This window comes from Vanessa tameamea, chromosome 3 (genome assembly GCF_037043105.1).
Source record: "Vanessa tameamea isolate UH-Manoa-2023 chromosome 3, ilVanTame1 primary haplotype, whole genome shotgun sequence".
Classification (NCBI taxonomy): Eukaryota; Metazoa; Arthropoda; class Insecta; order Lepidoptera; family Nymphalidae; genus Vanessa; species Vanessa tameamea.
Genome location: NC_087311.1, coordinates 9,433,199 through 9,505,287, shown reverse-complemented (window position 1 = coordinate 9,505,287; position 72,089 = coordinate 9,433,199).

The window sequence follows — 72,089 nt, the reverse complement described above, 5'->3', positions numbered from 1 at the left end:
TGTCGAATATATTGAATCGATGTTGAATATATTATATATTTATTAGGAAGAAAAGGAAGGATGATTTAAATCATATATATGTATGTAAGGTTTTAAAAGATGTATTTGTTAAAATTACTTTATATTCTTCATAACATATAAAGCGTTGCAGATTATTTAAATTATTTAAAAATGTTTATTAATAAATTAAGTTGATTTTTACCCTATCAATTAATGATTCGATTATTGGATGTTAATTTGACTAAATCTGCGATAGCCAATCAGAAGCGTTGGCCAATCACATCAAATACTGAATCATAGTTGAGCACGGCGGGATAACGACGGGCACTCTGGCTTGAGCGATCATCGAGGACACAGCTAAAAGTGAAATAATATATTACAATTATTGAAAGTAATTACAGTGTTTAATTCAACTATTCTAAGATCCCTTTATGTATATGACAAATATTGTATATTTATCATATTCAATAATTGTTTACCTTTTATTTCGAAGATATCGTAACTGATCTGAAACAAAATAAATAAATTGATTAAAGTCTACACATAGTCATTATAATAAAACAATTATTTTAAAACACCCCCCTAGTTTTACTTAATGATCTGATAGAGTATATTTTTAATTGTTTCTTAATTGAAATTACTACGTAGTTCAACTCGTGAATGAGCGCCTTGATAGTGAGTGGTCAAAACCGTCCATAGCCAGTGGTACTGTAATTGTAACCACCCCTTACATATCCAATAATCACCAACATCGGTAACTAAAATGTTATGTCCCTCGTTCCTGTTATATTGGCTCACTCAACCTTGGTATATATTGCTGTTTGGCGGTAGATTATTATATGAGTGCGTAGCACCTACCCCGTTTGCTTAAAGGCTACCACCAAGTAAGTTATTTACTTATACCCACTGTTAAAAGTTTTATTATAATTTGTATATACTACGCCCGCAATGCGCATGTCAGTTCCTCATAAATCGTAAAGTAAGATATAAAACCATATTATTATCTGTTTTTTTTTTTAATTCAAAACAAAGCAAATTAACATGAAATATATGATTATCTCCATAATATACACCAAGTTCTATCGAGGTAATTATCATTCTTATGACTTATGTGAGTTTGTGATCAATGTTACCATTGACATCTTACAAAAAACAAACAGTTTTTTAATTTCCATTAACTTTATTTGTCTTAGAAAATAAAATCTGTATGTTAAAATCCTTAAAAGCAGGCGTGAAATATCTTGCATTTAAAACCGAGCGACGCATAGATTCATTCCCTCATACCCGCGTCCATTGAATGGTAGGTTGGTTCATTCACGGTTCATGCCGAGAATGAGCCAGGTATGAATGAGCCGATTCATTACAAGCGTCTTAGGGCGCCTTATTTTAAAAGAAATTTCTAGAAAGGCCCGAGACGTGTACGCTTTGAGAGCGAGCTCATTATGGACTTTCATTTCATTTTCTTTGAACACAGGTGAGTTCGTTAACTGAAATAGGAGTGTTAGTTGGAATTTTTTTATTACGGGCGCGTATTGAGTTTTCTATACGGGTATTGAGTGGATTGGATTTTAGACTTGTTCAGGTCTAACGAAACGCTAATCATTAATTACATTATATTAAATCCTTTTGTAAGGCTATCTTGTATAATTATAGTATTGTGCTGTACATAACAAACCTAGGCTATACTATTATTTATTTTGAAGTGGTAACACAACTAAATGAGTTTAACCTACTCGACTGTAAAAAAACAAATTAACAATAAACGTTCGTGATCTCAATGTCATCGATACTACAATATTTAAAGAATCACTTTAGATTCGAAACTTAGATGGAATCTTCATTTATCGTCTCTTATAGAACTCATCTCCGTAGCATACGCGATTGGAAAAGTTAGACAACTGTTTGAGATGAATATGGCCCAATTAGTGTATTTCAGTTAATTTCGTAGTACCACGGGGATGTCTCACGAGGTATATTTTACGATATCTATTAGGTAACGCTTGATGTTACATTGGAACTGTGTTTAACAAAAAACGAATGTTATGTATTAATTTGTATTATTTTTATAGAATCCTTGTCAATCATTTATAAACTCGAAAAGTAATTACAAGGGGCAATTCTATATGTCGTGCTATTTGATGCCTAATATCGGACGAGCGACCCCTGAAACGAGGGCGAAAATGAAATGCTTTTCCAAGGCTTTAACATCCCCGAAAATTTCGTATTTCTTTAGTTATATCATGTTAACTGTGTAAAATATCCTATACAACGACGAGATGTAGCCAGTGGAAAACAGGCATCGAGGCATTTGATACACTCAAAAGATTATCACACTTTAATTTTTCAAATTGATATATTTTTCCAAGGTTAATTTGCTTAACTCGTTGAAATTCTTATATATGAAAATAAGTGGCATTTTTCGTTGTCACTTTATAACTCAAGAACGGGCTCATCTATCCAAACCAAATTTTCAGGGTTTGTTCGGACTATTTAGTAGATGGTTTATGTGTAGTTTGCACAAAATCGGTCGAGTGGTTCTTTATTTATCATATTTTTTGTTACAAATTATTTCAATAAATGACGGGTCATTTTGTTAATGGAGATTTTTTAGACGGAGAATTGTCTGTCAAATTAAAAGTAAGTATCAATTTAAAATGAGTACACTCATCCACCAGTTTCAATAGGTAATACGTCTTAATTCAATTTATTATTTCCAAATAACCCATGGCATAGCATTAAATACTTGCATGTAACACAATTTCTTATTTTAAAAATGATTGAGCTGTCATTAGAAATAATACAAAAATCAGACAGAACATCGATTCATTTCTTAAAAAAATATATTACTTAATTGCTAGCTATTTAAAAACTAAAATCATATAAATATTTATTTACGTTTGTCGATTTAAAAGTAGCGTGTACTTTAAATTTTACTCAGTTTTTTTAGTGCGCTGTTGGTGTTTCATGTAGTTAGCAGGCTTTATTTGAATTATATTGTCAAACGCATTTACACAAACGGTAAGTTTTGAACTGTTGAAGTGATTACATGTTTGTGTGTTTCTTAATGTGAAAAAAACATATTGCTGTGTATTTTATTATTTTGGAATGGATTATTTTATTGTCATTTTTTATACATTGACAACGAAGGCAGTTATATAGGTACAGGGTGAAATTTTGTTGGTTGTTTTCCCGCAAAGAATTGATTTAGTAGTCAATACCTACTCCTTTTGTATTTTTATTTTTACGCGAAACTGAATCGATATCTTGCGGGAAAATAATCACCAATATTTCATCCCGTATATTTCCAGACACACTTGTATAAATACTGATATACCACTATTAATGTAGCAATTTGTTTTCAATTTCATTTTTTCTTTTCTATATGAAGGATCAATGCCACGAGCCAGACGAGCAAATATAGGTCGGCGAACGCGTAATACAAATTATGTGACATCACAAAGACGATCACAGACTGCAGATGAACGCACACAAGCTAATGCATCGCAGCGTGAACGTAGTGCACGAAATAGACCTGCTGACCCTGTGCCTGTACTGAAAAAAAAAAAAGGTGAAAAAGTTATTGCCAAATTTGATCGAAGCTACGATCTTAACTGGTAAATCTAAAGGTGAAGTTTGTTTGATACCGCGTATCCCTATGATTCAAACTGATATGCCATTCGAGTTCAAACGATTACAATATCCTGTTCGATTATCATTTGCGATGTCCAATAACAAGGCCCAAGGGCAAACACTTCACGTTTGTGGTGTGAATTTGGAAGAATCATGTTTTTCACACGGCCAACTTTATGTTGCCTGTTCCGGAGTCGGTACCCCCAGCCATTTGTTTATTTACACTCAAAATGGAAAAACCAAAAATATTGTTTATCCAAATGTTTTGAATTAATATTTTTTTAAGAAATGAATCGATGTTCTGACTCGTTTTTGTATTATATCGCTTTGTACGCAGCGAAGCACGTACCGGGCCGCTAGTAATTATATAAATTTTACTGAGAAAGAAATATATTTGATCTAAGATGAAACCAATACAACGTGATTCGCATTTCGAAAGGATGAATTATTGAGATAGTACTAAAGTTTTTCATCGAACCTGGTGAATCTGCAAAGTAATAGAAGGTAAGGATAAGAAAACTAAATAAGGGAGACCTTTCAGATCGCCTCCAAGACGGCTGTCTCACGAACACCACCTAACCATTGTTACCTCTTCGAGGCAGGTTTTTTTACCGTCACCGCTTGCGTCCTTTTCGCTTAGCGTTTGGTACAATTTAAAAATGAATATTATGAAGTTTTTTATTTATACTAATATTATAACTGCGAAAGTAACTCTGTCTGACTCTTTCATGGCCAAATCACTGAACGAATCTGATGAAATTTGGTACGAAGCAAGTTTGAAAAATATAATTCCTGATTAAAAAGCGAGCGAAGCCGCGGTCGACAATTAGTTAATAATAATGTATGCCTTGAGATTCTGCGATGGCCTAAAAACAAAATAATATATTCTCTCGCGAGTGTATATTTTGTTTAGGTTATATACTAAATTTATTTTATGAACTCTAAATATGTTTATTTTTCATTCAATGAAAATACGTAAAACATCACTTAATTAAATCAAGAATTTAGATTATTATTTTTCTATACACGAAGTTATTACACGTATATCTTATTTTTATAACTTATTTCTTTCATATATCGATAATCAAATGGTATTATATATTTTTAGTAATACCTTTAAAGTTTTATATTACATAACTCGTATAAGATCGATAAAAACAAATATATAAATATTTAGAAAGTAATTCGTTTTACACTTAGACCACTCAACGTAGGCTATGCTCGTGATCTCTGAATAGTGAGATCCTTTGAATACTCGCCTGGGTGCAATTGACGATGGAATCGCTAAGGCGGTACGAGCACGCTTCTTAGACACGGACTCTTTTAGTTTACTTAATCTATGACAGCCTTTGTCGAGGATACCTTGATAGTAACGACCTGTAAGATTTGCGTTGGTTGCAAATTCATTGCTGCAGCTCATTTGTTTTGGTTTATTTCTTCGTATTTGCTTCAAGAATTGTTTCATTATATTTAAGAACTTTAGCAATATGTATTATGTTCAACTATTTTCTCTAGAAATATAGTCTATGTCCCATGAAAGTCATAATTTAATATCTTAATATCTGGTATTAGTTTTGATATGTTGGTAATCAGCAATCTTATTGATTGATATGATAGTTATGTTTTGTAACGTCAGCTATATTTTTCAAATAAAAACGAAAATTATTTTCTTTTTAATTATAATATAATGTGTTAACAAGTAGCACGTAGGCGTCCAGCTATTGTGGCATATAATAACTATTCTCAATTATATTTATTTTAGTGATTTATTTACCAATACCTTATTTCTATAATTCATTAATATTAATCATTTCGTTAATCACCATAGTAATAAATTACGCTGTGAACAATAATTTAACCTTACTAGTTCGTAAACTGACTTCCGATTATTTGATATAAAAAAGGTAGTACGCACCAAAGGAGCACATTCGGTTTTTTAATAATTCCTGGCACAACGTTACGCTGTCCAAATATTAATAATTGAAGTGTACCAATTATTGGACTGTGTTTTATTTTCAGAAAACCCACAAGTGTTAACAAATGTTATGTAATATGTAAACAAATTAAAATATCAACAAATAGCCACCTCGTTAAGACTAATCAAATATGTAGCCATTTGTAAACAAGGTGATAAATAATGTAGACAGGTGATCGGATAGAGCGGGCGGAATCAATTAGAGGCGGCACGGCACTCGTTGCGGACTGCGAGACAATAGTCAGGTCTATTCATGTCCGGAGTACTGAGGGCAAAACACCATCTAAGTACTACAAATTCATTTCCAAAATTTTACCATCTACAAGTGCCTATGACTTTTGGTCGACACGTAGATATGATATACAGAAATATTCAAGCAACTGACTGATATTTAAGTTGGTTATTTTATTATATAAGTTGTTTTATAATCTTTGCTATTTTATATTCGTTGATCAATTATTATCAGGTTATCGTACGCCTTTATAAGAGAATAAAGAAATAAGTCAACCTGTAAGTAAAAAATATGGATTCTGTAAGTCTTTTTTTTTCATTTTTCTTTACAGATAAGAGCAAAACAATGTTTTCTGTAATTTTATTAAAAAATCTATGAACTATCATGGTAATCCGACTGACTGTCGTTATTTTGATCGGTATCAATCAATTTGTAGAAATCTTGCATTAAATATCAATCAATTTGTAGAAATCTTGCATAATTTGAAAATTCAGTCCAAATTATATGAAATATCTTGCTAACCTTACCAACATTGGAACATTCAGCAATGCGCAGTAAACGACAGGTGGCGTTATTGTATTAAATCTATTTTCGCCACCTGATCACACCTCACTTACATTCAGTTCATGTATGTACTCATACTATGATCCGATATGCCTAAATCAGTTAATGCTTACATGATTCGAACGTTAAATTAATAAGGCTTGAATATTTTAAAGGATTCACCTACCCTTCCTTTCATTAATATGTTCAAGTGTTCGTTCAAGCTGGTTTCCGATTTATGAGAAAGAGAAACATGTAATCGAGAAAGTTATCCGTGATATTCAAAGTAACAATTTTTTTTTGATAATTTATTCTCAATTAAATATATCAGCAATAATTTTGCATTCGCTTACTCCCTACCATACTCCATTATTAAAGCTCATCATGATGCGTTTTGCACTTCAATAAAGTGATATCTCTATTCTTAGTTATGATAATTATATAATCATTATGTATTCTATTTATGAATTAGTTTAAGTTCTATCAACAATTTTTATAATTCGAATGCAGTAATATCAAGAAAACAATTCATTGTCATGTTTTGCTGACAGTATAAAGGTGGGAGCACACTCGAGTGTAGTCAGACTCATCGGCAAGTAAGAAGCCGCAGGTGGCGCTGTAGAATATGAGATTCCGTTCTCACCGCCTGATTGTACCGCACTTTATATTCAAAACGCTAGTGCCTGACGTATTAGGAAACTCACGGTATTACTTCATGTCAGTTGCGAATTTTACAGCTGGATTTCGGTCTGATTTTAACATTTCCATATTCGCTATGAATCGGAAATAGTCTGTATGTTAAACCTTAATGACACGTTCGTTAAATGTTTATTGTTACATACATCAAACTTTGGCAACTTTTTAATCAACAACAGCTTGTAAATAATTGCAGGAGTTTGAAATATGTGTACATTAAACGATTAAATATATGTCATGTACTGACGTTTAATTACTTTTCAATCTTTTATCAAATTTGTTTTTGCATGACATAACGATTCGGATTGGTTTGCAATGCATTAAGAATTTAAAGAATGTCTTCTTTTTAGATTTCGATTATCGTAGCCAAGATAACTTATCAATAACCCTCTTTATTTTGTCTTCATAGGAAAGAAAGTCAGAAGAAACTATATAGATAGATAGTGCCATAATAAATATTGTAACTGTAATTAAAAAAGCTAAAAAATAATAAAATAAATGTTAAAAGTTTATATCAATATTATATGTATTTATTGCAATTGTTATTCGGTGTGCACGATACTTAGCAAAATTGCTTATTTAACTAATGTGCGTGTTATATTTTTGTGTTGTTATCAATAAATAAAGTGTTTGTACAAAATAACCTGTCAAACGCTTCAAGAACATTCTAGCTATATAATTATTTGTTCACGGTTACTTTTAGTGAAATATCAGGAGTAAATAGTACATCCAAAACAGCGGGGTTGCCCAATTATCGGGTGCGGTTCGACCACCCGCGGTGATGTTGCTATTATCGCTACAAATCGTTATTACAGCTACCTCGTTACACCACAGTTGGTCCAAGTGTCTCATTATATCATATCGTCCTCAAATCACCCGATATTTGTTTCTGAATGTTTTCATTTACAGAGATAAAATTCAAAAAAGACAAAAATCATAGCCCGGTATATTTTTGAAACTTGAGATTTAAGCTTATTTTTTATTTTTTTTTCTCACAAAATATCCCTATTGAACATGCCATATCTATCAACAGTCTTAACTTAGTACCTTTTTCCCTTCTCTTTGTACTCATTTATTAGAGGATATTTTTCACAAAGGTTCTTTTAAAAAATGAAATCATTCGAGGAATTAAATGACAGCCTTTAATCAACCATAACTCAACGCTTAACTGCAGATAATTTAATCGCTAAGCCCGCATTTCACACTCCAGTCGGCAATTAGCCGTGATCTGTCTGATTAACATGCGTTGTCGGGACGGCACGAGAGACGCAAGGTACAGTCGTAATGTTAGCGATGTGCAACTATACTCGTAAGTCAAGGGACATATATGTACATATAATATGATCCTTGATGTTTTTCTTATAATGTCATTAGTGTTGTATAAAAAATAATAATCAGCATATACTCTGTGGTTTTATAACTTTTGATTTTGTGCAAGTCTTATTTATTTATTTATTTATTTATACTTTATTGCACCCAAACTTAAAACTAAAAATTACAATATTGAAACAAAAAGTTGCATGAGGTGCAACAGGCGGCCTTATCGCTCAGCAGCGATCTCTTCCAGGCAACCTTTGGGCAGAGGATCATAGTATTTACATATATGGGAAGGGTACACTAATTTAAGTCAAAATGAAATACATACATAATATAAAAATGTTAACACAATACACAGATAACAATAAATATATATAATATAAATATATACTATAATAAATATTTACATAAATAAATACATAAAATATATATATGAAAAAAAAAAAAAAAAAAAAAATAAATAAATAAAAAGGAGATATAACAGAACAAAAAATTAACAACGACAACGACTGCTTAATGCGACAAGTAAAAGTCCTTAACCATACTTTTAAAAACGGCTAACGACTGTGCGCGTCTTATAGCTAAGGGTAATGAATTCCAAATTCGAGAAGCTACAACAGTGAAGGACTTAGAATAATAAGAAGAAGAGTGGGAAGGAATGGAGAGAATTAAATTTTCATTCGAGCGAAGAGCGCGCTTATGAGTCTCCCTGAGGAGAGTGAAACGCTCTTTAAGATAGAAGGGTGTCGCTGGATTAAAAAGAATAGAATAGAGAAGAGATAAAATGTGAGTATTCCTGCGAAGGCGAATGGGGAGCCACTTGAGTTTTTGGCGAAATTCGGAAACATGATCATATTTGCGTAAACCAAATATGAACCGTATACATAGATTTTGTAATCGCTCAAGTTTATTTAATTGCTCCTCACTTAAGTTAGTATAACAAGTGTCAGCATAGTCAAGAATCGGTAGAAGGAGAGATTGTGCTAGCGTAACTTTAGTTGGAATGGGTAGAAAGTTTTTCAATCTTCTCAGTGAGCCAATGGAAGAGAATATTTTTTTACTAACCTCATTTATTTGAGGTGCCCAAGAAAGGTGCCTATCAAAGATAACACCGAGATTTTTTGCTGTTTCACAGATTGGTATGCAGACGCCATCAAAAAGGACAGGTGGTAATTGTTTCCAGTCAATCCGTGAAATAAGTCTCGGGCTACCAATGATAATCACCTTTGTTTTTGAGGGATTGACTCTCAGACCATAAGATTTACTCCATTGACTTATGTGCATCAAATCCTTGTTTATTAAATCAATGGTGTCCGAGAGCCCGCTAAATTGAGTCTGTGAATATATTTGGAGATCATCTGCGTACAAGTGGTAGAGAGAAGAAATGTGATTAGTGATAGAGGAAATGAATATAGAAAATAATAAAGGAGACAACACGCCACCTTGCGGGACGCCAGCGCTTAGCATACACCAGTCTGAGTTACGACCATTAATGTATACGCGCTGCCGACGCCCTCGCAAGTAACACTGAAACCAGTCAGTTACCTTAGGAGATATGTTAAGAGAACGTAGTATAGCTAGTAAAATGTCAAAATCTACAGTGTTAAATGCATTACTGAAATCCAGCAGTGCTAACACTGTAATCAGCTGGTTGTCCAAACCAAGTCTGATGTCGTCCGTTATTTGAACGAGGGCAGTAGCCGTACTATGACCACAGCGAAAACCGGATTGGAAAGGATTCATAAGGTTATTTTTGGATAGAAAGGGAGTCATTTGTTGATATATAAGACGCTCAAATACTTTTGATAAGAAAGGAAGAATCGATATTGGACGGAATTCGGAGTAACTATTCGGATTGGACTTTTTAGGTACAGGGATTATTTGAGCATCTTTCCAGATCGTAGGAAATGTACAGGATTCTATCGACAAGTTGTAGATAGATGTAATGATAGGAGCTACAAGGTCAATAATGGGAATAATCATTTTACGGCTAATGCAATCTGAACCCACGGCATCAGAGTTGATGTCTAGTATGTTCTTCTTAACATCACATACAGTAAACTGACTAAAAGAGAAAGAAGGAATATTGGGAGTAGAAGACGCTGAAATATTTCTAATAGTGCTTGTTTTTGTTGTACCATCTATGGTATCCGAAGACGAGAAATGCTTGTTAAGATGATTTACATCCAGATTATTTAAATTTAGTTCTCGACGTGCTTTCCCAATTCCAAGTGTTTCAAGAAATTTCCACACTTTAGAAGGATCATTGTCGGTTAAAGACCGATGGATATGGCGTCGTTGTTGATCTCTACATTGCATGTTGCAGCGATTCCGAATATTTCTATACTTCTCGCGATTTTGATCTGTAGGGTTCAACTTATATTTTGCTTTGGCTACGTTCTTACGATGTTGTAATCTTTTGATTTCATCGGTAAGCCAGGGAGCAGGTCGATGTTTTAAACGTACAGGACGAATGGGAGCATGAGTGTCAAATAATTGTGTTAATAAGGAATTAAAAATTGCAACCCGTTCATCAACTGTATCCGCAGCCAGTACTACTGACCAGTCGATTTTAGACGCATCTTCATGCAGGCGACTGATATCCACACCACCAAAGTTACGTAGCAGAAGGATTCTTGACTTTGCTTTAGGTGGTTTAACTTTATAGGATAGGTAAAGTAAATCATGATAAGATAATGCTGTAGCATTGCACTGACCATATTTCTCAACATGGTCAGTGGAGGACACGATAATTAAGTCGAGAAGTGAAGGATTGGAATTCGGAAAGAAGTGTGTGGCAGAGAGAGGAAGAATGTGTAAGTTAGATGCAGATATTAAGGAGTTGAGTCTCAAGGATCTATAATCATTCTTGATCAGACAAGTATTAAAGTCACCCATCAATATAGTGTGGTTATATTGAGGAGTAAATTTTTCAAGAAGGTATTCTAGTGAGGGAAAGTAGTCAATTGATAGGCAAGGATTATAAAAAACACACAGTAGAAGTTTACAATGGGAAAAAGTTAATTCAATAAAAAGATGTTCCGCGGAAGGACCAGTCTGAGGTACTGACATGCTGATAATTTTAAAAGGAATGTAGGATCGCAGATACATGGCAACACCTCCACCGGTTCTATTGACACGGTCATTTCGAATTAAATGAAAACCCGGTAAAGAATATGACTCAGAAGACAAACATGGCTTAAGCCATGATTCAGAAACAAGAATAGCATGGAGGTTTTTGTTATCAAACGATGTGAGAAGGTCAGGATAGTGAGCAGGAATACTCTGAGCGTTAATATGAACAATGTTAAAGTTTTTAGTTACGTCAGTAAAAAGAGTTAATAGGGATTCATTGAGAGAAGGAACACTTTGAAAGCTGTCGTCGCTACTGGCTGAATCAGAAGAGAGAGAAAGATAAATATCATTGTCGTCTTGAACATGGCTGTTATCAATCATTATACATATATATTAAATAATAATAAATAAATAAGAATATAGTGAATTAAAATAAAATAAGTATATAAATATATTTAATAAAAATAATATATAAATATACAAATATCAAATATATAATAGTTCCGTCTTACCCGCCAGCTGTTGAGAGATTATGAATTTGATAAAACTAATAACTAATAAAACTAAAAACTAGTAATTTTAAATAATAATTATATACATAATCTGCTTACTACCGACAAAACAAAAAAAAAAAAAAAATGGAAACCATGTGTTTACATTAAAGTACTAAGGTAATCAGAAAAAAAAATATAAATATAAAAATAGCATAACAAAAATAACACAAAAAAAATAAATAATAAACGATCAAAAGAATAAGTCACAAAACAAACTAATAGTAAAAAGTAACAAAATTAATTTCACGATGGAAATGGTGTTCCAGTTACAAAACTGGAACAAAAAAATGTTATCAAAACAGACATTATTTCAAAAATTACATTATCTGAAAAATTATAATAGTAAATTTAAGTTTTACAAAAAAAAAAAAAAGACAATAAAAAAAAAATTAAATTAAAAAATAATGAAACACATGTATACGTAATTAAAATAGGCAAAACACTAGAGTCCAGATCGTGACAGCTGTCATTAATAGAAGTTGTCATCACAATCTGTATTAGACATCTGACAAATAATAACAAATTTTAAACTACACTCACTTATAAAGTTATAACTACACGAATCATAAAAGTAAGTAAGTAATTAGGAAGGTAAATTAAAGTACACACCAATTGTTGTAGTAAGCAGATATTATGTAAAACCGAGAACTATAATCACTACTTTTTAATAATTCGTTTCGGTCGAGAAACTGTAACTTTGCTGTCTGGATTCTTCGACACGTTTGAGCCCTTTACTTCTGGAGATTTTAAAAGTGAAGAGGATACAGCGTCGAGTTCAGCGTGAGATTCAACTTGGTGACGCGATCCATCTGGGGCTACGAAGAATATCCGTCCATCCCGGGTCCAACACTTCCCAATGCCGAAACGCTGCCGTGCTAAGAGGAACACATCGTGCCGTGTCTTCGTGAGGAACTCCGATTGGGTTATGCCAGTACCTTTAAATTTTGATTTGGCAAACCACACCTTATCCCGCACGCTAACATCACAGAACTTAACTACAATTGGCCTGTTCCGGTTGGCTGTAGACTTACCAAGCCGATAGGAAGTTTTGATGCTGGAGCTTGAGAAGTTTGTCAAGTCCAAATGGTCTGCAACGAGACTAGTCACACGAGCACTGGTGTTCTCAGCTTTTTCTTCTGGGACTCCATGAAGAAGTAGTATTTTGCGCCTACTTTGCATTTCCTGGCGGTCCAACTCCCTACCAAGAAATTCCACCTGACGCTGAAGAGTGTTGAGAGCAGTTATAATGAAGCTTCTAAACTGCGTGAACTCCGTTGAAAGCGATGGTGTGTGTGCAGCAACTGATGAAGATGTCTTTTGTAACTCATGTTGAAATTCACTCATTTTTGTATTAAATAGTTCAGACATGGCAGACAATGAATCTTTGATTGACTCCATGGTTTTAGCAGTGATTAATTGTTATTTCACTTATTGTTTTATTCTAAAGGAGATTGTAAGCTGGTAGGTAATGTTATTTAGACATGCATATATTATATATAATGTATTTTTAATTAAATAAAATTCAAGAGCACACTAAAAACGTTGCAACTTGCTTGAATCCTACCCGCAAAAAAAAAAAAAAAAAAAGTCAAGTCTTCTGGGTAGATATCACCCACACGTCACATATTCTACGCTAAACAACAATACTTAGTATTTGCTGTATTTAGGTTTGAAGGGGAACTCAGTGTAACTACAGGCACAAAGAACATCTTAATTTCCAAGGTCGGTGGTGCGTTGACAATGTAAGGAATAGGTTAATATTTCTTTCAGTGCCATTGTCTATGGACGGTGGTCATTTGCTCGTCTGCCAACATATATCATAATAAAGTATAAACCTATTTTAAAATTATAAGTTTTTAAAGTATTTATTTATTATGTTTAACATAAAAATACATTGTCATCAAGACTGAACAAACATATATAATGGTCCTTTTTTCCCGCTGGCAAAACGCATTACGCAATTCCCCTGCGTGAAACGGAGAGGGGCTGCATGTGGGACTCGCTGGTGGCCAGTACGTCTAGTGCGCCTTAGTACATCAGAATATACACCAGATAGCATAGTCCTTAAAATCCGCTTTATAATGATAATGATGAGAATTTATTTCCAATAAATAAGCGAATAATCAAATACTTGATTATTCGTTTCCAACCTTCTAAGAATCAAGAAATCAATTCAAGCAGTTTAGCTTAAAAAAAGCACTCAAATATTTTATTTTGATTTAAAGGATCTGCCTTTCTGCCCAAACATACTTCCAAGCACTTTTGACTGCAGTACAATATGTTTTTCAACTGGTAATGCTTATTTTTTTACAAAACAAGAAACATTTATAGTTACACAAAAAATCGATTTCATTAGAATTAGAAATCGATTTTTGAAGTAAGCTGATCTCGATAACTATCGAATTCATAATCGAAAAATATATGAGGTCAAAGTACTTGTTGTTCCGCTTACACTCATCACGAACCTTTGTCTCGACTAACTACAGGCGCTGAGGCCGACACGTGATCTTTCAGGTGTTAGAACTGTTGATTAATACGATGCGGTATTTTGAATTATTGTGACGTAGTTCTAAGGATTTATTCGTTAAAACAATGTGCAGTTTTGTTGCTTGATTGTAGGATTTTACAAGTGTTACATAAAAATAGACAATCAATTTTTTTTTAATAATAATTATGAGTATTTTATTCGTTATTCATATAAGAAAGTAGCTAGCTGCTTTAAGCCGCTACGATTTTTGCCGGTTCTTTTCCTTAGAACACAAATCCTCAATCGATGTACGATTGATTGGCTTAACGAAGATGTGTAATTGTCGAAGAAATAGTTTTTTGCATTCAGAAATTAAAAAACCCAATTAAATGAGCCTTGATATAATAATAATTTTGTCTTTATATCTAAAGCCAAACATGTATAATGGATCAGTATGATATTTAATATTAAAATGATATAATATTTTACTCGCTTTAGCATTTGATATAAAGAAAGTTTAACCGTATTCTATTTATATGATTCAGATTCTATCCTATTTGCAGTCTGGAACTTTTGGGGGTAATCAACTACGAAAAGGCTGGAGATACGCAAGACGTCGCAAGAGTCTTCGCCGAGGGCGAGTAAAACGAAAAAAAAATCTGATTGAAATCCAAGATAAAAGCCTTCGAATGAGATTCGTATACGAATTTAAGAACATTTAAATGTGACTACGATGCCTGTAGTCGGTATTCGCGTAGATTTTATGTTGTTTGATAAAGAGTTTGTCAGAAATATTATTTTATCATCAATGTGTGTAAAAATAGATGTTATTTCTAGTATATGGCTCACCGTTCGAGCCTAATAGACTTCGACAGCGCTTGATAAGATTACCACGTAAGCTGGCACGTATGTTATGTTTATTTTTCTTAGAGAAAATTTTATGCTTATTATGTAGGTGTGACGCCACTATACGGAAAGTTCAACATATTTCTATCAGATTTTACTAGTACAATTATTATAATATAGTTTAATTTCATCAAAATGAAACCAAACTGGTAACTGCTGTTTAAATTATTTTGACCACTTAAAATTTGTTAAATATTAATTAAACAATATTGAATTATACAAATTAACATATGAATCAAGTTATTATCATTTTATTCGTTAATAATAACATTATTTATGAGGGGCTTTGCATAATACAAAGATATAACAATTAACAGTAATGTTAATGTCCGCCTGCAATCAGCCATACGTATGCTAATTACTCCTAAATACCTGCTAGAGTTGTATGTACGTATGTATGTTACAGGGTACAATTAATACGTACCACGAATTAGCTAGATTAATCTAAGAATAATTATTTCGATGTATTAAACGAATTAATATGTAAGTTTATCGTATATCGTGCTTGCTTACATAAATACATAAATAAAGCCGAGATGGCCCAGTGGTTAGAACGCGTGCGTCTTAACCGATGATTTCGGGTTCAAACCCAGGCAGGCACCACTGAATTTTCATGTGTTTAATTTGTGTTTATAATTCATCTCGTGCTCGGCGGTGAAAGAAAACATCGTGAGGAAACCTGCATGTGTCTAATTTCAACGAAATTCTGCCACATGTGTATTCCACCAACCCGCATTGGAGCAGCGTGGTGGAATATGCTCCATACCTTCTCCTCAAAGGGAGAGGAGGCCTTAGCCCAGCAGTGGGAAATTTACATTTCACGTAGTCATATATGGGTGTTATATCATAAGTTTTGCTTATATCTTATTATTTAATAAAAATGAGGATAAATCTTAAATTTTACTATTGATAATTCGTGATTCGGGTTTTATTACTTAACAGAATTAAAATTACGATATTTGATATAAGATATGCAAAACGCACGTGCATTTGAAACAAAAAAATCCATATTGATCAAAACGGAATTGATGCCTGGTCCGTAGAGAATAAGATCCCGTCGTAATCACACGTATTTGATATGACTGTCGTCCGTCTCGCTCCTATGCATGCTCTCTTTCATTTTTACATTGTAAGATATTAAATATATTGAAGGATTATTACCCAAAGATTTTACTTGTATTTGCAGAGTTCTACTATTTGTCTTCGATTAAATATGCTATCAAGGTAGAATTCAGATTCGTTTGATCATAAGATGTTAAATCGGCTTTAAAGTATTATTTAAGTTTTAAAATAATATCTTGCAAGATTGAATCAAATATTTTGTAAAGCATGTGTCGCTGGTCGTATAATGAACATGTGATTTATGATATTAAATCTTCGATAATTGTTTAGTTAATAAAATTTGATTTTATATAGATTAGAATGGTTTATATTTTTGAAGGTCAATGTTGTTTAAACCTTTAAAGACGTATTACTTTTTTACTCATATCAGTTGTTAATTTTAAGTGCTTAGTGTTAAGTTTATGGTGTAACTTTTTCAATAAATAAATATTTTACCGCATTGACGATGAAATGCTTATTATTTCTTATAGCGCTAGTGTCTATGGGCGGTGGTGACCCTTTACCATCAGGTGGCCAGACCGCGTACCTATATCTACCATTATATATATTTGTACTCCATGTTGGGCCGATTCAATATATTGAGTTTTTCTGTCGAAAAATTCTTAGTAACATTCCGGTGTCTAAGTTGGAAGTGTGTATCATCCTCCCATGCCTCGGAAAGGACGTAAAGCCGTCGGTCCTGAATCTCTTCCCGAACTTATATTCGAACTAATACTGAAAGATGATATGGTTAGTAAGAATGTTACTTGTGAGATGACGTCCGACAGAGAAGTATAGAAGAAGAAATGCTACATCGACCCTAAGTAAAATTGGAATAAGGGCAGCAGGTTGATGATGATTATGATTCGTCCTAATACTAAAGCTTTTGGAGAAAATAAACAAACCTTTAATCTATAATATAAATCAGATGAGCGAATAAAGCAAATAATAATACTTATAAGTATAATAATGTGTAATAATACTAGTGTAGTGTAGTGACAGGAGGGCCAGTTCGTTTCTCGTCCAGATCGAAATAAGGAAACGCTCCGTACATCCTTTCCACTCCATACGTTTCCCGTGGTCGCGATTTGTAGTCGCTCATATTAATTTTTATTATCTATATTATTATAAATGTGAAAGTAACTCTGTCTGTTGCTCTTTCACTACCAATCCAATGAACCGAATTCGATGAAATTTGATGAAAATAAAGCAAACTTGAACTCCAATAAAGGACATAAGCTACTTTTTTTGCCTAACACATGACAGAACATGGTTGAAAGCGCTAATGTCAGGAACCACTGGTCCGATTTAAAAAATATTTCAGTGCTAGATAGACCATTTATCAAGGAATCCATCAAACTACGACTAATTGAAGCAAAATCATGCCATCATGTCATAGCCAATAGAAGTCGGAAGATCAGCTACTATAATATATTTAAAGGAAGACTTAAATCGTTTTACTAATCAACAATCTCTATCTAGATAGCATACAAAAGGTTTTATGACACGACTAATCCGTTTATTTCGATAATTATTCTTGTTTCATTAATATCAATCACGAATATCAGTTTGCGGCTGATATTAATAATTTTTTCGATTAATAAACGAATAAGTTAAATGCTAAAATAGGTAAAACCTTCATAACCGTCAAAGCGCAGCCTCATTATGACACCATTCAAAATTTTTATATATTATTAATCAATTCAAATATGCGTAGCAGAGATTATTTCTTTTTTGATTGAATTGATTTTGTAACCAAAATGGTTCATTATAAAATATATACTTTAAAGTTTAATTTCCGTTTATAGTATATACATACCTATACAGTGTCTAACATATAATGATGACGATTTTGAGTTATTGGATTAAGGGAAAGAAATCCCAATAAAAGTTAAGGTTTTTTCTAAATAGAAATAGTTAGCAACTGCCAGGAGGACGTTGGGACATTTAATTATCTCGGAAATTACGTATATGGTCCTAACGTACCTAAATGATATTTGGTCCTACATCTGATATCTTACTACACGTATTAGAAATCAGGACGCATATATACAGTGAATATTATAATGAATATTCCAAGCTTTATTATAATGGTGTAGTCGTATATAAAGTTTAATTTTCAAATGAATATAAAAAATATTTTTTTGATGCAAACCTACAACGTATAAAACTTATTTAGAAGATACTATAATAGTCAACAATTTTTTTTTTTCTTTTGAGCATAACGTCATCTATTAAACTATGTCTTATTAAATTGTTAGTTTAAATTCATTGAAAATATACATTTTATTATGAACAATTTCACAGCTAGACAAAAAAACATTGTCGCGGGTGGCAAGCGCTTCGAATAAACCTTAAAATGGTTACAGCGAATTTTGAGAGGCTATAAATCTGTCATGTGTCAAACTAAGCCACGTATCGAACGAAGCAGGCGTCCGGTAAATTACGGACTGGCTGGTCGCGGTGCCTTCCCGGCCCCCGCAAACAATAATATTAATAAATCATATTATTACAAAACGGGCATAGTTCACATCTAAATCGGATTCATTTTATAATAAATTCACTCTCAAATTGTACTCCAGTAATTAATTCCAGATTTGAATAAATGAATGCGTTGTGTGATAAAATATTATTTTTTAAATTTTTACTTATTGTATAAAATTATGAAAGTGCCACTGCTTATAGGTTGTATTTTAAGATAATATATTTACATTACATCTGAATGGCTGACGATAGGATGCTATGATGATAAAATCGTCTTGACCAATCTCAACGATTACAAGTGAACTGCGCCGAAGGTAAAGTACACATACACGTGTATTTGTAATCATTAGTACACTCTCAGTATCCTCAATTTCATAGTCACACAGGATGGCTTTACGATTCAAACAAAGAGAGACCAGACAACTTATTAGACAGACAAGACGTAAAATAATTTTATTTTCAATAAAACAAATATTACAGAGTAATAATGAAATTATGAGTAGTAGTATTTTGTAAGCCTGGGTACTACCCCTCTTCAGATTTTCTACCGCCAAACAGCAATACGTAATTTTGTTGTGTACCGAAGATCGTGCGAGTTAGTGAAACTATAGACAATAGACACATTACATCTTAGTTCTGAGATAAGTGACGTATTGGTGATGCAATCTATAGTCATATTTCTTCCAAAGTTAATGTCTATGGACAGTGATAACTACTTTACAATTATGTGTCCCAATATCTGCAACATTTTGGTATCAACATGTACAAGATAATAAGAAAAAAATCTTCACAAAAAAACTCACCTTCTTAGTAAAAACGTATCGATATTAAATAGTAAAATATAATAATAATTCCTGTATTCCGTTGAGTCTATCTATAAACTTTCAGATACATTATTAAAATCAATGACGTAACAAAAAATTAATATATTTATAATTGTTTATTTAATATCGCGGTACTTCGTATACTACCTATAATATCAGTTAGTAATTTAAAATAAAACATCGTACGTGGAACGCGATGTATGAAAATTACTTCGTTAATTGAATTTTGAGCAATTTTCTTTCTCTTGTAAATAATTTAATGTACTAAAGCAATTTACTTGAATCGTTAACTAAGAAAATAAACGAGAACAGCAAAGTATTGAAATTAATTACTTAAGCTTGACAGCGATGTTTTAAAGGGTCGTTTTGAGTCGAATCGATAATTAGTAATCTCATTAGTCGCAGGAAATAGGTTAAAAGTTTTAAGTGAAAAGTTCAATTTCTTAATATTCTGATGATGGCTTTAAATTATTGGTAATAATGGCCCTTCTAACGATCTTAATGTCGTGATCTTCGTCTGTTTCAAACCTCCTCTTCTTCCATTAATTAACTCAATAAATATATTGTTTTTGATCTTTCATAGAAATTCGGATCTGTTAAGGACCATCGAAATCATATTTCACGCTAATACCATAAAGACATAAGTTGTGTTTGTTTTTCTCGATTACGGGTTAAATATCAATTTTATTTATAGTTAATCGATTTTCAGCCGCCAACCTTCAGTAGAGTAGTATGGTGGTGTAAGCTACACATTCACTTTAATTTAACAAATTTTAATTAGTATAACATCGGTCTTTCCTTTACAGAATGTATATTACGATGTATCGCGTACGAACTACTCTTTGTATTGAACTACGATTACAGAATGTTAAAGTAACATTATCTTATATTTTAATCTCAGATATTTAAATCGCATCTATGTTCTTTTTTTGCAGTGAATCATGACATAACTATGAAAGAGTTTGGAATCTAGTTAGACATTCGTTGATTACGTATTTTAGTGAAAAAATAAATATCCAACGTCATCTAAGTTCCAAACTATAACGAATATTTAAAATATTTCAAAAAAAGTTACCATAATAATTAAAAAAACACTAAATTAATAAATTAATTAATTAATGCCAGTATTAGTGTGGATGCTGCAAGGATCTAATAATCCACATCCGTCCAGGCATTTAAAAGTTCTGGTGAAATAAAAGAACTCAAATACACATACATACATAGGAACCCTGAAAACATTACAATCATTTTTTCGGCAGTCGGGTATAAATACTATCAACAGACACTGTGTGTCCAACAGAAGGATTGTTTATGGTTTGTCGTCAAGCTATTTTTCGTGCCTCCATGGTTCTATTAATTTGAAATTGTGAAATTGCGAATATCATAAGTTTAAGTTTATAATTCACATGAATGATTGCATGTCATGAGGATAAATAATTCTTGATACAATTCTTATCAGTAGTCAACGATATAGATCTTACTCTAATCAATTTCAACAAAAAACGCACGATATTTTTTTACAAAAAGAAAGTGGAACCAATTGAGAACACTTCAAACAAATTACATTTAATTCACACTTAGCGAGGATCAACTTGAATTTAGAGTCCGATGTGAACGGTCCTCGATGCCTCTCAATGAATCATTAGGAGCCTCATCTCATTAGCGATTTGTCGAAGGACGGCGCGTAATCCCGCCGACGATACTTGTGAGGTTGTGACCGGCTTACATACATCTTCTATAAGGATTTAGGTTATATAAAAAAAACATTACAGATAAAATAACTTAATATTACTATACAATAAACATACACATAAAAAAACTGTTTCGATATGATAAGATATATGAGTAAAATAATAATTGTTTTTTTTTAATTTGTGTAATTATTGATAAATGCAATAATTACACAAACAAAAAAAAACAAACTATGAATTTTATGTCAAAGTTTATACTTTATGGAATAATTCGATTCTAATAGTAGTCGAGGTATAATAAAAATGTAACTACTCAATAAACCAAGCGGGCCCTCCATTTAAAACATTGATTTGCTTTGAATATTATAAATCTGAGGTTTTGCTTTGAAAAATATAATAGTTTAGTATTTTTTTTATTTTATATACGATACGTATTTATTCTGAGAAATAACTTAGATATAAAATCATTAAATATAATCTTCTTCAATCAGCTTATTGTTAATGTAATCAAAATATAAAGCAGATATTTATAAAAGTAAAAATAAATCCCTTTTGAAGTAACTCAAAAGAAAAATTGTTCGGATCGATCTCATACTTTCACCTATCGCTGACGGTCACAGAAAAGTGAAAACACAAGGAATTTCTCGGTAAATGCTATAAATTTTCAAAGCACAGCGGGAGGGCTGTGGTCACCGCGGGGCGCGTAGTTTTCTTGAAGTCTCATTAGGACGCGGTGTGAATGGTGCATGCCGAGAGCAGGGGATATATTTTGGTTACTTTGTTATCTATTTTAAGGGGAATATTATGTGATCGGTATATTTTGTCTGCATCCTTAAAAAAAATCCGCAGTGACAGAATATAAAAATCAATGTACTATTATTTTATATGTCGTGTGCAAAATTGAATAAGTGTGAGTATAAGAACTAATTCCGTTTATCATAATTGTGTCGATTTCTAACAACGCTTATTACAAATATGAATTTAAAAGGTATTGTATTTTTAGTTAATATATTCGTAGTAGGTATTTCTGAATCATTCAACCCGTAAAACAACGATAGGTTCCCTAAGGGATTGTCTGTAAATTGTAGTCGTATTTAGATATAAAAGAGACCATTATAGTATTTTTTTTTTGGGAAATAATTCAATAATTAAGTTATTCAGTACAAAATCAAAATTGTTAAAATACAACAAGCAGCGCTCATTGTTGTTAGTTATATCAAATAAATGTTAATTACGGTTAATGCTAAATGAAATAAGTATTTAAAAAATTTATACATACTATCCTGTACATCTAAAAAGAAAATATATCACACAAAATATAACGAAAATCAAGACATTATTCATACAATCGTGTAATCTTTCAGCCGAATGTCGTAACCTCACACTTCTCCCATAAAAACTGCGTTCTACTTTGAATAATTCAGTTAAGTCCAACGGTCCATCATCCGATGCCTATGTAAATTTGCTTGAATTGAGTTTGCTACGGGCCACGTCTTTAGTTTCGTTAAACAAAATGTATTCGACGTTGTTACGCTTCTGTTAACATATTTCGCCTTTACTTTATAATATTGATACTTTATACTTTTATAAACGAATACAGCTTCTCTCGTGATATTTTTATAACGTTATACTAAATTGATACTGTTTCTTTAAATATTCTGCGTTGTTTTTTAAATATTATCATATTCTATAAAAAAAAAAAAAAAACGGAGAAAAACATTTAACATTGAAGAACAACCAAAAAAACTAATTTCTTAGTTATTATCCGGCTAAGAAAATTGAAAGTCTTAACTTTTCACTCCTATGCATGTATTATACATATAAATTTTCCTCTCGAATCATTCTCCTTATGAAAACCGCATTAAAGTACTTCGCGTAGTTGTGTAGTACAGTAGCAAGCTTAAGACTTACTTTTATACAATGTAGGGATGTAACTATTATAATAATATATTACTATATATGAAAATACTAACATTTACTCGATTATGTTACTGTTAACTACTCCCTCCCACTACTACTCTCTCCTAGTTTGATGACACTATTATTTCACAAATAGTTCTTTGTTCTGAATATGTGTAATGTGTAAAAATGGTGACAGGGATTTGTGCAAGCCTGTCTAGGTAGGTACCACCAGCCATCAGATATTCTTCCGCCAAATAGCAGTTATATTGTTGTGTTCCGGTTTGAAGGGTGAATGAGCTGGTGTAACTACAGGCAAAAGGAATATAGTATCTTAGTTCCCAAGATTGGCGGTGCATTGGCGATGTTAAGAAGGTTTTATTTACTGGTCCTTTGTCTTTCGGCGACCACTTACCATCAGGTGACCCATTTGCTAATCCACCCGATGATAATAAAAAAATCTATTTTTTTTTTGTATTAATGATATTTAATTTTTATATTTTTTCCATTGTTGTACGGAATGTCTGAATTATACAAACTATTGTTCCAAAATCGAAAACAGTAATTATTCTTTCAGGGAATAAGTTGATTTCCGTCTACTCGAACACCTAAAACATTTTCAACTTCAAAGACATATCTCTTTTGTTTCAAAGTCGAACCGATTCGAGGCTTCATCCCAGTAGAGTGGGTAATGAAGGCCCCGTTGAAATCTCCTGAAAGTTCTGAGAAAGTTTTAAGTCACTGGAGCGTTTTATGATCACGATTATGTGATAGTCGAGACGGCGTTGAACTAAATTTATTTTTATGATAGTATCATTTGAAGACGTGAACGCAAAGAAGTGTTTGAATTTAAATATACTTGCTGAATTATGACTTTACTGGGAAGAACTATTTTTAAAATCATATTGAGAAATTATATTTTTTTTAGTAAACCTCACGAGCATATTAGCAGCACAATGGTATTGATGTAACATTCGACGATAGCTGCAAGAACTATAAAGTGACAGATCTTTTCGTCTTATTTGGGTATAATATATATGATATAGAGGTTATATTTATGACGTCAATGATCCATATAAAATGACTTGCGTGCGCGCGATCTTATTTAAATCATTTCCAATATTAGTTCGGAAGAAAGACTATGCATAGACTTCAAGGCGTATTCTCAGTATGGCCATCGATTACTAGAACGACCTAGGTAAAGTGATTCTTGATTACTATATGACTGTGTCGTGTACCTTCTCGTGGACTTCTGTTACTCAGTGAATTTGATATCTGCAGCTGAGTAGATAAAGTGAACCTGCAAGATTTGCTGAGATAGGTTTATCGGAACTGAAAAATAACCGAATTAGTCGTTTTTCTCATGCTACAATTTACTTTTGCATTTAATCATTTGATATTTTAACTTACATGTATGTGCAGTACAGCACTTCAAACTTATGCAATGTATATTATCATTTTAGCCGACAGTGATGCGGCAGATGCAACTTACAGAAATCTCATACAGAATTAAAAATCATGACCGCGATTAAATCCCGATAAATAAATATGAAAGATATATGTTTCATACATACATACATTTGAAATAGGTAGCATATAAGGATCGACATCCTTTGCCCTTGGGGGTAGATGTAATGAAGCGCGGTAACGAACATGAGCTGACGTCACCTGCTGCCACTAGTGGTCAGTGGTATTCAAACTTACAAATATGTTACAAGAAGAGTGTGAATTAATTAACACTAACTCATTGTTATTTTAATACAAATTTGATTTTTTTATACTAGACAATTTTAATAAAAGGACTTAATACTAGAGGGAAATTATTACTATTAAACATAATCAGCGAATATAGTACTTGAGAAAGTAGTGAAAATATTTGAATGCGAATGTATTGTAAATAGATTAACGTTGAAAAAGTTAAGTGGATAATCTTGCCTTTAAAGAATTATTTTGTTGCGCTAGCAAAAACCCTTAGCAAAAGTTTGAGAAGCGCCCGAACGGGAAAGAATCGTTTTGTAACTCAATTTGTGGTCGGTGCAGGGGTTCTGTAGTGCAAGTAGAATTGCGATTGATTCGACTTTGAGAATGCCTCTCGTAATGACATTTCTAGTATTCTATAGACGCGTTTATATTTTACAAATTACTACTAAAGTATACTCAGGAATTAATAAAATGTTGACAGATTAAATTATTTTGCTTACATAATATTCGATATTAAAATTTATATTGAATAAGTACATCATCAGGATATAACTATATCCATAATGGAACTCGAACAAATTTTCCCAAATCTTACTTTGCAAATTGTTTGATAATGTACCACTTTAAAACTTTGAACGAAACATTCTTACATATCCTCCTCAGTTACAAAATTTTATTATAAACAAAAAATACCTCGGTAAAAGTTTGAAAAGCGCTCGGCCGACCCCAAAAGGATCGTTTTATTTATCCATTTGTAATCGAGATGCAGACTACTCCTAATTTTTACTGGTGCTAGATTCTCGGTGTATATCTATCGAGGTACTGCCGCCCAGTTTTTCAATCGTCAAATATCACTATTTGTTGCTGCTATGTTGCTGTTTGAAGAGTGAGCTAGAATATAACATCAAGGTTTCAGTAGTGCGCTTTGATAGTGCATGAAATTGTTACTTTTTTTACTTTTAATTTCAGATGTGATAACTTACCGCCAGGGTATCGTGTGTTTAACTTTATATAATAAATTTAAATAAGCCTGTTTATTGTAACAAAAAATGTTTAGATAAAGCTTATGTTATTTTATGCTGCAAAGTTGTTAAAATATAATAAAATTGATAAAAAAATATACGATAAGTATGTGTTTAATTTCTTAGAAATTAAATTTTGTATTATGTAATAGTATTAAGTTAGTATAAAATAACACACACAGTTATAACAATTTATAAATTCATATCTTAGTAAACTGGTTATCTGAAAACAAAGTGGGTATCACCAATTCACTACCTATCTACATCTAATGCACAGCCGATTTATATTTTCAGGGGCACAGCCCTAGATACAATAGCAAAGTAATTATGATGACGTTTACTCGCGTTAGTTAAATGGACTGTCTTAAGATGAATATCAAGGGGGGTTTTTACCTCGAAGTCCGGGCTCTTACTCATGAAGACACTTTTCTCCTTGAGAACGCTCTCTTGGTCACACACTCGAAGAGCCAAGAAACATTATTTCTAGGAGAAGAACATTACAATAATTCACGTTTCAATGTATGCATTAACCTAAGTATATTACAAGACGTGTATAGGCGTGTTCTGTCCGACCAAGTGTTAAAACTACTAATCGCAACTAGCATGAACGTAAACAAATCTTATATACTAAAAGGCGTTAAATAAAGTATATCAGGCGCGGAGGTGGCCCGTAATGGCCCAGTCAGGGTTGTAATGAAACCGTTTGTCTACATAATGTTCGTCTAGGATATCGTCTAATATGAAATAACACCGTCTACGATAGGGTCATTACATCTGCCGGCTATGTGTCTTCATTTGATGTTGATCGGGAGATATGGATCGTGTGATGAGCTTCATATTAGAATTTAATAAAAATTAGTAAATCATTCATTAATTTTATAGTATGAATACATTCGTTATTATTTAGAAAATACAGAGAATAATTATAGCTGTAACATTTTTCAACGTCTTATATATTCTAGACATAGTAGGTAATGACGTTATCGAAGACGTAATATTTTGTTTTAGTTAGGTATAGATTTGTTTTAATCTTAGTCATAGAGAAACACAATGTAGCAAAAATATTCACTGACGAATTGACTTGTCCATTGCCCGTAATAGTTAAAACATAATTTGTCTTTTTGGAAGAATTCTTATTTTTAGATTGTAATTTTTATTTTATACATAATTAAATAATTATCTGGTAGTAGAAAATAAATTAAGCTATTTAAGGACATAACATCTTAGTTCCCAAGGTTGGCGACACATTGGTGATGTAAGGAATAGTTTATATATCTTACAGCCGCAATGCTTATGGGCGGTGGTGGTGGCGGGCCTTTATTGATTTAATCGTAACGAGGTAACAAAAAAACAGGCAGAGATACTTTTATTATATAAGTAAAAATTAAGTCCCAAAAACATATACAAGGTATTTAGTTGAATTAAAACTTTTTAGCATAGTTAATATGAGTGTTATTTCTTCGGCAATAGTTTCTACGTGACCTGACACGGCATATAATAAACAATAAATCAACTAAATACAATGCAAATCGTCGATCAAACAATACATTACAGGTCACGCCATGCATCGGTACGGAACAATAGGAATTACCTCATTAATGACCCTGCGAAGAGGTCTTCCATAACGCACTAAGACAACTGCAAAATGTACTAAATACTCTGCTTTGGAAAAATAACGTAAAAAAAATAAATTTCCAGTCGTATAAATATTAAATAAAAAGAAAAATAATTTGTTTTATGTTTTTATTTTATGCAGTTTAACTTAAAAACTTAAGTCAAATTAAAGTTATTATTAAAGTTTAGTTTTAGTTCAACTTTAGTTTTTAAAGTAATTTTTATCATTAAATATTTTGGCTGCTTTCGTGTCTCACTTTATCACAATCGGTTGAGGGGGTCAGTCCTGATACGGATATTACTCGTATATAAGTTAGTTATATGACAGATAGACATAGAGACCTAATAATACCACATAATACCACATTTTTAATATTAGAAACAGCATAATCCAATGCGAATTGGTGGGTAAACATGTGAAAGAATAACATACAAGACATGTAGGTTAAAGCCAAATATCCTTTTAACGCCGCGCACGAAATTAATTAAAAATAACCAAATTAATTATATAAAAACTCAATAGTGCTTGCCCCTTATTGAATCATTTTTTTTCTTTATTATTATGTCCGGGCAGACATATGACTCCACTCCACCTGATGGTAAGTGGAAGTGGAGTCCAAACGCGAAGACGATCTACGACCTACGATCCACAATTAAGATTCACGTGTTCTACCCATTGCTATTTGGGTTTTTGGTATATAGTTTGATTATAACATTAACTTTAACTTTACCGGTGAAACTATCCTCGGATCAATGGCGCTTTGTTAAATTCGGAAATAATATTTTTACTACGAACATTTTATTTTATTTTTTTTATGTCATAGGTGGCAAACGAGCAGGAGGCTCACCTGATGGAAAGTGACTACCACCGCCCATGGACATCTGCAACACCGGGGGGCTTGCAGGTGCGTTGCCGGCCTTTCAGAAAAGAGTACGCTCTTTTCTTGAAGGTTCCCAAGTCGCATCGGTTCGGAAAAACCGTCGGCGAAAGCTGGTTCTACAGAGTGGTTGTGCGAGGAAATGTCTTAAAAATCGCGCTGTTGTGGATTTTCGGACATCTAGGTGGTGCGGGTGATATTTGGAATTTTGACTATATACATATATCAGACTACATCAATAGAATGAATTTGCCAATAAAACATATTATGATTATTAGTAGAATAATATAGTGCCGCTTTAATATTATAGAGCAGAAGAACCAATGCGTTGTTCCCAGCTGCGTTTAAAATAAACGTTTTAGTGAATTTATGGACACAATAGCATTTACCTAACCAAGACAAACAATTATCGGCTAACGAATTTAACATGAAAACGATGATTCTATATCAGTAAATTGTTGTGATTAATGTTATAAAGGCGAGTAAATCAGCATGATTGCAAATAAATCACGTAAAGTACCTATGATTAAAGCGATATTACAACGATAATGTTTGCTAAATTATCAAAACATTGTGAATTACTAACGAAGTTTCCGATTAATTATCTGATGATCTATCTACTTGTTCTAGCAAGCGTTAAACGAATACACGAGATACTATAGGTGTACAAAATTCAAATGTAACAACTGAACGAGGCGTCAGAGTCGGTCATTTATCACAGTTTCTCCATCTGCGAGCTAAATATCGAGATCTAAACTGTATTCATTGGTACGTGCAGCTCCGGTGCTATTAATCAGGTTCTAGTCAGGCTCCTGTTTTGTTTGACTGAACCTAGCTGTTACAATGAATCACGAATTCAATGATTCGTTTATGTAGTTGTACGGTTTTTTTTTTTATTTTGTTTTGTTACCCTTAGTAATTAAGACAGCGACAAATGTATATTATTTGAACCTTTTCAAATTTAATTCATCGATAAAAATATATCCTTTTACTTTTCTAATGTATCTGTGCAAATATTCGTAACGCTGTGTATTTATATTGATTTATGTAATTTACTTTTAATTTGTTGCCAATAGTATGGAGTGAAAATCGTATCTTAACCGACGGATACAGTTTAAGTAAACCGCATCTATCTTTTCCGACATCCTCGATGGATCCGCGCGTGTTTGCGCAGGGCGCCGTGATAAGAGCAACGCAAACAAAGCGCCAGTGACCTGACAGAGACCGATAGCTGAGTGATTGCCGTTTGATGCCAGTTATTGACAGCGTTACTACTGTAATCTAATGCGGCCAGTTATGTGATAAGCGATGATTGAACCTGTCAAAACTATGATCATTAAACTGATCAATCGTTTTAATTATTGGTTGTTTTCAACTGTAGTGTTGAAATGATGAAATTGACATGAACGTGATGAGCTATTGGTTTAGAAGTTAATTCATTTAATGGTTAAAAAATACAAATTATAAAACTCACTTTGCTAAGTGAATTTATATAAGTTTAAAGTAATCCAATACTCAATTTTGTTTTAGTCTTATCTGAATCTTCTAAACTACAAATTCAATTATTTCAATAGCCTTTGTAATAGGAATTAAATCAAACAATTTAAAAAAATATTTTAAAATAAATTTCTATCATTTAAATGATTAGAATCATTTTCGGATATTTTTTAGTTTCTATTTATTATATTATATTATGCTTTTCTAATAATCATATTTATAACAGACAAATTTATTAACAAAATTTATAAAAAAAAAAATATCGCAAATATTTTTAAAAAAAATGTATGCTCAAAGATTCGAATTCCCATGAGTAACAATTGAAAACTTAGCCAATTTTATTTATTACATGAATTTGCTTACGTAAGAAATCGTATAGCTAATTTTATGTTATATTTTCCAACATCAACCAACATTACGTTTATCCGTAGTTCCTATCCTGATTATCAAAGGAAAGTGTTATTGACATAGACCCTTTTAGCACCAAACCACATAATTATGTCATATATAATATTAATATGCGTCAAAGCTTCCTTGTCTGCACCGTTTGTTAAATGTACCATAATAACAATTACATAGACTATATCCACTCGTCAAAAACATTCATCTGAAGATTCAACCACATATGATCAGCTATCGAAGATAACAACGGCTATAATTATCACGTCTCCATTGGACTTCGAGAGCTGGTCAAATATAATACTCCAACTGTTAGGGCGGAGTGGTCACCGTACAAACATTAATTAAGCAAATTAATTGTATCTATTAATGGCATACTTTAGTTCGAGTGCTGGATAAATACAAGAGATTGAGTTAAAGGAATTACATACATATGGTACATAATAATATTAGACGTCTGTTTGATTATCGCAATTAATAAGAAACCTTTTAAGCAAGTCGTGTACCGAGTGGGATATCTTATCGTATAATACTGCAACGTCATTAATTTATCAAAAAAAATACTGATTTCTATGTCTCTTAATTAAAAATGATGAACATCCTTCCGATATTATCTTTTTAAGGTATACACTTTTGTAAGCGCGTTAACGACTAATAATAATTCATAAACGCAAACTGTATTCCATATTTTGAACATAGAAAAAAGGTGAACTACCGTACAAACATTCATACCCAATTTTACCATATTTGGTGATGAGTTAAAATCAAATAAAATTTCATAAATAGAAACGTAAACACCAATTTCTATATTTCTCTCAAGAATGATCAAATTCTGTAGACCTTCACCCTCTTAGGAGATGAATTTTAAAAAACTAACCACTGTCTTTAATAAAAATTACATAAGCAAAAATATCCATTTAACCCCCAACCAAATTGACAAACAAGTCTATCCACCACTGGTTCAAGCTTAGTTGTAAATATTTGAAATAAATAAAACCAACTTTTTAATTGTTTTTTGAAATTTCCTCTAAAGGCGTCAAAATATTCGACGAGTTTGAATGTGAAGTGATTTTTGGTAATAAGAAATGTGAGAGTTAAATGATCTAAGCCCTTGTTTGTTAACGCGGAATTAAATCCTCGCTACGACAAAAAGACATATTTTAATAAGCAATAGATGGCATATAAGGAACGTCTGGACTACAAGTTCAACAAAGCTTAAAATTTACGAAAAAACAAACTGTTTTATAATAAATGAATGTAAAAAAAAGAAATACTTATGTAATGTTCAAGTTTTGTCTTTAATTTCTTCCATAGAATAACACTTCCAATGTAACGTGTTCAAACTGTAGCCAGAAATAAAAACGCAGTTCCATATAAATATAAGTCGTCAATAGACAGTATAAAAGATGCGATGAAAAAGAATAATAGGGATGGGGCAACGAATTATCGATAAATCCGAATGACTCACTCAGCAACACTCATTCAACGATTCGTCTCGCACGATCTACTCACAACAGACGTAACGCTGCCCCGTCAGATTCTGGATGCAATCCAAACTAATAGTGCTTGGACAACAGTAGGTATTTATAAACCATAGCAATAATACCGTACACAATGGAAGTTGATTTATCTTATAAATATAAATGGAAAGATAAAAAACCTTTATATCGGTGATAAAGGTTAACTATGACGGTTTTTGTGGGCAATTCAATAGGGTATATGTATTATCTATGCATTTTTAATGGTTTAAAATAATATAAGCGAGGGATTGCAGCAACATATCTAAAACTAAGCCAGGATTGTGGGTAGAAATCTAAGCTAGCACAATAGACTTTATATGTGCTAAATTTATTATAACCAATGACATATTATATAATACTGTAATATTCTGTGTTATTTTCTGACTATATGCATACCAATAAATATTAAACATTAGATATTTAATGTATTTAAATACTAACTAACCAAAAATTTAATGAGAAATTTATATGGAAGTGATATTCGTTTTGAATGAAAAAGTCAGACGCTACTGTCACTGTAGACACACTGACAACTATTTGTTAAAACACATGTAGATTTGTAATCGAGACTTTCGACTAAGATCAAATTCATTCATTCATTCGACTGTCAACAAAATATTACTTCTACTTACTAAAGAAAATTAATTTACCTACTCGGATTTTAATTTTTCGTATAACTATTAGTAAGTTAGATTACCTACCTACTAGCGTTTCTACTTAGATCATGAAGGCAATATATCCTTTTAGTTAATGTATGCCACTATCTAGTTCAGTAGGTTATGTATCGTCTTAATGGACAAAACTACATCACGCAGTGTACACTAAGTACCGGCATTGATTACGAGTTCAGCGTAGCTTATCCGTCTGCTTTTACATAATGTACGTAATAGCATCTAGTCGTTTTAGATAATTGTAACAAACACTAAAATATACATATATATTTACAAATCGCATTTTATGTCATAGTTTGTCATGTGACTTCGTACTTTTAATGAGAGTTTGTTTTTAGAAAACCAAGTGTTGCCACATGCTACCTCAATCAATCAATCAATCAAAATATACTTTATTCAAGAAGGCTTTTACAAGCACTTTTGAATCGTCATTTAACAAACTATTTACAGTAAAGCTACCACTGGTTCGGAATGTAGATTCTACCGAGAAGAACCGGCAAGAAACTCAGTAGTTACTCTTTTTCAACGTCTAAAAATACAGTCATGTTAATTAAATACAATCATATGTATGTTGTCTCCTGTCTGGAACAGCCTCATTTTAACCTTAGCCTATTAGCACTGGCAAAAGGTAAAAACTTCTTCTATTAACGTCAATATATATGAAAAATCTCATCACAGACTCAATATTACATTTCTTATGTATGATCATCTTATAAAATGCCAGAAAAATTGTAGTCAAAATTACAACTATTTTAACGTCGATATTTATTCGAGGGAAATATAAGGAGCGAATATTTTCCTTAAAATAGCTAATTAAAAAAGCCTTTCGAAAAATAAATTCCGATATAATAAACGTTTATTTTTTTAGTAACCATTTTCTCATTTAAAACTATTATTACTTTCAATCTCTACAAAACGCATTACCCCAAAGATATCTATAGATGCCCTATTTATACTAAAATAAATTTATTTCCAATAAAAGCTACTTACAAAGAAAATAAATCAAAACTTTTTACATAAAGTGAGGAACGACAAAAATAAAAATAATGTAGACAAGAATGAAATAAATGATCCGAACGGAATGGAATCATCAACGTGTGATGACAGTTAAGTAAAGTTTGCAGCGTCCCCTTCAAGTCGCAAGATGCTATAGAATCGATGGATCACCATTCACCGCTCTCTGTAAATATCGTTTATAATATTTTTTGTCGCCCGCCACTGCCCACGTGATGTGTTTGGGCAATCACGTGCAGAAGTGCTAAAAAAATTATTTATATTTTTTAAATTACTTTGTTCGTCACTAGAACGTTTGGTGGTGCATTTTGTATGAAATTATAATACAATTAAAACTGACTGCTCTGACAAGACTATTGTTTACCATTTGGTATGCAAACAACGAAAACAACAGATTTCTGTTTGCAAGATTTTATATAATATTATTAAACCGAATATCAAACCACGATTAGATTTGTACTTTTGATTTAGTTTTATAATATAAAAATAAACAGTAAAATATTTAATATTACTGGAATCAATAATCACATTGATATGAAATTGTGACATTATGTTATAGTATTTCATTAAAAATCACGTAATATGTAGCGATATTATTTTTAAAATCGTTGTGCTAAACAGTATCTGACGTCATGGTTGAAAAGGAAGGGTTGATAAATCGTAACAATTTCAGGGTGCATCTAACTATGACCTAAGATTTATCTTTCACGCTGACACGTCATTTTTCTAACGTGTCACTGCAGCGTGCGTGAGCTCTAATGTTTTCGGCCAACCAGTATATATCTCAATATTTGCAATGACGTCCTAAAGAGACTTGGCGTAGTAATACTTGGTTTAGGACATTATGTATTGATAAAGGTATTATGGCCCAGTTGCTTCTTAATTTACTAAACGTTTACGTAATAAAACTTATATTAGTGTTATTAAATTCCAAAGTTAAAAATTTATGTGACGTTTTTTTTTTTATTTTAACTTAAAACGTCAGAGAAGCAATTAACACTAAGAACCTTTTTACAGACTGTCACATTGACAAAGGTTACCATTGAAAATCAGTATTCGGGTTTAGAACCCAATTGTTGTATAATAATAAAATTCTGGTTACGTATATTTTTTTAGGTAATAGAAGTACTCTTTACTTTTTGTTAAATTTTAAGATACATTTTCTATGTCTCAGTTCGTTTTGTCCTAAATAACCTTCTGTCGTATTCTTATATAATAATATCATTAAAAGGTATTATATACTCTTTTATATATTTTTATATCTTTTATTTCAAATAGATTGACGGTCGTGCAAATGGCCTAACTAATGGTAAGTGGTCACATTCACCCAGCCATTGGTACCAATGCGCAACCAACATTGGGAACTAAGATTTATGTCCCCTGTGTCTGTACCTACGCTAGCTCACTCATCCTTCAAACCGGAACACAACAATACTACGTGAGTGATACTCATATGGGGTTGCAGAAACCCACCAAGTAAACTTGTATTATTATAATTATCGCAATTATTTTTTACTATATGACTGTATCTAAAATTACGATTTCGTAGACTCTAGAAACAGAAGATGTATTCAAAGTAGATTTATCACTTAACTTCATAATTGTATGATGTTTTATCAATCTTCTTTGCTGCTGCCAGAACATAAGAAGTATATGTATATATTCAAAACATACATAGTCACTTATCCCAAATAAACACAACGTAATAATGTCACTTGGTTTTACCTAACAGTAATAGTTAATGGAATTCACACGAGCCCTGTTAATATGGGACCGATGTAGGAGGCTTATTCAAATCTGCGTCGTGTTCCCGAGCTTACATACACCTGGTATAGCTATTACTTGGGTTATGATAATAAGGATATTATTACTTAGCGAAATATTATTATTAAGTTGGTATACTATATCTACTTTTTTTTTTTTAATATTGTACTGAATATGATGATTTTTTTACCATGCAATAGAATCATTTTTGTCGTATATATTCCGGATTTTTTAACAATTCCAAATTCAACAAAAAAAAATGTATGCTTGGTATCTGCTGCTCTCGTGGACTAGACGCTAATTGGTACTTAATATTAAACGCATGCCGTGTCTACGTCATGAAAAATGTAATCATGTGTATTTTTGTGATTGTCATTTTGTCTTGTAGACCATTAAACATAAAAACAAAATAAAAAATAAAATCGTTTAGTATTTATCTTTAGTAATCAAGATTAAACCACGATTCTTCATGAAACGTTTTCTGAACATAACTGATATGGTAGATGTCAATTAAAAGTCGTATCATGTAAAAACTAATTTCATTCGTATTGTTTAGCTGCTGTTTTATTTATTACTAGCGACACGTCTGTACTTCGAATGGGTGTAATTTATTTATAAATAAAATAATATCATATAAATATTATTCATACCTTTTAACACTCAGGGATAATGTAGCTTTCTACCAGTCCATTTTGTATAGAATTGGATCATTATTCCCTACATATAGACTAACAAATTTAAATTTAGTTATTTAAACAATGGCTATATTTTTAATATAGTTAGAGAATAAATGAAATATCACCTCACGGCACATCACTATTAACAGCCAGCGTAATTTTCATCCCGGAATGTTAAGATTTATTCAAATCCGATATGAAACGTCGACGGAGGGGGGACTAAATAGTGTAGATTACACAGAAACACCATCAGTAAAGAAACTTAGCGAAGAAAATCTTTTACGCTCAGTCGAATTGCGTTAGTGCTGACACAAGCTTTAAATGTCGATAAATTTATTTTACGTAAGTATTAAATAAGCAAAACATTATAATTATTTTTTATCACAGTGATTGTAATATTCGATTAATTAATGATTACGTTTTGTTGTAAAGTTGATGAAATATAAAGTGTATTTTTTTTAGCCGATTTTGATGAAACTTTTTCAATATCGTTTTATTGTTTGTTTATTATAAATAATTATGTCATTAATTTAAGTGAAGCAAATACTTGCAATATGACGTACATACTGCAAGTTAGCTTATGATTTTGTCTAAGTTTTTAATTTAAACAATAATATTTCAGTAGATACAAAATGGCGTTCTTGAAATTACATGATACAATATTGAAAAAAACGTAAATATACTACTTTTTTCTTGTTAAATGTTAAAACCAATCGTTCCATTTTTAAAAATATATTTAACATATATTCAGAAAAATGAAACAATATTTACTACGAATAATTATTTTGCATCTGTATTTTAAAACTCAACGCTTAAAGACATCACTAGTACACCAACAGATCCCCGCGAACATTATTTGTTCCGAATTCGTTCCCCCGTCAAACTCAATTATTCATGTTATAGTTTATAATAATATATCTTATATTTCGCTTTCTCTAATGGTTAAAGTGAAACATTTGTCAAATTTGTAGTAGTGTTTAAACTGTTTAAATGTAAATTGCGCCTAATATCATTATTATCAATCATTTGTTATTTATCGTTTCATGTAATAAATTATTGGTGTTTGTGGAATACATTGAGATTTTAAATAGAAACGAAGATTTCTAGAAAAATTGTATCAACGTGTTATGGTACTCGGAATGGCTACATAATGTTATTTGAAGTTGTATGTAACATACAAACTTACAGGCAGGTAAATTTATGTTCCTATATATAGTATTTTATAAGTGTTCGCTTAATATGCCGCAAAATCATATAAGCGTACAGCGTCGACATATACTTTAGGAACTTATACAAGGTTTCTCTTGCAACTTAACCACTGAACCGAATTTGATGAAATGGTATTAAGCAAGATTGAATGCCAAGGTAGGCTTTTCCTAGCTTTTTTTTAATGGTATTGATTGGCGGACGAGCATATGGGCCACCTGATAGTGGTAAGTGGTCACCACATACCATATTAAGCATTTCTCACATAACCAATACGCCATCAACCTTGGGAACTAAGGTGTTATGTCCCTTGTGCCTATAGTTACACTGGCGCCATCACTCTTCAAACCGGAACACAACAATACTGAGTACTATATTTGGCGGTAGAATATCTGATGAATGGGTGGTACCTACACAGACGGGCTTGCACAAAGCCAACACAAAACCACCAAGTGGTAATTTCATAGCTAAAAACCTAAGACTGATTTCCCTCCCCCTCCTAACACACGGATTTAGCCGCGTGTATAAACTTTTTTATTGTATTAATATATTGTAAAGTAATTATTTGCATGTGAATATAGAATGAATTATTTAAACAAATCATTTGAAAGAATATTACTAAGGCCAATTCATTGATTAATCTATACTATCTTATACTATATAAGATATTATAGATAATAATTTGTCTCACCAGTTTTTGTCAAACCTGTCGTGTTGCGATTTCAGTCCTGTTAAAATTATAATCTTGCTCGTTTAAACATAACTAAGTCACGATTATCGGTTAGTCAGGAAACTAGATAAAGATTAATAACCAGCGCAGCACGTGTCCTCTTAAATTGTACCATTTTGCACGTCCACGCATCCATTTCTCGATAGTTGCCTGAGAGATTTATCATAGGCTCATTGCTAAGATAAGTTATTGTATGGAGTAGACAATAACGTTTTATTGTCAACGAAATTCCTTCATATAGCGATCAAAGTGTGTTTACGTATTGAAAATTACTTACTAATTGAAACCATTATGTGCCTCCAATATTTTCCGGTTGCTATCAAATTGTTATAATTTTAGATATCTGAGTCTTTTCATACAGCAACATCTGCTGCGACCACGAGCTGATTGTATTAATCAAATAAAAACTTTAAATAATAAAAAATATAAAACGATCGTGGTTGATACTCGGTTATAATATATTCATTGAATTATATATGTTGAACAAGCATAAATTCATAGTATTGAATAATGCAATTCATCAATTTATGGTAATAATATTATATAATAATTTAATAATTATAAAGTATATATAAAATAAGTATTATTAGTATTATTATATATTTAATAGTTCTGCATTATAAATCAATAATTCTATAACTGATTTGTATGTCTTCATATTGAATAATATGTTATGAAAACTATTCTTTTGTATATGTTTATATTTTATAATGAGTAATATTATTACAGAAACAAAACAGTTACCGAGTAAATACTGTTAGTTTTACTTGTTGGTAGGGCTTTATAATTTGTAAGCACGGCTGTGTAAGTACCACCAACCATCATATATTCTACCGTCAAGCAGCAATACTTAGTATTATTGAGTACCGGTATCGGTTTGAACAGTGAGTTAGAATTACTACAGGCACGAGGGATATAACATGTCAGTTGCCAAGGTTGAAAGAGCATTGGCAAGTAAGGAATGTTTAAAATCTATGGGTGACCATTCATCATTCATCACCATCTGGTAGCCGATATTCCAGTCCACCTACTTATACTATAAAAAAAATAATATATAATATTATTATGTATGTAAACAATAAATTCTAAATATCGAAAAAATAAAATATGTTTCTTTTTTTTTTTATATTAACTTGGTTACTTTTATTACTATACGTAAAAGCTTCATATTTTAATACTATCAGTATTTAAAACGGGATATTGTCTCTATTGGATAGAGTCTCGTGAACAAGACATTCGTAGATAATGTCGAAATATCGAGCTCCACCAAATAAAAATAAAAAAACATGGTAAATATCCCGTTTTAAATACTTATAATAATAAAATATAATGCTCTTACGTAATAACCATTTACAGTCAGTTGACGGAAACTCAAAATTGTTTAGATAAATATTTTTCATACTTTAAATGTGCAAAACACAATTGTTGTTTGTAAATGTTCATACATGTACGTGCGTAGATATATCTTACTTCAAATTCTACCCAAACGTATATCATCTTATATAGTATCAACCAGTGGGGCTGTGATTGATTTTGTCAACAGCTGTAATTGCAACGCAGTCTGTTTGTCCGTCGACAAAAACGCCATACAATCAAGAGAGTCAAATAAATTAAGTTGATTGTATTCGAATACGATACGTCTGCGCAATACGAACCTGTCTTGCTACTGTTGTACATAGATATATACCAAGTTATACATTTTGTATATGCGATTGTAATAATAATAATAAAACAAATGTTTTTATAGATTGCTGAGAATATATATGATAATCAGAATGTCATTATAGGACGCTAATCTCTCTTTTAAACATCCCACTGCTGGGCTAAAGACTCCTCTCTTATCGAGAAGAAGGTGCTTATTTCACTACACTACGGGTTTAGAACATCACCGATCATGATCGAAGTAATTCTCAGAATAACGTAAATATTTAAGTTTTCTATTTCTTCTAGTAAGATATTTCGACTTACTGTTTTAGCTTTTAGCATTATCTTATTTTTTCATACAAATCAGCAGGTTGAAATGGCTATGATCTAGTCCCGTATATCGAAGGACTGACGGCCTTTGGAACAGAGGTGCTTCAGACAGAATGCCTCGTGTGTTATTTTTTATGTACTTTATTCACGACTTCTGACAATGAAATAAAGACAACTTTACGCACAAAATGTTTTGTACTCATCTAGCTAAGCTTTAAGAGCCATTTCTGTTTTTGTGTCACGATTACCACGTATTTTAACAATAACAATTATTTTAATAAGATTAATACTTATCGCTGTCAACGACTCGACGAAAAGGGTTCAAATTCAGTAATAATTCAGAACTAAGTATGGTTTAACATGCAAATTTAATGGTATATTTCTTCGGACATATTATTAGATTGTAGGCGTTTGTTATTGACGTGTTAAATGCTAGGCGTATTTGTGGGTTGGATATATTATGGTTTGTCATGTCTGACACTATTGCGTACAGATAGCTGTTATGTGTTATGGCTGAGCGAATTATGGACGGTTATTTAATTCATAATATATTAGCATATACATTTATATATAATTACTAATCTGAGTATGAGAAATTTAATAATTAAATGACCTTCTTAAACGATCTTCATTAAATGTGTTCTGTGAAATGATAAATAGTATAATTTATTTTATATTTTAGCTCAATGAGATTCGTATGCCTTCGAATAATAAAAATAGTATAGTATATATCTTTATTAAAATATTAATAGCATACCCGAGATATTGTAACTTGTGTTGTACTAAGTGGTATAGTATTTGGGTATCATCACCGATGATTGTGGGTACCAACCCGGGCAATCACCACTGAATTTAGATGTACTTGCTTTGTGTTTATAGTTAATCACGTTCTCATTCTCTATGAAAATAGAGTATAATTTGTTAAGAAATTCTTAATTAGTTACATTACATCTTAGTTCCCTAGGTTGGTGGCGCATTGGTGATGTAAGGAATGTTTTTTATAACGCCATTGTGTATGTGGTGGTGGTGACCACTTACCATCAGGTGCTTTGCTCACCTGCCTACCTATATCATTAAAATAGAATCTCTAGCAAACACCGCCTAACGATGTAAGAAGTCGCAAGATCGATCCTGACCCCTTGGGCTATTGTCTTCCCAACTCCTAACGCAAGTGATAAACTTAAAATGAGGGGTAAATAGGAATATTAGTAATTCCTTAATTAATTTGGGCCATTGCTAATATTGCTTAAAAAAAACAGGAGTTAGGAAACTTTGAAGGAAAGTATGATAATTGTTAGGTCTGATCATATTCTAATATACTCGTAACGGACTGTCACCAAATTCTATAAATTTTTTAATGTTCAATCAAAATCTGATTGAAAAAGATAATCAAAATATTAAATATAATTACATAATAAAAATCCTTTAGTTGCTTTTATTTGTTACACCGCCTATTAATTTAATTAACCTATATAAAACAACTAGTAAGTCTTTAGTAAATACTTGAAATGTCAAAACAAAGTCTTACCACAAAATCCCTAAAAGCTGGCTCAAGCGTCCCGGAATTGGTAAAATCTCTGTTTATTGAACAAATAAACACAACTAAATCAATTCTCTAACTTTGCTATGTAGTAAACCAAAAATTTGCAAAAGCAATTTATACGTGTGGGTTCCGTGTAATATTTGTATAGAACATTTTCATATAGGTAGATAATATTGGTTTTTGAAAATAATTTTATGAAAACTGTACAAATTTACGACTCCATGCGAAGAACGGTATAGAAACACATAGAAACAAATGAACATTTTTTTTTCTATAAAATAGATTGATTTCAATCAATATATTTACAACAGCTCTCCTAGTTTTAAATACTAAGTATTCGCATTAAAACGGATAAATTTTAATTCGAATAAAATATTAGGGCTACCAATGCGGACAAAGAAAACCATAGTTTTTCTTATCGTATTATTTCACCGATTTTATATAAAATACTTTCTATTTAGAAGAGATAAATAGAAACTGTTGAAAACTTATTCTTACCTATATCAATGTCAATAACCACAACACATTACAATTCTACAATATTACGAACAACGTCCTTTCTAATCAAACTAAAAGCAAACTTCAGAATTATATTTTTCTATTTCTGGTAAAAAAGTTTTTGTCCAAATTTTAAGGACTTCCGAAAACACGAAAACGAAACGTCAACGCAAAGGCAAAGCTTCCTAATTTGATGTTGCCGCACGTACAAACGAACCCAATACGTCATTATTATCATTTAGGTATTCTTCATTCAGCTCGCATGCGGGGAGGAAATTGACATGGCTGCCGATTTATTCTATTTGTTGTCTTCGTATGAGGGCCGGCCCTTTTTATGTTTAACTTTCGTGACGTATTTAGCGAATTGCTTCATTTGGTCACAATCAATTTACTCCTAACTAGCCACGCGCACAACCTTTGTTTATTATCAATAATATAATAAGGGTCCAAAACTGATTATTTTATTGAAATGATTTTTACATTTTTGATTGAATTCATTCATATCGATTTTCTTCACTGATTCAATTGGATATATTCATAGATACTTTTGAATATATATATTTATGAAAAACATGGAAAAAGAGAACTAAAAAAAATATTGTTTTTTTTTTGTATTATAATTCTTTACGAACCCCAATTTGATAAAAAGAATGTCAAAAGAACGAAACATCGACTACGGCATTATTGACGCCATTATATATTCCGAAATGAGTATTTAAATCTAAAGTATAGCATGCAAATGAAATTTCTATAATATGAAATATTACAACTGAACGAAATTAAAAAACTCCAAATATATACAAAAAAAATTGTGGTTATCACGAGACGCAGAGGTCTACACACAGAAACATCGATATTTCAGGTGAAAGAGTAAATTTATAAATAAATAAATGTAATATTATTAAAATATGGACTCAAATTGCTAATGATTAGAGAGCGGAGAGTCGAGAGTGGACACAATCACGGCATTCGACCCCAGGTGTAGATAATTTACATCAAATGTAACAGGAATCCGGATAAAAATTGCACAAAACATAATTCGAAGTCTCGATTGATATTAGTCTTAAATGCTATATTATTTGTAACTCGTTTCTTTATTTATTTATTGTTAGTTAGTCAAGAAGTAATAAAGGCTTATATAACCATTATTATAATTAATGTATAGAGTTTAATTAAACTTATATATAGTACTATAAAGTTACGACATTATCATTCTAACCGTATCAAGAGGTACAAGGTCGATTCTGTCGTTTTAGCTCAATAATTCAAATTTATCAAGTACTCAAATTTATCTAACACTTAATAACATTGTATCGTTTGCGATTCCGAATAACCGAAGTAGAAGTAATAAAACCCCGCGAGAACGTCATTAGACTGGATTTCAATAAAATTAGAATTTTAAACTCGAGTGTGGCAGATCGCCGCCCGCGCCGTGTAAATATTTAGCTGATCTTGAACGCGGAGGGTGGCGTTCAGGGAACATTTACACCGAAGCAAGAAAATACCGAATCGTCAGTTTTTTATTTTTTACTAAGTCGTTTTGATATCAAAAAAATATATAAACATAGATTTGTCATAGTCCTTATAAATTAATAATTATAAATAAACTTAATAAATATATATACATATATGGACCGCAAACGTTTCGAGTTTCAGAATAAATTTTAAATTAAGCAGAGTATAATAGATACAATGTTTCTTCACATCTCACGTTTCTTAGCTTAGCTTCTTAGCTTTCAGCTAAGGTAAAATACAAAACTTAAATTACTAACAGTATTGTTCACGAGTCTCGTGAACAAGACATTCGTAGGTAAATATCCCGTTTTAAATACTGCTAGTAATAAAAATAACCATGTTAATTTAAAATCTTATATAAAACTTAAATTACTTGATTTATACATTTAATTAAATTTTGTCGATGCTCACCAGATAATTTATCCAAAATCATAACAATCTATATACAATTTTCTCCGGTCTAAATGCAGCCACGAATAGTAGACTATGGAATTAACATTTATTAGCCACTGTAAGAGCTACGTTAATATTAGTCCATTTTATACTTTCAGCAAAATCTACAATTGAAATTCAATTTCAACCATGTTTCGAACGATATTCGGGAGAAAAAATGTTATCTCTGAAATATAATTCAGGTATGTATTTATTCATTAACGTTTGTTTGATATTTTTAAAAAGGTTTTGCGAATTGTTAAAAATTTATTACCGTTATGAACTGAGCTATCATTTATGAGCTTTAAATTAAAAAATGAGATTTTAAACAATTACAGACAAACCTAAAACAATTGTTCAACACTTGTATATAATTTTACTAAATTAGAAGTAATATTTATTGAGCATCATATATTTTTAAACAATTCCATTCATACTAAAAAGCAAAAAAAAATATTATTTATTTTTATTTTTAGAATAGAAATATTCCTACACTACACCGGACAATACTTTTTCGGGAACTGAATTCTTTACTCAAAACTGATCGATTTTCAGTCTATTTATTCTCGTATTATAATAAATAACTCATCATTAACCATTAACTTTTCTTGATCTTAAAACTCACCTCTTTACGAATAGCGCAAATCTCAGCCGATCTGAAACAAACAAATATAATTTTAAAATCTCTAAAGTGTTACCAAATCGTAAATTTTAAACAAAAGTTTCGACTTGTTTATTACGCGCTTTGAAATTCGACATACAATTTAAATGTAACAAAGAATATAAGGAACACTTTAAAGAAAATCCATGCGTCAAACTTAAGATAGTTTTTGATAGGCGAATTAAAGTTGGAAATGTTACGGCATGCGACCCGCGCTGGCTTCCACGTTACCTGGGATTGTCAAAGCTTTGTCGCATACCGCCTGCATACCGTATCGCCATTTGTTTTTCAAGTCTCACTTACTTTCGAACAAAATTCAAATTCAAGAAACTAGTATGAAGGGATGCGACGATAGCGATACTCGCTAAATACCTATAACCGAATTAAATATAATTGTAACATTACTTATTTGCTATGTACCTGCTTTTTGTTTCTTTTATATTTTATTTTGTAATTATTGTATAGTTTTAAGTCTATAAGTGTTGACAACGAATACCGATGTACGGATAAATCCAATAGGGTTTTTGTTACATCGTTTTTAATACAGTACAATATAAATAAAATGTATATTCACTTAAAATAAATAAAATACAAAATAACATTCCACCAGTGGATATAATCGTATTTGTCAATCATAAAAAAAAAAATCATTTATTTTTAAAAATATATCGAAATATATCAGTGAATATTGTTGTTGTATAAAAACGCAAGACCAACAACGATTGGTAAAAAATTGTAAAGAGTCTAGACAGGTACCTTCTCTTGGAATTACGATACATAAAAGTTTAATTTAGAAAAAGCATCCGATAGGATCGAACATGGGCACACACACATATAAAGTTACACCATTCGAAGTTGTATCTTTCACCTTTTACTCTCACAGCCGCGATCTTAACAATCGAACTCGGAGCGCGCTCAAATGGTAACTTAGACAAAAGCGTAGCGGAATCAAAAGTAGTTTCGCAGGGAGGTACCTTAGGCCTTGCAGTGTTCGAATTGTTCAAACTTTGCCACTTTCGCGTTTCCTTTTATCCGTTCTGAGAGTATTCGTCTGTTAAATTATTATTTTTACTTTTTCGTTCGTGTTACGTGGTGCGTGTTAGATTGAGTCCGTCCGACTGTTTCGAGGGTGACGAAATTCTTTTAGAAGAGCTGTTAATCTTGTTTTCATCGGACTTTTTCGGTGATAAATTTCAACTGAAGCGTGAACTTCGGTAAAGTCTTATAAAAAATATAAAGAATTTTAAAACCATTTAATCAAATCAACTAAAGTTAATTTCCATAATTGTAATGAATTAATGTTCATTTGCGATTGGTATAATTTAAATAATATATTAATTACAAGTAACGTAAACTGTTTGCATTTTGGGATTGCAAATACTAATATATCTTGGATGAAAATCAAATAATAGTATCGCGTTCTTTGTCTTCCACTTTAACCTTGAACATTAGTGACTTTTAACAATTTATTAATTAAATTTTAAGTGTATCATTAACGATGCCTTCACCTATTTTTATAATCGAAATAAGGTTGACATAGATATGATAACGAATATAGAAACCGAAATTATACCTTTCAAAAAAATCCAATCCACGGATATTTTACGATTTTATTATTCGTCGCAGTGTTTAAGTTTAAAGCGGAAGCAAACACACACTAAGTACTTGAATAACTCAAGTACTCACCAGAATTTTAACCTTTGCTTATTATTTACCTATTCCATACACTAAACCATCTCTTTTCGTCAATTGTGAAACAAAGTTCGTATGTTAATTCATAACCTCTGCAAATATTTAATTTTTAACCCTACGTTTTACTCGTTAAAACATCTGAATTTTGAACTATTATTATATATATATACATTAATGGCATACATTAAGTAAATTTTGTTAGCGTTAAAGAGCTAGAAGCCCTTTATTATTAAAAGCAAAGATAACATCTCAACGTAGCATCAATATTAATTTTGCTGTCGACTATGCTGTCGAGGGTTCAATTGTAGGAGGCGAGCCTCTTGTTGCTTTATTGTTTTACGAAGATCCGTAATTAATGAAAAACTCATGGGAAATATGGTAACAATATTTAAGGTGTTTTATATGTCGCCACTTTTATTATGCTTTATTTCTTCAAAAATATTTTGTTTATTATAATAAACTGTGGTTAAAAGTTGATAGAAGAGACCTGTTTTATAGAAAATTACCAGGGTAAAGAATAAAATATAATTTAAACTTGTGTTTGGTTGAAAATATCTTATAATTTTGCCTTAATTTTTGCTTTAACCATAGTGCCCAATGTTAGGGTGAATTCCGCTTACGCTTTTAGAAGTCGAAGCCTTTGCAAGGAAATTAATACCGCACGCTCGATTGCCTTCATTTAAGCGTAAATTATTACTTATAATTAAGATTTAATTATTTTCAAACAAAACGATCTGCTTACTAATTAAAATCAATTAAGAGTTAAAATATGTAATTTGCTTAACTTGAAAGTATGTAAGCCATTCTTGTTTATTTTATAATATTAATTATAATCAAGCCACATGTTTTTACTTTGTTACGGTAAAATATAATATCGTTATACAAACATTTGAAAATTTGAACGACTTATTTTTCAGAATAAGAATATTATAACTGTAACTATATTGAACAATATGTTTTATGCAATTCCCTCAAGCGGTACACTTGAAAGATTACTTTCAAACTTGAAATTATTTTTATTAATTTCTAGTACATTTCACTTCAACAAAACGAAATAGGAAATAAGTAGCAATACTTATGCGAATAATGTAATATTCTTTGCGTATTTTTAATCGCATAAATTAAAATTAAATGTGAATGAATAATTTGTCAAGTGCAAGAATTTATTGTTACATTTTATTTTAAATTTAGAATTATTGGATATTTTTATAGGTACCATTATAATTAGAGGATTATTTGATAAAAATTATGATTGATGACGTCACATATTCACGACACCTTTGTTATGTGAACCTATGCTACTAAATTGCTGACATTTGTTGAGCGATCAGACTCTTCGATCGAGCGGTCTTCCCGTAAGCATGGTGATTGTGTTGAAGAGATTGCTGATGGACGTACTAAATTAAGTGTATTAATAGCATTACCATATATGATTAAAGATAATATTTTAATACAAGATTCGTAAATTGAATTGTATAATATGATAGTCTACATATATATCATTGATTATATTTTTTGTAGTACTCAATTTGTTGCCGGTTTTTTTTCGGTAGAATCTACATTCCTAACCGGTGGTAGCTTCACTTAATATAGTTTGTAAAATGACGATTCAAAAGTGCTTGTAAAAGCTTTTAAAATAAAGTATACTTTGATTTGATTTGAAATATAAGTATTAGGCAATACTGTTATACTGTTAAAGTTAATAAAATAAACTATAATTATTTGTATTGACCATATTTGGATTGTACCAGACTATGGGTTGGAAATACGATTCTATCTCGCATTCCTAAGAGATCGGTTATCGACCATTAGCATCTCTCTCATTATAAACCGGAGGCTGCGTACAATATAATTAATTAAGATATACGACATTGTTTCTGAGAGATTTATACATCTTATCTGAACGAACCGCTTACACAATCTTATTATCACGGAAGTCAAGGTAAATATAACGGTGCTATGGATAATATTGTACTATTATTAATATACCTAACGCCTCGTTGGTCTAAACTTCTAAAGGCTAGTTTATTGGTTAATAGCTGCCCGTCCCGACTTTGTACGAGTAAAATTGATTAATTCTAAGGATTTTCGCGATGCAAAAAAACCTACGTTTTAAATTTCAAATGCCTCAGTAACTCCTAATGTTTGATAAAAATATATTAAGTGTTTCTATCGAGAAAAATTGAGTAAGAATAAACAAGGAGTCTAGAAATTTGCCAGTACTGCACAACAAATTAATGTTCCCCAGCTGGGTTTATCTCCGTTTGAGAGGACCAACGACCACGCTCACATCGTGCTGCTCCAATGGGTTTTGTTGCTATACATTTATGACAGTAGGTTTTTCATTCAAAACATGCAAGTGTCACCACAATCATCTTTCGCCGCCGAGCACGAAATGTAAACACAAATTTAACAAAAAACAATTCAGTGCTGCATGCCCAAGTTTGAACCCACCTTCGGTTAAAATGTTCTTTTGCAGTTTTTCTAACCACTTTGCCATCTTGGATCTTTAATGACTATTAATCAAGTATGCGTCTCATTGATGAGAGTCATAAATTTTATAATTAAAAATTTGCGTCATTAAAGTTAGCTACTAATGCCTTCATTCATAAAAGTTGTTACAAATAATTAGTTAAAAAAAAACTGTATTTTTCTTCGAATGTCCTTGTAACCTAATGTTTCTTTTAACCTAACCTAACCTAACAACAGATAAACAACTATAATTTAATTGATCGTTAAAACTAAAATCATTATCGATTGACTTTATATTTATATACAAATAACGTAAACACTGTTTACTAAACTTAAACTGTTTGGAATATAATAGTGAAACCAAGCGGGAGCCACGTGCATTAAGGTGCAGATAAGAAGCCAGGAGGCAAAGTTGGAAATAAACGGGTGCGTAGCATGAGAGATCCGAGATAACAAATTGATTATATCGTTAACAATGCTATTTTGTTTTTGAAATTTATATATAGATTAATACTTATACTTAAATAATAATAATGATAACATTCTGTAAGTTTCCCACTGCTGAGCCAAGGCCTCCTCTCCCTTTGAGGAGAAGGTTCGGAGCATATTCCACCACGGTGCTCCAATGTTGGATTCACTTGTGGTAGAATTTCGTTGATATTAAACACATAAAGGTTTCCTCGCGATATTTTCTTTCACCACCGAGTACGAGATGAATTATAAACACAAATTAAGCATATGAAAATTGGGTCCTTCCATCCTGGGTTTGATTGACCGCAATCATCGGTTAAGATGAACGTTTTCTAACCAAAAGGCCATCTCGGCATCATTAATACTTATATAGAATAGAAATTCTGTATCCGAAGCGTTTTTACTGTGGGACATAGGATATTATATCGGTTTGTAATTGTTTAATGTACATCACTACATTCACTTCTAAAAGTCACTTATAAAAATAAAGCGATAAACTCAAAAACTAGCAGACGGATTTTTATACGGTTTTTATTAATGTACGGAGTGATTTATGAGAAAAGTTTGAGTGGATAATATATATGATAATGATGAAAATGAATCATTAATTAAGATTTTGTATAAATTGACTAAAACATGATGATGATTAAAGATGTATATTGTGATATAACCTTTTTTGTAGACTTCTTGTTCAACTCGTGTGCAGCCAGGTCTTGTGCTTAGTTTAAAATAAAATAAAGAATCGAGTTATCGTCATCGTCGAAAATATCATGATGGTGGTAATAATTAAGTTAACGAAAGCACTATAAATCTTGATAAACGAGTTTAATATCATGACATTTAGTAAATTTTATTTAGCAAAAAATGCCTGTTTATGCAATTCAATTGAAAGTCGCTTATAAAACTTTCATATGTTTATTGACTGACTAAATATCGCTATGGCTACAAACTGTTTGATGCATGTCAGACAGAATAAATGTCATTAATTTTATCTTTACCGATACTCAAGCTTATAAATGACATTAGTGTTTTATTTCAATGCGTAAATTCATATAATATAATCATATAATCGATTCGAATTTGGAATCAGATATTCGATTTTAGAAAAACAATAACATTCCTTCAATAACCATCATCTCTACAATAAGTTCACATAATCCCGCCGATGGATTTATTCTTCCCGCTTCACTGGCAGGGGCGCCATTCATGTGTCTTTCTGTTTTTTATTATTTGACTTTTCCGCTTTTGCATGAGTTCGAGGAACTGCGTGTGACGTATTGGATCCTCGCTTTAGGATGACTCATGCGACTTTGTTTTATGATATTCGGAGATGTGCTGAAAATATGAACGTATTCATTTTCGAGTATATTTCGTACGAATTCAGTTTGGGTATTGCGTCTGCTTTTTTATTTAAGATGGCTTTTTGTGTATTACAGTGTGAAAAATATTTATTTTAAGTTTTTCGATCTTATTCGATAAAAATCCAAATTTTATTACTTTGAAGTTATTTTAAATATTATTAATAATAATATAAACCAATTAGTTACTATCTATTTAAAATATGTAAAACTACTCGATACGAGCAACCAATAACAACTCAATATACATACTTAAGTGAAACTTATACTAGATATAATTATTTATATTTTTATACAGGACTTACATATGACCTGTATATGAACGGTATTTTTAAATGTACTTAATTTTTAGTACACAGGAATCTTAGATATACATAATTATGTTAATAGCTTAATACAAGCAAATACAACATTTCAGTTAATCTCTCGGGAATTTATTGCGAACAATTCTGACGTAGATTAAATTTTCAAAACAATAGTCTCATCTCTGTCTATCGTGGCAATATTCACGTATTCCCTCAGCCGTATTTTATAAAATGGGAGGGCTCCCAGCAATCTTATGTCGAATCTATCGAGGCGCCTTCCATACACCATAAGACTGTTAAATGAAGTGGAAAATTAGGAGGTTTATGGTATTGACCGGAGGACGGACCAATAATAGAACGATAATATCGCCCCTGGATAAATAAAGCGAAAATATGAGGCGAAAAGTGAATAAAGATGTCGATATGTTACGTGAAATCCTTTTAAAATATTGATATAGACTTCGATTCTGCTATCTTCAGCATTACTTTGAAATAAATCATCCGTGAAGTAAATCCGTTGTGCGGCTTTATTTGTTGGATTTGAAAACAAAATTTGAATACACGTGTAACCGATTAGTAATATTACCCATATTAGCCTATAAATGTTCCATAGCTGGGCTCTAAGCTTGTTTCACCAAGTATTATTTGACGGAATTTTGACTTTGAATCCATGACTATCATGATCATCGTAATCGGCCATTATACAAGAATGGGATATTTACAATTATTAACAAATACTGAATATATTTGCGTAATAATGTTTTATTTGCCTTCATAAAACGATCGATTAATATCTACCTTAACTTGGATAATAAGTATGAATTGTATCTTAAAAAATAGTATAAAACAGAATCGGTATATGATTCTGTCTGTATCTCCGCTTACTTCTCATAAAAAACACAACAGATTTTGATACGGTTTTCATAAATAAAACGAGATATAAACGAGGAAGGCTTAATCCATAATTTATAAATATATTGTACAAAATGGCTGAACTGAAATTTATTCAAACATCCAATATGTAAGTTACCTTGGGCCTTTTTTATAGATCAAAATTGTATGTTGCGCAATATAATTTGAATTAATATTTTAAAAGATATAACGAATTATATTTAGAATAAATAGAATTCCAGAATCTATGCAACTAAAAGATTTCTTCGCGTTCTACACGGGGCCTCGGTTGGCTGTAAAAATCTTGGCCTTTACAAAATTATCATGTCTGTTTCACATTAAAATTAAGATTCGAACCTGTTTTGTATAATATTCATAATGATAATAAATATACCTCCTTAATATTTTCTTGATAAGCGCACTTCTAATTGTTTTTATTAAAAAATTATATCCGTACGAAGAAGGCTAGTACATATAAAGTAAAATTAATAATTATCCATCTTTTTGTAACAGTTTTTGCGAAAATAAAACATGTGCGAACATTATTATATAAACTGCCTATTTGTTACCATAGGAAGGATTAAATGTAATAAAAAATTATTTTATAATCTTGGAGTACGTTCATTCTGTTTTAAAGTTTTTTCTTTAAATATTTTTGTCAAAGGCTTTCTTGACATAGGGTATATTTGTTATTACTAGTATATTTCTCTATCATTGGAATAATCATTTTTGTTTAGCCTTTTGCGTTGATACAAAAGATTTTCTGCGTAATGCCGGAATAGAAAGCCGCAGTAATTCAGTGGGCTTATCTCGTTACCATACTCACTATGGCAGCATTGTTACCGCAAAGCCTATTACTCGTTAACTATACGACATATGTACAAGTTTACAAACGCGGAACGCAATGTATGTATTGTTTGAAATAGATTTCGTATTTTCAGTAATTTATTTGTAGTAGAAGCTCTTCTAAATGCACTAGACTATAATAATTAACACCTCGTGATCGCTTTCGTGCGAAATTCGCCATAATACCGCCCTAAAGTCAGTCTGCACAAAATCGTGGGGAGCTATTATTTGTCGTATGTTAGACTGAAAAACCGAAACTACTCACTGAGCTGAAAATTCTACAAAACGCAACATATTTAGTTAAATTCCGTAATAGATAATGTGTCTGCTATTTGTAACGAATAATTAAATCCTTGTTTACTTTTTTTTGAGTCAGCTTGTTCGATATCTTCCTCAGTAAGGTTATATTATTGATTAGATAATTAATCCTTTAATTTATCCTTTTAATATAAGCAGTCAAATTATAAGGTTGATATAATAGTTTAAATATTTTATAACGAAAAAGTTAAAAGTTGATTGTCAGGATGCTAACGTGACAGTAATTTCCAAACATCTTTATATCCTTCACGAGTACGACTTTATACCATTATAAACTATAGAAAATTGATTATTTTTTAAATTAAATAATATATATTCAGTTCCTATTTAAATCACAATACTAAATAAAAAAATGCCACTTCGTTTCTATTTCTTATTCTCATCGCATCTCGCTAAAGAATTTCAATCTGCACCTCCCCCATTTAATCAATTACAAATAAAAAATCGCTCGTCACCTCGTGTATAGCATGAGAATTGAGAAGAAAATCATTAAATCACTCCGAGCCACAGAACCTATTTAAAAAAGCTATTTTTTATACCACCCCACCTTGAGCCTTGAAAATGCACATAACTTCGGTAAGGGTGACCAATAACATTTAAGAAACAAGAATTATTAACAATTATATTATTATTTTGTCTTAATTTATAAATATAGCGTTTGAAAATGTTTTTAGTAATATATGTATTATTGAAGTGAACCGTGGAAATATCAGAATATTATAAAACAATTGACATATTCTTAGAGGTCATACAAATACAAATAATTCAATTAATAAATATAATAATAATTTAACATTTAGTAGTGTCAGTCATGTTTTTTTATGACAATTAAGCCACACACACTATCTTAGGCCTTAGTGATAAAAAAAAAGACTAGATAGGTATAGTCTATTCCAATGGAGGTAGGAAAAAAGATAAACAAACCTTAGATTTACGTATTTCAAGCGACCATAGTGAATATCATAGATTAATCAATCTCCCGAACAATTATATCGCGTCAATTTGCTGTCAAATGTTGTTTAATTGGATTTTTTACTGTTATGGTTGGAATAGAGTACTGATTCAAATTCTACTGCCAAACTTTGATACTTCATTCATTATAACATTTTGTTGTCGCACAGACACCCTAATCGGTCTATTTTAGCTTAGCGTTCGGTCCAAATTTATTTCCAAATGAATGTTAATTCGAACGCTATTTGGCGAATAGATACGAAAGCGAATAAGATACGGCGAGTTCTTACCGTTTTATGTAAATTTACATTTGTTACGCAATTTCATTTAAACTTAACGGCAGGTACTTAACAGGTAGAAAACTTGAACATTATATTATTACACTAATATTTTATTTAAACTTAATGTTATGTTTCCGTGTCCTGAGATTTAGTTATCTTTTTTTTTTATTTTTTTATGTAAAAGGTAGGCGGACGCGCAAATGGCCCACCTGGCGGTAAGTGGGCACCACTGTTGATATTCCCATCACACTAATGCGCCACCAACCTTAGGAGCTATGATATTATGTCACTTGTGCCTGTTATTACACTGTTTCACTCACCCTTCAAACCGGAACACAAAAATACTAATTATTGCTGTTTGACGGTAGAATTAACATTCTAAATTTAAATGTTAAAACAGCAAAACACAGCTGTTTATATTATGACATTTTATAGAAAGCCTTCTCCGAAATTTATTATTATTAACTTATACCTATAGTTGCAGCGTAATTCCTGGTGGGTATAAGTTTTATATGTGTTTTAGTATAATTTTTAGTTAGGCAATCCAATAAAATAAACGTCAGCTCATTTATTTCTATAGATTTAACTAAACCAATCATGACTGTGAAGCGGCACTGAACCAACGGATAAAAATCACCCTCATTTGTTTCCAAATAAGAAAGCCTTAAACATCAAGAGGTACAACTCTCGCCCAAGTATCACGAGCATTCTAAACCCATGAATAATACATTATTTAAAGCTGGTTAGAACTAGAGTACTCGAATACTAGGGATTAATTTCAATTCCTAACCTCAGCCCTCCAACTCCTTGGTGTCCTCTTAAGTGTTTTCTCTTGTACTCTTCACTTAGACGTTTCAATTGAAAAAACCTAGTGCTTCGATACAGTATTTGATATTTAAGTAGATCGGAACGGTTACGGCTCAATTGATAGTTAATAATTTTATTACCCAACTATGTTGCGGTAAAGAGAATGGTGCATTTGTTTCGCGTAAGTTTATCATATTTATATGTATGATGATTTTGTTCATGCGTTCCTATCTAAACTCCAACGCTTGAATAAATTAAACAAATGATCATACAATTCAAATAGCTCTTGGTACTCCTTTTTTACATTCAAATATTAAGTGCCATTAATTACGATACTTAATATTTTTGTATTGTATTTTATTGTATCTACTAATAAATTTCGTTGGTTTTTTAATACAGTTAGATGGACGAACAACCTTCGGAACTAAGATGTTATGTCCCTTATGCCTGTAGTAAAACATTCTTACTCACCGTTCTAGTCGCAACATAACCACGTTTATTAAGTATTGTTTAGTGTCAGTAGAGTATGGTATGAAAAGTGAGTGGTCTTCATCCAAACAGGTTTGCCTACCTTTCCACCAAGTAAGAACGCTAAGTACCGCTGTCAAAATATTAAAGAAAAAAAAAGTTAGACTGATTGTTCCAAAAATAAAACCTAATCACATGTCCACCAACAACACCAACTTCTAATTACCTGTTCCTTAAAAACTAAAGGAAAAAGCAAATAGCGTGATCGTCAGACCTGATCACAAGATTTAGTTACGAGGACCACAAAGGAATCAAAGCAATACAAACCCTTACAGACTAGAAAATACAATTGACCATCTGTGTCTTATAAAGAAACATCAATTATATTAAATTAACCCGACGAACTTTCTCAATTTGCGAGAGCTTCCCGCACATCCCGGGATTCTTTGTTATAAAATCTTAAACGGCCATTAGTTATATTGAAAACGTTTTAATTTCTGAACGGACGAGAATGCCTCGGGCCACGGATAGCCGAAGTTCTGGTAAATGTAATTGGATTTCAAAACGATATCTGTATATGTTCTTGTCCATTATAAATGGCTTACAATTAACAACCTTATGAAATATTCAGAGCAAAATTAAATGATAAACATTGTAAATATTTAGCGGATGTTATCATTTCGACTATAAATTAATTACAGAAACAATTCAACCTTTAAGTTAAAATATATTGATATTTATTGTTTACTCTCAGAGATCTCTTACAACTTACTTTTTTCTTTAAGACAAAATACCTTAATTTATACAACACTACGTTACAAATTATTGATTTCACGTTTAAAACACAATCTCTTTTATTCGTCATAAGTTCTTACTAGCCGTGATGTGAATCAAAAGTCATTTGTCAAGAAAAGAGTTCTTACCATGACATATACAATATCTTAATACAGATAACCTTCAAATATAAATAAACTTCAAATAAAAGAGTGAAATATTGTACATGGGATATTACCTGACGTAACCAATACTTTCTAGAAAGACACAATCAGCTTCGTATATTTTGCGAAAATTCGTGAAAGCAATAAAAACTGTATTTCTTACAATATAAGTATTCACTAACAGGTGAGTGGATAATTTTATCCAATTGAGGCTTTGAATGTTCTTTTGTCACAGAGTAACGATTTATCGTTTATTGATGTACCGGACATCTTGAGACGAAGGTACTCTACATCCATACTGTTAAATGTACGGATTCTCCAAACACAACGTCGGCAATGATTTTACTAAAGAACAAAATGCAATGGCGTACTATAAATTACCATTTCCGAACATAAACCGTTCGAATAAAGACAACGGTGTGTTTTTTAAATGCCGTCATTCAGCTTAAAATTGAAAAATTAAATAATAGTATTCAAACAAGGCCTATAATAAATCAAAACAATTACAGAACAAATAAACGACAAAAAGCGGCAATTACCCGAATCGGTTCACAATATTTCCCGAAGCGACGGAACACTTTAATTCCCACCTTAATAACGTAGGATTTTTTTTTTAAACTTTTGTTCCACTATCTTATAAAAGATGCATTGGGCGGAAGAGGAAAATTAATTTCAGACAATGCGCGAGGAACGAAACAGGGAATGTTTTAACCTATTTACAACGGTGGAAAATTCTGCATTTTATGTCTGTTGGATTTAGAGAATTTAATATACTTTTTTAAGTCATTACATTATATTTGAAAATGAATGTAAAATCATTTTACTAGTATTCACTGTAAGTTCAACTTTTATTAATAATTGATTTGTCTCTGTGGTTTTATTTTCAGGCTTTTCAGGCACACTCTAAATGTTAGCATTATTGATGTTTATATAAATATTTCTTTTTTAATTGGTCTTAACCTTGTAACATTTTATTGGCTATTCGTATTCGGGAATTACTTTTATATTAACGACTTCAGCTTATATATTTTTATACAAATTTATAGCATATACTCTAATATACATTTAAATTACCGAAGGTATAAATATGAAAAAAAAATTACTTAAATATTTAAGCAGACTGTTGGTGTGTTTCTCCAACGAGTAGATACATATTGAATTTGAAGCGTAAATGAAAGTCAAGTATAAATTCGTTGCAATCGAGAGCTCTCGACAACAGAAACCAAAAGGCCGTTTGAAATATTTAAATCTGTGAACTGCCATTGTGCGGGGATTGGATGTCGAAAATTGCCTATTACGAGGCCTCGAGTACGCCAATATTGCTTCTTTATCCAATTTATCGTTCGTACTTTACTATTTCTTCAGACAATTGTGATTTGGACGAGTCTTTGAGACGAGCTTTTCAAACAATTTATTACATGTTTACCATTTTTGTTGTCTTTGTATTTGTGTGTAATTTTATATTTATTTATTTTTTAATTGCAATTAAATGATTTATATATAAATGATGAACGTGCGATGTATGCGTGATGCGTAATATCGCTTTAATGCTACTAAAGGATACATGATTGTATTTATAAACAACGTTGAACGATAATTAATTTACACACATTAAAATTTTTCAAACATTGCTCCGTAATATTAACAATAATATTGCATTCATTAAATTGTAATCGAATAATTTACAACATTAACTAATGTTTGAATATTAAATAATATAGTGAAAATAATTACATTTTTCAAACGAATTTATGAATACAAATAAGGTTCAATAGGTAATAAAACTAAATTAGAAACTCAAAACTTCTTATAATAAAGTGTTACCTAATGAATTTTAAACGAAAATATTTCGAAACAATTTTTCACTCGTCTGGCGTAAGCAATAAGAAGGTGAGCGCATTTAATTTCACAAGCCCATATATTTTAAAAGGGGTCTTGCAACTACATTTTACTGGAAAGGGAGGCATATATTGTGGCGCCTTAATGGTGAGATTGTTTTATCGCGCTCATTATAAACGAATCTACCGGCTAGTAGGTATTAATTTGCGATAGGAGCCTAAGCAACGATGTAATACGAGAAAATTGAAATTTCTAAATAATTGATAGACGCTTTACGGACCGGAACTCGATATGGGAGTATAAAGTTTGTTACAATGCGGAAATCTCGACTGTATTTAAGATATTGTGGTATTCCGATATTAAAATACTTTGAGATATTTTACTCAGTCTATTGGGTTATAAATATCTTTCTACAAATTTGGTAATACGTTTTGTTTTAATAATAAGTTTTCTTGTTAATGTGTATATATGGATACCCTAATATTTAAAAAATAATATTAATGATCTGATTTTGGTTGACACTGACACCAAAAAAAACTGATTATGTTTAAATATAAATATTATTTAAATAGTAACTTGATTTATCTCATGTGTACAATAAATACGCAATTTATAGAGTCGAGAGGGCCCAGTGGTTACAACACAGCGCCATTGTCTATGGGTGGTGGTGACCACTCACCATCAGGTGGCCCATTTGCTCGTCCGGCTACCTATATCATAAAAAAGTAGAATATATGCATAATCCGAATCATCAAGTATACTATTACCAATATTAGTATTTTTAAATGTTTGGTTGAAATAAAAAAGAAGAAACTCAGTGGGCTTAAACAAAATATAAAATTTAGATCATTAAAATATTTATTTGGTCTATATTTACACTGGCTCACCCATCTCTCATACCTGAAAACCGTAATGTAAACATTGCGGCTTGCCGATAGAATAACTCGATTTTAATCAATGATAACTTGAGAACACTCAATTATTTCAACAACAACCAATGCTTACAGAGTTTATGTAAGCCCTTAATAGTAGAAAAGTTAATTAAGTAAGGTAAATCGGATTGGAAAGTTTTCGCATGATAACCGAAGCGAGGCCTGCCGCTTACGTAAGTAGCGTTGCTTAAACTTACTCTTACTTACTCGAGTGTACTTGCGCACTCCAATTACGTACGGTATGGAAATATTCTTATCTTGAACGTAAATACGGATATATTTTAAAATATTGTGAATGGCTCACTGAAATTCTACCGGATAATCCAGTAATAATTTACCTTATCGTAATTACATAAATATATTTTACTTAAACGTAAATATTATAATATATAAAAGTGTTATTAATTCTTAATTCGATAAATAATTTATATAGTTTTTACTGCATAGAAATTGGAACACGGAATGAAGAAAAGAACAATATAATCTCATTCTAAAATATAATTACACACATACATATGTATATATTGTTGTAATATCGGCTACTCACACATACATGTGCCAATTATCCTTGTAAATTCAAAAACAAATACGCTCTTAAAGTCGACCGTATCAACGATGTTTCCGTAGTATAACAACTGCGTAACAACAGGACGGAATGGTCGACAAATTTCATTTTCACCGTAATAGTAGCGAAATATAAAATAATTCCCTGTCTAGTCCCGTGGCGGCCAATCGTGAAGCCCTACTTGTCGCTGTAATAATAAAAAAAGGAGGAAATAAAAACGTAGCAAAAATTGTTATCATAGAAAGCGGTAGGTGAGTTCGGACGGCTTTATACGGTATACGCCAAACGAAGTGTCTTATTTTTAAGAGAAACTTCACTGGGTGGAATGAGACTATTACAACAAGATAAAATTACTGTGTAACGCAAATTTATTCATTTTGTTCTGTATCCACGTATGGATGGGCTGAGTACTCTTGCGCTGTTGAAAGAAAAACACAGTTACTACACGAAAAAAAATATTATTACATAGCAAATTGTTTTAGTAAATATCAACCCACTAATCTTCATTAGAAAGCGTGATGATAAAGACTAATGAGGATTTCTTGGCAAACGCTTCTTCTCTTTAATCACTGATTAAAATTTTATTTAATAAATTTGAATGTGCTATTTCTGTGTAAAAGTGAATCTATAAACTCACACTAGAGAATAATGATTTTCACAAAAAACCTCCAGAATTGTATCCTTTTGGAGACCTTGAAAAGTTATAGAACATGTATGTGCTGCTGGTTGTAAATAGTGCACTACATTTTTGTAAATTTTTGTGTGCCCAGCCGAAACTATGAAATTGATTTTCCAATCAGAATGATGATTTATATTAAATATAAACTTAATTTTATGCATACATTTTCATATATTTTCTAGACACGAAAAAGATTGTTTTTATTTAAAAAAAAAAAAAAATGGCAGGCATACTACAGTCAGGTATAAAACCATCCTTCGAGTAAGTTGTATTCTTTGGCTGATAAAATGCAAATTCGTGAAGATTCATCTCAAGTTTTTTATAACTTTTGCTAATAAACGTTCTTACTTGGAAATGGATTATTCTATCTATAGGTTTTATTTTTCCTCCAATAATTCTAAATGGCGTTACTTTACCTATCTGATCTGACCTCCGATATCTTGGTTCGTTTTTTCTAAACGATGGCCAAATAAACCAAGGTGATAAGAATGTAATTAGGGGGACGAACTAAAGAGGAGGAAGGCCTGTTGACATGTTTATATTGAAGTAGGTACTCCTGGTCCAGTGAACAATTTCTAAGGTTGACAATCACAAGATGCTAGATTCAAGCCCAGTCTCGAGAAAATTAAAAAATATTTGGCTTTTCTGGCCGTCAAATGTTGCTGTTGCTGTGGGAATATGATCAAAGCTCCTAGTATTTATTATTGTGTAATATTTTGTTTTATTTTGAAATTGAAAATGAAAAATTATAATGAGAGACACATAAATAATTTAGTAGTTAAATAGTTTTATTATGTATAAGAAATAAATAAAAAACATTTTGCAAGTAGTAACAACAAGCAAATGCGTATTTGATTTCCCATTTCTTAAATACATAAATAATAATATTTTTTGACATCCATGAACAATCAATATAAAAATGCGTCATTATGAAGCAATTTTCCGTTAAACGCTGACTACAACTGGGTCGGGACTCCGGACTCGACATTCAAACCCTAATGAGGCCGAAGACTGAATGGTAAACTGAGGCAGCAAACAGGAAAATTAACTCTTAAAAGCCATCAGATTCGTGTGATAAAAGAAGAAATTATTTCATTGTTTGCTTTAATGTAGGTCAGTGTTTGTTGATTGGCTTACATTGTATTATAAAACCTATTTATTTTAACCTATTTGGTGGTAGGGCATTGTGCAAGCTCGTCTGGGTAGGTAATCCTCCATAATATATTCAATATTAATATCATAATATTTTCAATCATAATATATTCTACTGTCAAACACTAATACCTTGTGCCAGTAGTGACACTGGCTCACTCAGCCAGTGTCACTACCGGCACAAGGGATGTAGCATCTTAGTTTCCAAAGTTGATGGCGCATTGGTGTATTATAAAAAGGAAGATGAAATAATTGACGTAATGGTAATATGTTTCTTGACCTTCAATTATTAAATTTCATAGGCATTGCAAGAAGTAAAAATCGATCCTTACATCATAAGCGCGCTGCAAGCTACGACATTTAAGATGTTAAGTCCTTTGTGACTGTTTCTTTCTAACTAAATAAAAGTGCTCAACCAGACGAACCCACACGACGACTTACTAACAATTATTTTATTTATTACACTGTAAGATTCTAAGTTTGACAAGGCTTAAGACGATAACCATTCAAAATTTTTTAAATAAAAGTATCTAAGTGCGAGTCGGATTCGCCCATGAAGGGTTCCGTAGCAGCAAGGTTTATGTTTATGAAATTAAATGTTTAATGAATTAAAATATTAAATTTGAGTTGATCGAATGAAAGTAAATTTTTCGGTGCGGTAATGCGGTTTTCGATTAATGACGTATTAAAAAAAATACTAATAATTAGATCTTGTTCAAACCAATTTTGGGTGGAAGTTTGCATGGATATCATATATTTTTTTTAGTTTTATCATTCTCTTACTTTAGAGTTAACCACTTTGGAAGTGTCTAGCGCAAACTATTCAGTTTAGAAAAAAAATTATATTAGAAACCTCATTATCATTTTTGAAGACCTATCCATAGACACCCCACGTATGGGTTCGATAAAAAAAAAAGTTTTGAGTTTCAGTTTTAAGTATGGGGAACCCCAAAATTTATTGTTTTTTTCTATATTTATTTGAATATCTTAAAGCGGTTCACAGAATACGTCTACGTGCCTAGTTTCAACAGTATAGTTCTTATAGTTTCGAAAAAAAGTGGCTGTGACATACGGACGGACAGTTATATATACGACAAACTATTATTTTATCGTCTTCCCGTTGTTTCGATAATTATGTACTTATTGTGTGTTGTTATAATATTAACTCATATTATGTGTACAAACGAAATGCTTTTTTGTGACTAAATCTGAACTTTTTTATACATTTGCCAGAAAAAGTGAACTCGAAATATCAAAAGCGGAATTCGTCAACAAACTACGTTGAATGCAATAATTACGGTAATCAAAGGATGCAGGCATCAAAACAGTGTGCCTATTTAGTTCAGTTATTCATTTCACTTTCAAAATGAGTTTGTATATCATTCTTACATAACAACTCTAGTAAGGCTTTTTATTTTATCACAAATAAAACTTAACTACTATATAATCTATATAATCAATCTTCAATCAATCAATCAATTATTTACCAAAAAGTTTGTTTGGTCTAGTGAATAATAATATTTGGAGTTTTTGTGAAGAAATTCTTAATGGCAGCCTAGGGTTTGGGCTTTCAATACTGTGCCTCAGAAAGTATCTAAAGTCCTACTCCAGAACTTTTTCATCGTCGGCATAATGTTAGAAATACTGCTATGGCCGAAATTTCACGAAATGAGGTTATAATTCAGTAGGTATAATGCGAGGATTTAGTATCGAATCTCGAGTTAAAGGTTTGAATTTTCAAACATTTTTCAGAAGCTGTGTATAATGATTAGCACGATAAATAAATTACACATATGTTAGTCGCTAGCGATTATTAATGAACCAAGTTAAATATCAAACCGAAAACTATATTCATTCACTAAACCTCGTACGCGTTGCCAAGCCCCACTAGGCATAATACCAGCACAAACACAAGCATAGTTAAGCGATATTTATTAGCGCAGCAGAAACTCGGAAGGCACGGCGCGATATAGCGTAATCCGGGCAATTTGTAATGGCACTCGTTAATTCTCTACCTTAAAGACTTTGCTCGCTGTAAGCCTGAAATCGTCCAAATAATACTGTAAATTATAATCCGGCCAAATTGTGCTGTCGTCAAGCCATTTATTTCGATGTCATCTAACTCTTTTGTAAGGCGATTCCCCCTGTGTTACGAAAACTTTCTCTTTTGGTTTTTTTCGTAAGGAATTTATTTGTTCATGTGATTTTCATTTAAGTTCTGTGTCAAAACAGAGAAAGTATATAGTTATCTCTTCCTGCTATCGTCTATCCCACTTTATTTTTTTTTATTTAAAATCATTGGTATATACTTATGTGTATATTTATGTAAATTAAATTTCTGTATTTTTTATGAAAAAATGAAATTATACCCCCCCAAAGAGACGAAGTAACGTTTTTTTTAGTGGGTTTTCTGGTGAGACGGGTCGTACCAGGCGTTCTCAGCACCGGCGAGTTCCACATACTCGTTTAATGTGAGGGAAAAACGTTTTTCAGTGAAAAAAAAAAATAGTCTAAGTTGAAGATAAAATATATTTTCTACTAAAGTATCAAAATAAACATAATATTATAAAAATACGACGTGTTATTGGCCGTGACAATCGATTGAAAGGTCTCAGTCTATATGGAAACCTGGAAGATAATGCTGAAAGCATTTGTATTCTACTCTTATTTTAAGCTGAATAATTTTATGCATATATCTAGATAGAATTTTTATGTAATAAATAATTTAAAAAAAAACTTTAAAATCAGAACTAAGTAATACTAAGTATTATGGATTTCCACCTGTGAGCCTCAAGCACAGGTCAAGCACAAGGTACAAATTTCTTAGCTCCCATAGGAGGTAGCATATTTGTAAGGAATTGCTTTTACATGACATAGCCCTATTGTCTATAGGTAATAGTAACCACTTAAATAGTCTTTTTGTGAATCAGCCTCCTTATTGAAAAAAAAAATGATAGGTAAACACTCTTCCAGTATGTTTCAGATTAAACGTAACGTAACGAAATAATCGTGACACGAATTACATAATACGTACTACTACGAAATAGTAAGAATTTACTTCAAAAATGTTTGGGTGATAACGAAGACTATCAAATTGACGTGACTACGTATTATTACGAACTTGCTCGATTCATTTATATCTACAGTTATAGCCATAAAACCATTTTCCATTAAAGGATTTAATCCACCAACTATGAAAAGCTAAAATCGCTACTTAAATAAAATATTCGTCAAATTAGGCAAGAATGTTATTGTTAAGTAAGACTCGGTGGTAAGATTTCGTAAAAGTACATCTGGGTAGGTACTATGCACTCATCATTTATTCTATCGCCAAGCAGCAATAATTATTTTTGTTGTGTGTGTGCCAGTGCAATTATAGGTACAAGAGACATCCAAGACATACAAGATAACGTCTTAGCTCACAAGGTTGGTGGCGCATTGGTGATCTCAGGAATGGATAATATTTCTTACAGCGCTTATTTCTATGGGTGGTGGTGAAAGCTTATAATCTGGTAGTTCAATTGCTCATCCACCTACGTATATCATAAAACAAAATGTTCGTTTAAATAAGTTAATATTAAGCAATGGCAAATATTACAAGTCTTTATGTAACTGTTCGTATAATCTCGTATTTTCACACAACCCATTGAGCTAAAACGATATTTAATGCAAACTTCATTAGATATATAAATAAATATTTACAAACAATATGTTTGTATTTACCGCGTTGCTTGAGTCTTTTTAAAGTGTAATGTTGCTATTCCAATAATAAAGAGTATCATAAAATTTTGATTTTAACCGCCGGCTACTACCGGACACTTCCTTGACAATACTTTTCGTGGCTATTTAACGCAACTGTAAGAACTTTTTTATCTCGCTGGAAAAACGCATTTACGCGTTTCCGTCACATGAAGTGGGACTTACAGATGCTAAGTAATTATACTTACAACTTAGTAATAATGTTATTTACCCATATGAATATTATTTACTATATTTCCAAATTCCATACAATAACCATGATAATGGTATTACATTTACTATATGTAAAGAGTCTACCAATTGACTTATATGTTAAAATGCGATATTTAATCTCTAATCTCCTTACAAAAGATACGACAGTGCAAATTGTTCGTCATAAAGTTTTTACAGTGTCGTAAAGACGGCTAATTCGACACTTTGCGTTCCCGCGACCGCCACAAGTGGTTTGACGTGTGGCGTTTACGATCTAACATCGATGACACGGTGCTACACAAAAAGTGCTCTTTTATTATTACTTTTCTTCTAACATCTAAATATGCAGTAAATTTAATTTAATTCTACCTTAGAAAATATTTGTTTTAAGCATACGACTATATGCTATAACTATAATATAATGAAGTTTTACTCCATTAAATTATTTTTCTCTGTTAGTATATGATGCGCAGATCAAAACTTTCTACTTAATAGAATATGCACCGATCCACTTTACCAATTATACTTTAAAATGAATTACGGGAACAATATAATGTACATATAACACAAAATAATGAACACATTATATAAATTTGCTTGTATCTGTGTAAGCTAACATTTATGCTTAATTTAGAAATATATTTCAGATATCAGAACACGAAAATAATAATAACCTATTTACACTGGTCTAGTAGTTCAAATCTTAAGTCGGACCGATAGTAAGTTATCAGTTTTTTTTGTAGAAAAAGTATCAATAACAGCCCGGAGTAAAGCCGTTAGTCCCGCGCCTGAACTCTTTCTGAGCATGGCCGATGTATTTTTCCATCGGAATATGAGAGAACGAGGTTACAGAGTGCACCTGTTTGTGAACACAATTGTGGACTATAAGATGTCCTGCGCAGTTGGGTAGTTCCTCTTGGGATTGGCTATCGTGGCTGAAATCGGTTAGGACAACAACATATCAAATCAACATTATCGCTGCAAACAATCAAATGGATTATTTTTATACATTTCGGGCATTAAACAATCTCATTACCCTTAATAAATTAATTTCACATTAAAACATTTAGAAAATAGTATGATCTTTAAGATTTAAATGAAAAAAAGATCAAAACAGCTCATATTACAATTTAAAATAAACCTCGATCTTCATAAATTCCCTATAAAAATGAAGTCAGAATAAATAAAAACCAAGATTTGTCATATTTTCAGCCATCTTGATTCATTTCATTCTCACTAAACTATAAAATGCATGCACTTTGCGTTGTCCCATTCAGAACGCGACTATTCAATATCCACAAAAAATCGACCTTATCGTAATACAATTGAGTTGATTTTTAAATGTATTTTAACTCGGTGAATAAATCCTTTACAAAATATGTAAGTTTCATATAAATTATATCCCGTAGTCGCTTAAAACCCGAGTGAGAGGAAAGAGATAGCTACCAGAGGCTTAGAATATTTTCCATTTGCACTGTCAACGAAAAATGGCGTCCGTATTTATTATGCACGCAATAGCTGCTGTACTTACTACTGCTATTATTCAAGAGCTTGATATAGCTGTTATAAGCTGCTTTATTTATACCTAGATGGCGTTTATTTAAAACTACACTCTATAAACGAATCTTTATTCCAATGAATACTTTGAGAGTATTTTTATATTAACTAAGGATACAAGGGACATAATATCTTAGATTGCAAGATGGGTGGTACATTGATGTGATATTTGGAAAGGTTAATATTTCTTTCTCGCCAATATCTATGTGCAGTGGCCTAACCATCAGGTGGCCCATTTAGCCATCTACCTACCTATACTATAAAAAATAGCCTAGAAAACTATTATTTCCTATTAATTAAAGACATGTTATTGTGTTTTATATAATATATGGCTAGGCCTTTCTAATAGCGCTGCTTAACGTTGACCGTCTACGGAGCTACGGCGTAGCATTTGTATGATATACTTGTTATCAGCAAAGCTATTCGGTAAGAGTATGTGTTACTAAAATTATTGTGGTTATTGTCACATATCATATTCTGCAATTTCACGATCGATATATAGAACGACTTTTGATTTATGTCATATAGAATATTCCCACAAATATTATAGTGTTTTAAGTTAGATAAAACCCCTTTACGTAGATAGAGAAATTATTGAAAAATAAACACATTTGATTATTTTCAATAAATCATTCGAAATAAATTTGTATTTGTATAAGGTAGATAGTGTGAATTAAATTCTGCGATACAACATTTTCGTAACGACATTGACAAATTGTACGTTTAGAAAGAATAGTTAATGTTCGATATTTGAAATATGTCCGTACGAGATATGGATAAGGATGGTTAAAAAGGCCACCTAGTGGTAAAAGATGAAGGTTCACACAATGGTAACCCTCCTGTCCCTATAGAATGGTCCGATGTAAAAAATATTACTTGTAATATGGTACGACTAAGAGTTGTAGTATTCGAATTTCATAAGTGATGTCCTTGTATGTAAATAACACCGATATCTCTTACTCATCCATGACATCACATCGATTATCAAAGCACTATTGTGAGTTAAATAACAATATGAAAGATAACAAAAATCCGTACCTATAGCCGTTTCGTAATCAATATTAATTGTTTGGTAAATATTGCAGCAAACTATAAACTATTGCGCCAATAGGGAAAGCTTCTTTTCCCTTTTTTGGCGAATAAAACGTAATTAAATTATTTGTAATTTACAGTTTTAGTTTGTTGTATTGAGAGTCAGCTTTCCTTCTCGCCTTTTATAAAAAAAATTACACTGCTGTCGTTCTAGCGTAGGGTTAGTCAAGAGATTAGAATTTTGAAGGCAATATATATAATAAGAGTAATTTGAATGCATACTGTAACTCGGTAGTTGTAGAAGTTATGAAAAATGTATAAATTTTACCTGAGCTCGGAATGTAGATTCTGCTGTCTGAAAAGAAAAAAAAAATCGTTAGTAAATTCATCGAAAAAATAAACTAGATACAATAAAAAATGCAGTCATTAGTTGTATCACTTAACTTTGTTGTCAGCTATATAAAGTTATCAAAATATCTACTTTATATTAAGTTTACTATTTATTGTTAATGACCTAAATGCTATGATATGAAACAAGAAATTGTGTTGTGTTTACTTGAAAACCTTAGGGAAACAAAAAAAGTCAAAACAATGTTGTCATTCTTAACATAAACAAGCAAATTATATTAAAATATCATAATGTAATTTGTTAAATCTGAAACATCCAATCAACTATCAAGAACACATCGAATTTATCAAAGTTAATATTTATATATATAATAATATTAACATATCTATAATTTTATTTATTTTATTTGTAAAAGCATAAATTTATTAAACTCGACATCCTAATATAATTAAATAAATTACGATACTGATCTCAATCCCTCGTTTCCTACAAACAAATATAGAATGGCGTTCAGATAAATATTATCAAATATATCCTTCTGAAAGATTTATTTTGGTGTATGTAGAAACTGCCGGCGTCTAGTTTACCGCTCCAATAGGCATCGGTGACGCGGTCCAGGAACCGAACTGACTAACTACATACACACAAAAATGTCAGTAAGATTGTTTGATAAATAAATATAATTATTTTTAAATTATTAGAAAATATTACCAACATATTATTAAGGATTTTGTGATACACGTGTAATTTTTTTACATTGATGGTTTCCTATTAAAAATCCATCAAAATTTTCATGCAAGTGTCAATGACCTCAATACTAATATTTTACTCATTCCGATGAACGGTACAGAAATGAATGTAGGACAAACAATGAAATTTTTATATAATATCATCATTAAAAAAATGATCCATCTCATAATGACCTTATTTGAAGACTAAGCTATTTTCATTATTAGGAGTTTTTTTTAATTTACAACACTACCGAATTATAATTAATAAAGTATTAACTTTTCTACACTTAAAAATACGTTTGATTGATCAATTTACAAGAATAATTGAAAGTATTAAAACAGTATATATCAGTCGCACTGTAAAATGGATAATATTTTCAATTGAGAAAAACCGGCGGTCTTGATACATTATTCAAAATATTGAATAATTTATTATAGAAATAGATATTGTCAAACGAATCCAGTAGCAAAGAACTAGTTTATGCGATATGATGCATACGGAACTTTATGCTCCGTTTGGTAGACAATATGTCGGCCTGGCATATTGAATTTGGCATTGATATATTTTTTTTCGATATAAATTCATAGGAATATTGGTATTGGGTATTTCTGTAACGTTTTCGGCGCTGTTATCTCCTTGACAGGAATCGTAAAAACTATATTGATATTAAATGTTAGTTTTTCATTTATATTTTTTTCTACTTTTATTTATTACTAGTTTTCGCCCGCGATTTAGCTTGCGTTTTAGGGGTTGGTCGTCGGGTGTCATATATTAAAAGTAGCCTGTACTTCCTTGGAGTTGAAGCCTGCTTTTTACCAAATTTCATCAAATTAGGTTTACTGGTAATGCCGTGAAAGCGCAACAGACAGATATGGTTACTTAAGCATTTATAATATTAGTTTATTAGTTATCCGATGGAGTAGCGGGAGCTTCGAAACTTGGCCGAAGCCTATGTCCAGTAGTGGAGATGAGGACGAATGACAAAACAGTGGTTTAAACGTACGCGTCTATTTCTTAAAAAAATCATTATCATATATTACTTGTTTATAAAAGAAACTAAACATAAAAATATCTTATGTATAAATGGGAATTTAATTAAACAGCAACAATTAATTGAAAAAAGGCTCTTACTATATTAAAATAATATATTCCCAAAAGTATTGAACGTTAAAAACACAAATTAAAATATAACATTTTGTATGAAGTGTGAAAATCTCAGACTGGATTAAAGTTTTATTACTTGCATTTTAATTTTTGTAATACAAAGTATAGTGAGCTATAAACTAATTTTCGTTTACATTGCTATTATAAAACATTTATGACTGTAATACAGTAGTATGATATAGTGCTGTTTCACTTGGACGAAACACTAATTTACATTAAAACATTTCGTAATAATGTTTAGACCACATTTCGTTAGCGGTTATATAAAATACCACTGTGGTAGAATTTAAAGAGGGTTCCGTACATATTTATACACATAGCAAGTGCAAAACCGCACTAATTGCATATGTATAAATGGAAATCGGCCTAAAGGATCGCATTTGAGTGACTAAAATTAAAATAATTTGCATAATTCTTTATTTGCTTAATATAACTGAGTAAGACGAAATAGTGTGTGCGTGTGTGTCCTACGGCTAGGATAAAGCTTAATTTTCACCTATGACGCTGATAAACACATATACACGCACAAGTTAAAGATTTGGTTTAGACTGAAAACAAATTTGTACCGGTTAGCAAGTATTATATAAAAAGTACTACAAGTAACAAAAACTCAAATTAATTCTTGTGGCCTTTCTTATAAACGTTATTAACGGCCTTTTAGTAAAAAACTGACCTTTCTTTCTACGATCGTTAATTTGACAATCGAACGACTTAATATATAGCTTAATTTAACTGATGACGAATAATAATTTAGGTCCAACCTCATTAGTATAATAATTATGATGATTGTCATTTTATACTACAAGCTTTTATTTTATCATAATCAGGCAGTCTCTCCTCGCAATCCCTGTCTGCTGCCTTATGAATATCGTCGCTTCACCTGGCTACAGGCCTTATACTACGATTAACGAAACGTAGTCACCACCCAAGTCTCCCACCAATCTGCGACCCACCGCTACTTCAGCTTACTTATTCGCGGAGCTATGCCATGCTAATATCTTAAAAAAACTAAACACAAAAGTTTTTAATCAGTATGTCTTATCTGTGATACGGAACCGAAGAACCAAAACTTGGCGACGCATGTGGCGCTCGTCCACCAGTTCAAGTTTTTATTTAATTTCACTAAATCGTTAGTATGTATTGGTCAATTCGTGCATCTGACATTTTAGATCAGATCCACCCAACCGACTGAACTCGCATTTTGCACACACATTTTGTGCTTATAACAATACTAACGAATGTACCATTCGATACATAGATTAAATTAAAGCTTTTATATTTTTTAATTTATCATTTTTATATTATCAATATTTGTTTTTTTTTTTTTACTCTAATTGAATCAATTGCTGAATAAAAATTTAAAAAAAAAGAACATTTTTACCGCCACGTATATTAACATGTGGCCTTCTCATGTCTGAATTTCAGTAAAACCTAAGTCATATATCACGTTCATAGTGAAAATAGCAATTATACCGTTATTTATGCAGTGAGGCCGCAATAGAAGAAGATTTATTGGATACACGCACATTATTACCGTTTGATACAGTAACAACGAACCTACCTTTATTTTGAATATATTGTCTCGTTCAATAAAGCCGTGTAAAGCTAACATTATTTAATTTTATTTTG